This window comes from Uloborus diversus, unplaced genomic scaffold, assembly GCF_026930045.1.
Source record: "Uloborus diversus isolate 005 unplaced genomic scaffold, Udiv.v.3.1 scaffold_14, whole genome shotgun sequence".
Lineage (NCBI taxonomy): Eukaryota > Metazoa > Arthropoda > Arachnida > Araneae > Uloboridae > Uloborus > Uloborus diversus.
Window position 1 is genome coordinate 7,021,279 of NW_026558098.1, and position 72,089 is coordinate 7,093,367.

Sequence of the window (72,089 nt, forward strand, 5' to 3'; positions counted from 1 at the left end):
GATTCCTCAACTCATAAAACAATTCCAGTTCAATGTCTCAAAAATTTAGAAAGTTATCAGCAAACTAATGAGCCGACTTTGAATAACTCTTGGTTAGGCTACGAATCGCGAGAGATCGTTCGCAAATAAGCAGTTTTCATCATGAATCATATTGAACGATTGCAAGCAAACGTTACAAACTTGCGAACGACCCCTCACAGTTCATCGCCTACCCAAGAATTATTGAAATTCGGCTCATTAGATCGCTGATAACTTTCTGAAATTTTAAGATATTGAACTGGAATTTTTTTATGAGTTGAAGAAGTTAGTTGGGTTTTATATTATGAAAGTTTTAAATTGCTATCTTTCGCGCATGCACAGAAAAAAAAATTGCTTTAACTGCTCATATTTTATCGAATTTTAAACATTTTAATTTCAAATTTTAGTATTCTCTTGTATACTGTCAAGTTTTTTGAAAGTTTCGTAAGTTCTGATCAAAAACTTTGCATGTTATTAGTCAAAAATCTTCAAATAAAATTTAGTTTTGAAAGAAATGCTTATATTTTCGTGAATATCAGTGATACCTTCTCAAAAGTATGAAAAATGATTGTGCATAGTAAGCTAACTATTTTTTGAAATTTACAGCTCATTCTCAGCTATTTACGATAAAGGATGACCAAAAAGCAATTTTGCTTTCTTCTATTTGTTACTGACCCCCGAAACGGAAGGATGATATAATTTTTATTGGAAATTGACAGCTGGAGCATACCTGTTATGTGACAAAAGTTACAAAGTAATTTATCTTTTATTTCTTGAGAAAGCCTTAAAAATGTGAATTTTTGGAAGTGTCCTAATACTTTTGGTCATATAGTGTAAGTTCGATTCGAAAAACGGAGCTTTTAAGCAGCTTGTAATCGCTGATTTAAAACGAGTCAGATTGAGGAACATAGCGTGCTCCCTGGACGCAGCGCCAACTGGATTTTCCGCAGATCTGCTGACGTCACCGAAGAGTTCTATACTATCCCTATTAAATTTATAGAACTCTTTGGACCTCAGTTTTCGTCCGTTGATCGGCACACTACTCTTTCTAGGCACTATAGCTCGAGTACTCGGAAAGTGATGATCGAGAATTCGAGCAGTCCATCGCTCGAGTACTCGTTTTTAAGAGGCCGTCGTTTTTACATGAGTACATGTAGGAAACATGAACAACAATAGTGCACTTCTTCATGGAGACGGGAGGTGCACATATAACATGCATGAATTCATAAATATGGATATAATTTCAAAGCTTTACGAGGGTTATGACCCCCTTATATTGCCCCTCGTTTTCTCGTTACTACACGTTTTTAACTTTTAATTCCAAAAACGCAATTTTTGAACGATTTAAAGGGAGGGGGTGGGGGGTTTACCCCCGGAAAACTTTCGATATTTTAATTCTAAAAACTCATTTCTAACGACCCCTCATGACATTAGGAAGAAAGAAGGTTCGGAGGCCCTTACTCAGAGATGTTTTGAAACTGAAGTCGAAAATTCTATCTTAAGTAAAATTAAAGGGAAAATTTTGTGTGCACAACGACTCTCTCCAGGCGTTTTTTTAAAAATTGAAGTTTTAAATAGAACTGTATTATCTTTAATGTTGTTGTGGGAAGAGGGGTGTTCAAGGAGGCCCCATTGGAAAATTTTCCAGTTTATTTTTAAGCTAAAAACATAATTTTGAGCAGAGCATTTTCGAAATTGTAGACTCTAAAAGGATAATTTTATACGATCTTGGTGATTTTGGGATGGGGGTGGATCGAGTTCACGAAAGCCATCCCCTGGAGATTTTTCGAAATAGAAAAGTGTTGAAAACGTGATTGTAGATCACCGCTGGTTACTTTTAGTAAGGATTGGGGTTCAGGGCACGCTCCAAGGCAACCCGGAATTTTTTTGAAGTTGAAGTCTTAAAAGTACATTTTAGACCATCGTTAACAATACTGGAGGCGGAGAGGTACACCCGAATAGAAATTTTTTGAAAATATAGTCCAAAATACGCACTTGTAGGCCACTTTAGATGACGTGAAAGGAAGGAATCTTGCTTCGGATTTCCCCCATGGAGATTTTTCGAAACTGAAGTTCCAAAAAGCAGTTTTAGCGGGTTTTCGATTAACAATTTTCTCCCTGAATTTTACTGAATTTCAAGTTTGAATAAAAAAGTTTTCGGCTACCTTTGGTGATGCAAAAGAAAAAGGTTTTTGCTCATTGTTGCTTACAGTGTCACGGGCGGCAATTTTTGAGGGTGACAAATTGACATAAAGACCAAAAAGAGTTTAAGGATGATTAATAATTACCTTTTCAGGACTCCAATTTCGAAACCCTTAAGAAGAAAGCCACTTTCAAGTAATTTCTGGATGGTAACCCTTTCCCTTTCTCTTGTCTAATATCGCCAAAGAGAGCTTTAAACTGTGCTTTTAAGATTTGTGCTTTTAACGCTTCAGAAACCTCTTTCTCCTGATATTCCCAAAAATTGCGTTTTCAGGCCCTAAATTCGGAGGAGAACCGTCTCTGAATGATGCAAGAAGCCACCCCTCCCCCGTTCCTCCTTGCACCTATGATAAAATTCTTGAAGTGAAAACTTCTTTAGGCGCGTTAAGCATTCTTAATTTACCTGAACATTTAAAAAAGCTAGATCTAAATAGAAAAATTTAAACGGGTAAAAGTACGGGAAAGTAGTTTTTTTCTGGAATTTCTTTCTCATGGCACGGGGCCCCTAAAAGTGCGGGGCCCGTAGCATTTGCTACTTCTGCTGCTCTATGACTAATCCGGCCCTGACCTCGTGGTGATTAACAATATTAAAGAAATAGGTAAAACATTCCACTCCACGTGTTTTCTTTGATGGTAAAATATAGGCTTCAGACAGTTAATGGTGTAATGTAATTTCAGAAGAATAGAAAAGAAAGCTTCCCACAAACACGACGAAAAATTACTGCCATTCAGTAAGCGTTAAAGCAAGTTATAAGCTACTTCATTTTTTCGTTTTACCTTTTTCATCCGCCATTAGACAATCGCTGCAGTGCCCCCTATAGTTTATTGCAGTTGCGAATAAGTTAGATACTTTTAAAAGACCACTTTTACAAATAGAAAGATTTTTTTTTTCAACCGAAAAAAATGAATGTGTCAAGGACACGGCAAATCGGATTTTTGTGTGATACAATACCCTTATTGACTGTTAATACCCACAATGACGTCATGATTTTACCTTCGAGTACATCTGCTATTGAAGAGGAGAGACGTATTGCACAAAGCTTTATTTTCGGATCTGATATCCAGAGCTAATGTAAAGTAAAGCGTTGTTTGGTTGTGTTGTTGTAAGGTCTGTGTCTTCGTTCTCGTTAGCTGGAATAGTGAATGATTAGTTTGAAATTCTGCTTGAAAATAATTGTTCTACAAAAAAAAAGGCGTCGACTGAACTTTTTCAGTTGTTCTACACTACATCTTTCATCCTAACAAGTAAGTTTTAATTTTCATATTGCCTTTTCATTCGACTTTTATTATATTCGTTATGTGAAGTTAGTTTACAATGCTTGAAAAATGAAATATCAAAAACGGGTTAATCCATTTTCTTTGAAAGTTACTCTGTCTGGTGAAACAAAAAACATTTCACTCCCTTCCTCCGTTAATTTTTTCTAAAGGTTCTCTTTTAGTTGGAAAAGATTACGTTTTATGAAAACAAATTTGTCTTTCTTTAATTATCAGTACTGTCTCATTATTTGAAGGGAAAAATAGTTTCTTTTGGGTTGGTTTTGAATTAAATTGTCCTTTTTTTAATTCTATACTTGACAGCCAGAAGGACGTAATTCGCATTATGGTAATTTTACAAGGGGGAGGAATTTCTTTTTCTGGCACAAACAAAAGACGAGACGCATGCTCTTTAAACCCTAGTTGAATACAGTGGCGGATTGGTTAATGAAATCAGCCCTGGCATAAAGGGATGTCGTGGTCCCATAGCTTCTATACATACTAATTTTTACAAAAATGATTGGGAAACGATAATAAGAGGAAACTATTCAAAAAAAATAAATACTTTCTTTTAAACAAAATTTAACAGATGGGATTCTTTTCTGTGTTTTTAACCGACTTCAAAAAGGAGGTTATGATTTCGTATCGCGGCTTTTTATGTGTGTTTTCGAATTATTCCAGCACTACTAAACCGATTAGATTTTTTTTTTGTTTGGAAGGGTATACTTCCCAGATGATCCCATTGTAATTTGGTCTGGATCAGATAAGGGGTCCCGGAGAAATCCAAGAAACTTTAAATTTCATACGTCATGGTCACGTGATGTTGCTGTGATCGGTGTATTTTCAACACCAAAGCATTTGGCTTTCTCTTGAAGGATATTTAATTCTCGCGGCACATGGATGATTAATTTTCTCAACACTGCGCCGCATGGTAATTTTTTATTATAAGTGTTATTATAATGTATTTATTACTGCGAAGCAAAGCAGTAAATTAAATATATTTTGCTACTTACTTATTATACTTATGAAGTTTGATAAATAATACAGAGAGTTTATATATATATATATATATATATATATATATATATATATATATATATATACACAGTCGACTCCCGCTACAGCGTGATTCGACTTACGCGAAATAGCTATAATGCGAAGTTTTCATGAGAAACGAATTTTAGAGCTAACGCGAATTTTTCGTCCACAACACGATTTTTTTTGGGGGGAAGGAAGTTTTGACTTCGTTATTGGCTACTGAATATTGATTTCGTGAATAACAGCGAAAATTCCCACACCAAACTAGTCTACTCATCACGTTGCCACAAATTGAAACGTTATAAAAGAAAAGGCAAAGCAACCGTATTTAAAAATGTATTTAAGAAGAATATCGATCTAATCATGGAGCATAAATCATCATTATCTTCATTTTTTAACTCTTAAATATTGTTACCGTATCTACTGTACAGTACTATTATAGTGCAGCATTTTATTATTACTACATATTGTGCGCACCCTATTTTTTGGTTTATGTCTTTCCCTTCCCGTTGATCATTCATTTTGTGCATCTTAAATTATTTCATGTTGAATAAAACAGTTTTTTATTTTTTTTAAATACAGTAAAAGTTAATTTCTTCTTGCAAGAAACTCTAAAGTATAGTTGAGGAATGCTTTGCAGCAGTTTGAGTTTTTTTTTTTTTTTTTTTATAAGTGTCTAAAAGAATTTGGTATGCTTCTAAAAAATTTGTATGCATATACATTATCACAGCGCGAAATTTCAACTTACGCGAGGAGTCTTGGAACGCATCCCTCGCGTAAGTCGGGACTCGACTGTATATATCTTAATATATAAAAATCTTCTGTGCGGACGTTTGTCACCATAAGACTTTTAAAAGGCTGGACCAATTTTAATCAACTTTTTTGTATGTAATTAAGTTGTGGCAAGCATGGTTTCGAAGCGCGATGGAAAATATCGGAAACGTTTTTGTTAATGAATTAATAAATTTAAATATTGGATGGTTATATCTCCCAAATTTATTAATATTTATTTTAACCTATTGTTGATCGAGAACTGAAATAAATATTTAACCCATTGCCAAAGGACAATAAGAAAGCCAGCTCTGCTTTTTGTAATGAAATTTCCTATCGTGATATGTCAATTGAGAATAGATCTAACTTAGAGAAAGAGAGAGAGTGAAGCCTTTTTTTTTCCATTTCTTAAAAGCAGCAATTTTAGGTCCCGAGATATATTTTAAAGTAAAGTACTGGAAGGTTCACGCAAAACGTGTGTTCTGTCGTCGTAGTAAGCCATGTGACTAGATCGGTGCTTTCGGTTTTCCTAATCAAATGATCAGAAAGTACCGTACCTAGCAACATTTGTTTCTCGGCTCAAATCCATCTGAGTTTTGGCACCGATGTCAAGAATACTTTAAGGATTATCTAACTAATCAGTACCTTATTAAAGGAAAAGTTGATGGAATTTAAAGACGAAACAAATTTTATTTTCGTCCAGATAAATTACAACAGGGTAGTTTCTGTACACAAAAGATCAGTGCAGTGAAAGATCTTTATTGGTGGAAAAAACAAATTAGGCAATGTATGAAGTTTTAAAAGTTTTCGCTCAAAAGATCGGACCGCTAATCGGTCGGAGTTGGCTTCGCTCACTCATCGACTGGATTACAGTAACGTGGTAGCTTAGCGACTTTGGCTATAAACAATAGAGTTGCGTGATCATTTGTTTACATTTTAAAGCTACTGTTAATGAAATTTATTGTATTTTTTGCTTATTTGGCGAAATATTTCGAATTGCAAAGAATTGTTTTGCGCTTTAAAGAGTTTTTAGTTGAAGAATGTTTATTTTACATCGGGAGGGTGGATGAGGGATTTTCGCTTATTCAGAGAACTGAGAACCTTTAAGAACCTTTATCATTTTTTTAAACAATATCCTTTCGATTGTTTTATTCTTTTTCATAGGGGGGATGTTGCAGTATGATCTCCCGTTTGTTCTAGATGGGTAGTTAGTTTTTTTTTCACTTAGTATCTTTTTATCCTTTGAATATGGTTGAAAGAGCAAAATATGCAATCTAGGAAGATCTTTCAAGTTACGCGATAAAAAGTAGTTAATAAAACAACTGCGTAGTGGGCATTAGATAAATCAAGTTGTAATAAATATACGCATTCTGAAACCAAGCAGCTTAAAACATTCTATTTTTACTTTTTTTTTTCAACAAAACGGTTCAAACACTTGATGGTTTACTGAAATTTTTTAGCTTTTCAATTTACAAAGTTTGAACAGAACAACGTCTGTCGGGTCCTCTAGTATATATATATATATATATATATATATATATATATATATATATATATATATATATATATATATATATATATATATATATATATATATATAAAGAACCAAAACAATTGACGCTATCTAATGGAGTTTGGGGTTAATCCACTGGAGTTAGGGCTACAATTTCAACTATCAAACTATCACCAAAATGGTAATGTCTTCGTTGAAACGGAAAAGCAATTTTCTCCCGTCGTACCTTGACGGGCGATTTTCTAGTTGTTTAATAAAACCAATTTTTTTTTAAAACGTTAACCTAATTTTAGTTTTGTTTTTTAATTCATATCATAATCTAAGGTAGAGATTCCAAGACTGAGCCGAAATTTGCAACTATTAAAAATAATGTAATGATTTTCCTGTATCCATCTGCCCCACTTCTTGCTAAGCAGTTCTTTGAAAATCGACGAATCATTTAAGCTTGTCCTGTTCAAATGATTATCGTTTGATTGAAACAAGATTTTATTTTCTTGTGATCTCGTTAGAACCTAACAAAATAGAGAAGCAGTTATCAAGGTAGAAACTGATCTCCTTTACCGAGTGTTACCGCAACTTGCTCGGAGTCGCATTATGCATTCAGAATGCTTGCATATGACGACTGAGTTCTCAAACAGCTCTATTGGTCGGTACAATTAACAACACGGTGCGACAGGTTCACATATTAAGCTAAACTCCAAGCTGGGCTGACGCCAAGCAGGAGACCTTCCCTTGCGTAATGTATCACGTCCGTAGATAACTAATGATTCTTGTCCGCCAAGTTATGGGCCCACCTTGCGGACCCTTCGTGCGGTGCAATCTAAGGCGTATCGCAAACAGGTGGGGTGAGGTGGAGAAAAGCACAGTTAACAACCTAAGGCTTCGCGTTAAGAGAAGAGAATGGAGTGGAGGCGTATTATAACTATATCTCTCAAAGGTGTGTTTTTTGTCATCAGATTAAAAAAAACTTTAATTCTCTATTTACATACGCATTATTTATTTTCATATTTTAATTTTTATTTATTTGTTTTTGCATTCACTTAAGTTTTGTTTTCAGTGCCTTATGTTTCAAATATTTTGTATCCTTTGTAATTTGAGTTATTTTTTTTTTCTATACTCTAATGCTTTTCATTTCTTTTCAGCAATTATATGGAATGAATGTTGTTGGATTTGAGCAAGCATAATGTGTTGGAATTGGCTTAACAAACATTAACTGAGAAATTTCGTAAAACCAGTTGTTTGAAGAAGCGTATTTAGAAGTTCAGATTGTAATATGCCCAGACAGTTAGCGTAATGTCGCCAGTTAATATTTCAAGCAATGTAAACCTTCATATTCGGGTAGTTCTCGTGCTCGCTTAGACTTATGCAGTGAAATGTGCACAAACAAGAAATCGTACGACTATCAACAGTTTATTTTATATAGCTCTCGCCTTTCATTTCGTCCCGAGTTTTAATACCAAAGTGTACAAGACAGAGAGAATGGTATGTAACTACTTATTTGATTTTTAATGCCAGCCTACGTGCCAGCAAAATATGGTTTAAATAAACAAAGACATTGCGAAGCAGCAAAACCATTATGTAAAAAACTGTTAATTAAAAGAAAGGAATCGAAGGTAGCTGCCTGACACAGAAGTTCTCGTTTGATTTCCGTTAAATATTCACCATAATTTGTGCAATCATCAGTAATTATAGTTTTAATCTACATGACAGAAAAATATGATTTAAATATGCAAAGACGTTGTGAAGCAGCAAAACCATAATAAAAAACTGCTAATCGAAAGAAAGAAGATCAAGCTTGCTGTCTGACACGAAACTTCTCGTTTGATTTCCGCTAAATATTTCACCGCGTTTTGTGCAGTAATCAGTACGATGAGTTGAAAACGTTACGTACATTAAACGTACGTTATTGTTCTCATTTCTTCCCATTTGTTTGGAAGACCTTGTGCAACATTATATTAACGAAGCGTTTACTCACACAACTTCGAGGGATAAAGTCAGCTGTATTCAAATTCAAAAAGCATTTAATTGAAATGTTTTAAAATTCTCAGATCACACTCCTTAACTGAAAATAGTCACTCAGCAGTAGTTTTGCTTTTCTAAACAGATTGTAAAACGTTATAAAATTGAAAACTGTGATGCAAAAGTCTTTGTGTGTGTAAGAAAATATTACAGAAAACTGAAAATCTGCTTCTACTTATGAAACTATGTCCTTAAAACTTCAGTTTTGTGACAGATCTTCAACGTAATTTTGTTTTTCATAGCTCAGTTTGGTACCCGCTGTGCAAACCAACTGAATAGTTCAAAGACACGAATGTTTGAATCTTACTTATTAAAAACGCTTGGACTCTGAGATAAAATCCAAGAACAAAAGCTACAGTAAAAAGTATGTTTTCTTCTACAAGTTGCGTACACCCTCGAAAAGTTTAACTGACGATCTGCAGCTGGAAGAACTGTGCTTTTTAAATTTTAGCTATAATAGCTTTTATTCCGACATATGTGATAGTTCTTATTTAAAAAAATCTGTACTAATGGAAAGCGTTTTCAAATGTTTTTTTTTTTTTTTTCAAGCGAAACATTGAGGAATCCATAATATCGTGAGCTCATTGCAATCCTACTTGCACACTTTTCGGCAATGGAGCATCTTTCGGACATACATGATGCTGAGAACCAGCATTCGAGTGTACATGGTTTAGTTGTATACTCCAAAGTTTCAAGCTTAAAAATGCAGCAAAGTACTCATACTGGCGAGAAACCTTACTCCTGCGAAAACTGTTCGAAGACATTTTCCTACTCTTCAAATTTAAAGAAACACCTGAGAATCCATACTGGCGAGAAACCGTATTCCTGTGAACATTGCTTTAAGGCATTTTCTAGTTTTACAGGTTTTAAAACACACCTGAGAAGCCATACGGGCGAGAAACCGTATTCCTGTGAACATTGCTCGAAGGCATTTTACAACAGTAGTAGGCTCAAAAGACATTTGAGCACCCATACTGGTGAGAAGCTTTATTCCTGTGAACTTTGTTCAAAAGTATTTTCCCTATCTTCAAACTTAAAGAGGCATCTGAGGACCCATTCTGACGATAAACCGTACTCCTGTGTAATTTGCTCCAAGGCATTTTCTAGTGTTGCAGGTTTTAAAGCACACCTGAGAAGCCATACGGGCGAGAAACCGTATTCCTGTGAACATTGCTCGAAGGCATTTTCCACTTCTTCTATTTTAAAAGTACACCTGAGGATTCATACTGGCGAGAAACCGTATCCCTGTGAAATTTGTTTGGAGACATTTCCCACTTCTTGGCATAAAAAGTCGCATATGAGAATTCATACGAACGAGAAACCATATTCCTGTGAACATTGCTTAAAGGTACTTTCCAATGCTGCGTGCTTAAAGAGGCATCTGAGAATCCATACTTACGAAAAACCGTACTCCTGTGATCAGTGTTCTAAGACATTTTCCAACGTTACAGGCTTTAAGTCACACCTGCGAATCCATACGGGCGAGAAACCGTATTCCTGTAAATATTGTTCGAAGACATTTTCCTTTCCTTCAAATTTAAAGACACACCTGAGGATCCATACTGACGAGAAACCTCACTCTTGTAAATATTGTTCAAAGACATTTTCTGCCTGGTCTGCGTTCAAAAGACATTTAAGAATCCATACTGGTGAGAAACCATATTCCTGTGACCATTGTTCAAACTTATTTTCCCAATCTTCAGGCTTAAAGAGGCATCTGAGAATCCATACTGACGAGAAACCTTAACCCTGCAAAATTTGCTCCAAGGCATTTTATCGACCGTACACATTTAAAGACACACGTGAGAAGTCATGAAGGTTAGAAACCGTATTTCTGTGAACATTGCTCAAAGGCTTTTCCGCCTCTTGGCAGTTAAAGAAACATATGAGGATCCACAGTGGCGCGAAACCGTATTCCTATGAACAATGATTGAAGACATTTTCCGACTTGACAGGACTCAAAAGACTTTCCAGAATCCATACTGGTGAGAAACCATATTTATGTGAACATTGTTCAAACTTATTTTCCCAATCTTCAAGCTTAAAGAGGCATCTGAGAATCCATACTGACGAGAAACCTTAACCCTGCAAAATTTGCTCGAAGGCATTTATCGACCGTACACATTTAAAGACACACGTGAGAAGTCATGAAGGTTAGAAACCGTATTTCTGTGAACATTCAAAGGCTTTTCCGCCTCTTGGCAGTTAAAGAAACATATGAGGATCCACAGTGGCGCGAAACCGTATTCCTATGAACAATGATTGAAGATATTTTCCGACTTGACAGGACTCAAAAGACTTTCCAGAATCCATACTGGTGAGAAACCATATTCCTGTGAACATTGCTTAAGGGTATTATTCTGTGCTTAAAGATGCATCTAAGGATCCACACTGACCAGAAGCCTTACTGGTGTGAAATTTGTTTTAATGCATTTTTTAACGGTAACAAATTTAAAGAGACTCCTGAAAATTCACACTGACGAGTAAACTGTATTCGTGTGGATATTTTCTGACGCTTGAAGTTCAAGATAACGTTTAAGTACCTGTTGCGACGAGAAACCATCTGACTGAAAAGTTTGCTTTGTAGAACTTTCTGAGCACCCTTTATTAACAGCACACTTAAATATCTGTTCTGAAAAAAAAAAAAAAAAATCTTATGCCTCTGAAGTTTCTTTTCAAGTCCCTTCTTATCCGACCGTCTTAAAAGTACATTTGAGACTTAATACTGTGACAAACCATTGTAAAGATTGTTCAAAGAAATTTTCTTAACTATAACCTCTAACAAAGAGAATGTATCTTCATTGACCATCTTTGACCATCCATCTTTCAATTTCTATTTAAAGATTTAATAAAGAGAAAATATAAGTAGGATGAGGATTTTTTGATGTGTCTTACTTCTTGTTATCCCCGGCTTTTCCCCCTTGTCACAAATCCGCAAACGATGTCAAAAGTGGCATTATTTGTGGATGGACCTCTTTGATTAATAGAAAAGTTACTGGTAGTGTCTATCTTTGACTTTGTATCTGTTCCTTGTCTAGCTGCTTAGCGACATCATTGCTGAACTGATATGCTTGTATCTTATACCAGATGGTTTTTAAAAATTCGTTCAATGTGGATGTATCCAAATGTGGCATAAACTACTTGTGAATGTCATAAATTGATTTTCAAGCATGAGAATAAAGAATGTCAACTGCGTAGGTGCAAAAGATAGAAATAATATGTAAATATATATAATTATTTATCTTCACTTATTTTTTATTAGTGAAAAACTGAAGTTAAAAAACATTATCTTGCTCGGTAATGAAACATAAAAGCAATGTTTAGTTAGACTAATCTTTGCGTAAAACAAAAACAAATAAACGAGCTGATGTGTGCATCACTGTACTTCCTTTACTCCAATTTAAAGATAATAGTAAATCGGAGTGAGCAAAAAAAAAAAAAAAACACATTAAATACTTTCATTCCAAATCTGTTGCGAACCCAGAGCAAAGAAAATATTTTATACAGATAAATTTTCCCAATATTGTCTTTTAATGTGATTCAATAGTTAACTCTAAATATGGCTAAATTGAAATTAGATTTAAAAAAAAATTAAAAAAAAAAATCGCCAAATTCGTCGCCAAGTTGGCGACCAAAAGCTTGGCGATATATTGCCTAGTGTTCGCCAAATTATAGCACCGCTTGAGTTCACATTGAAATTAACAATGATTTTGCCCCAAAAAGGTGTAAAAGTACCCCTTTGGAACATCCGAATGCAACCAAAAGAGAAGGGCACAACTAGACTCCACTTGGAGTCTATGTGCCAAATTTCAACTTTCTAGGACATACCGTTCTTGAGTTATGCGAGATACATACGCACGTACATACGGACGTCACGAGAAAATTCATTGTAATTAACTCGGGGGTCGTCAAAATAGATATTTCGGGTGTCTGTACGTTCCGAGGCATATATCCACGTGTGGTCGGATCGAAAAAAAATTCAACATTCATTCGGGGGTGAGCAAAATGGAAATTAAGGCCGATTTTTTAAGAAAATTGTTTTCGCAAATACAATACAGTAAAACCTGTAAAGTTGACTACCTCTTTCTGTTGACCGCTTTTGTCAGGAACGGAATTAGTCCTATCTCATGTAATGAAGGAAAACCTCTGTAACTTGACCACTTCTCTATCTTGACCACTAATGTACGCTAAATTTGGTTTGGAGTATTGTAAAAAACCCTTTGTAAGTTGACCACTTGGTTTATTTTTTTAAACTTTCTTCAGCAAATTATTTTATTATTCATTTATTATTATTATCATTATTATTATTATTATTTATTTCTTTTTTTGATAGCTTTCTAAAAATGTTTTTAATGCTTTGATGACAGACTAGCATTTTACTAACTAAACAGCAGCATAAAGCTCATGCTGCTCTTTATTCTTCAAAGTAGTTTTTCATTTGTTGTTCTATTTGAGATAGCTTTTTGTATTCTGTTCAATGAAAATAGGTGTCAGTAGAAAATTTTATAGTCTTTTTTTTCAGTTGCAATATGCTGTGGCAACACAGGAATTGAGCTAAAAAGAGCAGGCCCGGATCTATACATTTTTAGCCCTCCTGCAACAAAATATGTAGGGCCCCTCCCTAGTGGCCAGCAGTGTCTATTTGTAAAGTGAATAAGTCTTAGTGCTAGTTTTTTTCTTTTTTTTTTTTTTCAATTTCTAGGGCCGTTAGCCCCTTTAAGGACGCGGGGCCCTCGCACTGCGAGTACGCAGATCTGGGCCTGCTAATGAGTAAAGTAACATGTTTCTGGTGCAAGGGATTAAGAGATATGATATTTTAATTTTGCCTTTATGAACTGGGAGAATCGCGCTTATTGCTCGTAGTGCTATAAGTTGTACAAAAAAGGCTTGAAAAAGAAAATTAGTTGAACTTGAGATTAATAAAAAGTATGAAATATTATATTAAAATTACTTTAAAATGGAGAAAGCCAGAGAAAATTAACCGGCACGAATGGAATTTCTAAAACAACAGTGTCTAATATAGTTAAAAACAAGGGAAAAATAATAAAATTATTTGAATAGTATTTTCAATTATTGTTTCACTTTCAATAATGTTAAACAATGAAAGTGTGTTGAACAGAAAGAATAAGGGTGAATTACTCAAAAAATGAATACATGGTGCAAGAAATGACAAAAATAAAAAAAATCATTACCGCCCTTTATAAGTTGACCACCTGTCTAAGTTGACCACCAAAGTACTGCACCGCGAGTGGTCAACTTACACAGGTTTCACTGTACTTCCCTTTTTGTAAAAGGAAGTAAAAAAGGTACTATGTTGTCCAATTTCTTTTCTTTTCTTTTCTTTTTTTTGGTTTATGTATTGATCCGAACAGGCTTCGAGACTTAAATATTTCGCAGTGAGAAGAGTTATATGTTAGGGAAAAAATATTTTCATAATGACACGTTTCTGTCCAATTTAAAATTTCACTGTATATTACAAACCCTTCAGTGCGATTGGCACATATGTATATATTTCATAATAAAAAGTTTTTCTTTGAAACATGACGCTTGTCTTGCATTTTTTAATCACAGGGGTGGAAAATCTGCGTCAAACTGCGCCAAATGTATTTACTATAAGAAAAAAATAATAGTTGTGTTTTATTTTTTCTCATTGAAAGCTAAAAAGGAGCAAATAAGTGAAATAGGGGGTAAAGAATTCTTCATATTCGCCGAAAATCGCTTGCCGTGCTTTAAGTTTCAATCCTTTTGCATCCTGTAAATTTTCCAATCATTTTAAAAAACGGAAGTTATTTTGATCCATTATACTTTAAATTAGCTTATTGTCTTTCCTATTTTGACAATTATTTCATGTTTTGAATTAAATTAATATGTAGTAGAATGTGGGGCAAAGTGAAATTATGATAATTTAATTTTTTCAAAATGAACAAATTGGAAGTTTTTTTCCAAAAACTACGGAACATTAAGAAAGAACAATAAATTATATAAGTATAACTTGCATTGAATTTTTTTATTTTAATTTTTACCCCCCCCCCCCAAAAAAAAAGGGGAAGTTTTTCTTTTTTCCATTTTACGAAGCATTTAAATGCAAAAAAGCTTAATATTGAACAAATAAACACTGCTCTGTTTTTTAGTAGGTCTTAATAAATATTTAGAATGTCAATATAACAAGAATTTTATCATTTCATAATTAACAGAAATATTGAGCTTCAACAAAATGTTACAATTTGTGCATCAATTTTTAAAAATTGCTTGTATTATCATATTCTTTGATATTTAAAAGTAATCTTTTGTTAACTAGAATAGACTACATCTGTTAGCTCATAGTTAAAATATTACTGAATAGGTGGCGCTAAAAGCAGAATTTTACTTTGCCCCACATTCCCCTACTTATAATTTAAAAATATCTGCGCAGAAAAAGTGTTGAAAGAGTACATAAAAATATATAATATAATTTTAAAAAACTGCATTGAATCTATAATCTCCTTACACACATATATGCATCCATGTCTTTTAAAATATTTTTTTAAAAAAAGTACTTTTTTTAGCACATACACACTGTCTACTAGCTACCCTGCATACCTGCATCTATTTCTTTTAAATTATAAAACAGAATATAGTTTATTTAACACATTATCTTCAAATAATTACTGATGTTTAGTAAGGAAAATTCTTCTGGTACCAGGTGAAGTTTGAACTAATCAAAAGGTAACTCATCGACAATGCAGTATGAAACACGTCAATGATGACACCGTCAGTATAATATCAAGATCTGTCAAGGTTGATGCAAGAAATTTCGCTAGTATGGAGACAGGTACAGGCGTAACTGGGTACAGGAGCTATCCATCTTTGAAGCTTTAAAAACGTTACGTTAGTGGGTCTATATTCATGTTAGGGGAAGGACTCGAGATCAGGGGCTCTCCCCCGGAATTTTTTCGAAATTAAAGTTTTTAAAATATAATTGAAGGCCTTCATTAACGACATTTTTGAAAAAAAAATCGATTCTGGCAATTTTTTCGGGATTAAAGCTCCAAAAATACAAATTTTTTGACGATCTTCGATGCCATTAAAAAGAGCCGGTTGAGGAACCCCTAGGAAACTTTTGGAATTAAAGTCGTAAAAGAACAGTAGTAGGCGATTTTTTTGTGATGTGTTGGGGGAGGGGGTGGAAAGAGAGAGCTTAGTGACCTTTTCCCGGAAATTTTTCAAATTTACAAACCTTTGGGGGGGGGGGGGGTGCGATCGACTCCCTGTGGATCCGCCACTGGGTCGCCAGCTTCTATGAGAAATTTTTCGAAATCGAAGTTTAGTTTTAGACTACCTTTGGATGCATAAGGTGAAAGGGGGTGTTTCTGGAATTATTTCGGTAAGATTTTGAAATTGAAATCTTAAAAACGCATGTTCAGGTTCAGGCTATCTTTGATAGTAACTTTTGGGAAATCGAGAATTTCGGAATTTTCTTAAATTGAAAGTGAACTGGGAAGCCCTGTGCTAAAAAAAGCGTTTTTGGGAAATTCCTCCTTTCGTGGGCGGGTTAAAATTTTCACCATCTGATAGGGGGTCCGGGGGCTCTCTCCCGGAAAAAATGTTGAAATTTTAATCTTAAGAACGCAGTTTTAGACGGTCTCTGGTGATGTACGAGAAAGAAAGGTTCGGGGGTCGTCTGCGGAGATTAAAGTTTTAAAAACGCGATTATAGACGATATTTGTTGACGGTAGGGTAAGAGATGGGATTTTTTGGGAGACTGCCTCCGATCGATATTTTGTAAAATAGATTTAAATCGATAATCCCTTCGCTAAATTTTTCGAAATCCCAGACAACCACAAATATCTGTTAGACATCCAAAAAGATCCACCACATATCGAGATATCTGCTGGATATTTTAGTTATCTGGCAGACATCCAGGAATATCCAAGTCATGGATTTGGAGTTTCTAATATCTACCAGATATCCAGATTGTTACATGTTTTAGATATGGATATTCGGATATCCATTGGACATCTGGGTATATCCAAATCGTGGATTTGGATTTTTTTCATATCTGTGAGATATCCAGACTTTTACATGTTTCAGATATAGATATTTGGATATCCTGTAGATAATGTTACAAATTCTGTAAATAGTAATTATTGTAGGAACGTAACCTGTAAATAGTTTCCCGTAATGAATATACAACCCCTTTTTTCATTCGGCTAAAGTATACGACCCCTATTTTCTTTCTTTTCATTGATAACGGTCTACTACTTTACAGAAGCGTGTGGAATATTTGAGAAATTTCTTTTCGGTGTATTTAAGCCGTTAGCGATGGATAAACAGTTAGTTTCGATTGATATTTCGAACTAAGAAGATTTTTGCTCTGTTGATAGCGAGGCATTTCGCTGTGTTGTTTTCGTATTTGGAAGTAAATACGTGTGTAAACGTTGAGTTTACGGTGTTGTGTGATAATTGCTTAATTGCTGATGAATAATTTAGCAGTTGTTGAAGATCTTTCCTGTACATAGTGTAAATAAATTTCCTGTGTTTTTATCAAGAACTGTGTCTTCATTTCAAGAAAGTGGAAGTCGCACCGAATCCGTTACAATTTGGCGCCCAACGTGGGGCTTCTTCTGGACTTTCTTGGAGTAAGTGACTTTGGACATTTTTTCATAAAGACTTTTTTTTTAATTAGGACTTTATTTTTATGGTGATTACTCGCGCAATGGATGAACAATTAAAACAACTTCTTGACGCAATCACCTCTGTGAAGAGTGATATGGCGGCTAATCAAGAACAATTAAAAAATGATATGGCGGCTAATCAAGAACAATTAAAAAATGATCTGACTGCAAGTATGTTGGCAAATCAAGACCAGTTAAAAAGCGATTTAACGGTGCTGAAAAAGGACTTAACGTCTAACCAAGAAGAAATTAAAAACGACCTTATTTCGGTAAAGACTGTGATGGAAAATAAATTTAATGACATAGAGCATCGAGTTGATGCTATTGAAGAAAAATTTAATACCGTTGAAGGCCGATGCAATGCTGTAGAAAATAAACTGGAAGAAGAAGATAGAAAATTTCATCAACTTAAAGAAGACATCTTTAAAGACCTGGAAAGGAGATTGGCGACCGCGGAAAGCAGCTCTGTACAGTTTGGCGCTCCCACATCGGTTGCTCGACCGTCCATTAAACTTGCCACATTTGATGGGAAAACTTCGTGGCAGGTTTACAAAACTCAATTCATGATAGTGGCGGAAGCGAACGGATGGGACTCTGCTACCAAGGCCTGTCATCTTGCAGCATCCCTGAGAGGTGACGCAGCGGACATTCTCCAGACCCTTCCGGACAGCCAGCGCCTGGATTTCGCCGCCCTCACAGCTGCGTTGGAGCTTCGCTTCGGTGAGAAGTGCCAGAAAGATTTCAGCCGACTCCAGTTGAAGTCCCGTTTCCAGAAAACTGGGGAAACCCTGCAAGAGCTTGCGGCGGACATTGAGAGACTGTCTCATCTTGCTTTTTACGACTGCCCTGCGGATGTTCGAGACAACCTGGCACTTAACTACTACATCGACGGGGTTCGAGATCCGGAAATCCAGAAAGCTCTACGGATGGCGGATGTCAAAGACCTGAATTCTGCCGTTGTGTATGCGATGAGATACGAGGCCGCCCAAGAAGCAACCCGTGTGGATCGCCATCTAATCCGGACTCAGGAAGCTGATGAGTCTGATTCCAGGTCGTCCCACCTCGCTGAACTTGAGAGACAACTCGGTGACTTGACAAGACATTTGAGCAGCATAACAGCCCAAAAGAAACAAGAGCAGAAGTGCTGGAAATGCGGTAGTGAAGGACACCTGCGAAGGAGTTGTCCGGCTCGCCAAGCTACGCGAGGGAAGGAAATCACCACCACTAAAGCTCTGCAGATTTCCTCTTCTAGTAGTGGCAGTGATGGACTTTTCATTTACGCACATGTAAATGGGAACCCCTGCAGACTGATTGCTGACACTGGAGCCAATGTGACAATCATTAGGACAGATGTGGCTCGTGAATTTGGATTGAAACTGCTGTGGACATCGCCACGCGTAAGTCTCCAGACTGTGACGGGTGACAAAATCGAGATTGACGGTAAAGTGGACTTGGAAATAGTGTTTGGGAATGCCACCTACCATCATACGGCATTCGTCGCTAATATCACGGACCCCTTCATTCTCGGATTGGACTTTTTGAAGAAATATGACTTCACTCTCCACTTCAATACTAATGAGCTGCACTCGATGAGAGAAGACATAGCCGTTTTCCCTGCAGAAAGTGATGTAAAATCCGCTCATCAAATAATAGCCCAAACAGATTTATCGATTCCCTCAAGGTCAGAATCATTAATACCTGGCTCCCTTGAAGAAAGCAATAGTTTTCGATTTGGACTCATTGAATACCCTAACCTAAGCAATAACCTAAAAGGAGTGCTGGTAGCATCTACGCTTGTGGACCTTTCTAAGGATGTAATTCCTGTGAGAGTCGCCAACGTGAGTGAAAGGCCAAGGAATATCCGGAAAGGTGAAGTGTTAGCAACTTGTACTCCAGTAAACTGCATCATTAGAAGAATCAATTCCCCCGAGACTGTGTCTTCTGAGTCCTTGACATCGAACGGGAGTGCACCCTTATCGAAAGATCAAAGAACTGCTGCGGAACAATTGGTGGATGACTTCAAGCATCTGTTTTCATCTACATCGGAGGATGTTGGCCGTACGAATTTAACGCAGCATAGGATCTACACTGGAGAACACCCCCCTATTAAACAGCATCCAAGACGACTACCGTTCGCCAAGAAGGAAGAGGTTGAGACCCTCCTGAAAGAGATGAAGGAGAATGATGTAATCGAACCCTCATCCAGTCTTTGGGCCTCTCCCATCGTCTTAGTCCGAAAGAAAGATGGCTCCACCAGATTTTGTGTCGATTACCGACGGCTGAATGAAATCACCAAGAAAGACAGCTACCCTCTTCCACGGATAGACGACACCTTGGACACTCTTTCCGGACACAAGTGGTTTTCGACCCTGGACTTGAAGAGCGGCTACTGGCAGGTTGAAATACACCCTGACGACCGAGAGAAGACAGCGTTTACAACTGGACAAGGCTTGTGGCAGTTTAAAGTTATGCCCTTCGGCCTCTGCAATGCACCAGCTACGTTCGAGCGTCTTATGGAGACAGTGTTAAGAGGACTTTCCTACGAATCCTGTCTGGTCTATTTAGACGATATCATCATCGTGGGACGCAGTTTCGAAGAACATCTGGCAAATCTTAGGAAGGTGCTGCAAAAGCTTAAGGAAGCCAATCTGAAGTTAAGCCCGTCCAAATGTAATTTGTTCCGCCGGGAAGTGAACTACCTTGGTCACATCATCTCTTCTGAGGGTGTACAAACCGATCCAGAAAAGGTGTCTGCTGTCAAGAGTTGGAGTCGTCCATCAGCTGCGAAGTCTCCTGGGGCTCTGCACCTACTACAGGAAGTTTGTAAAGGGTTTTTCCAACATTGCACTTCCTTTGCATAAGCTGACGGAGAGCAAGCAAAAGTTCGAATGGTCCAAAGAATGCGAAGATGCATTTCTACGACTGAAGGAGGCTTTAACATCAACGCCTATCCTCGCCTTTCCTCAGCCTGAAAAATCCTTCATCCTGGACACTGATGCGAGCAACGAGGGCATCGGAACTGTTTTATCCCAAGAAATTGACGGAAATGAACATGTCATCGCTTACTGGAGCAAATGCTTATCAAAGTCGGAGCGAAATTACTGCGTCACCAGAAAGGAGTTACTGGCCATAGTGAAAGCTGTAGAACACTTCCATCATTACCTCTACGGCCGAAAATTTCTGCTTCGGACAGATCATGCCTCATTAACTTGGCTTTTGAACTTCAAAAATCCGGAAGGTCAGATAGCCAGATGAATACAGCGGCTCCAGGAATATGACATGGAGATCAAGCATCGAAAAGGGTTATCTCACGGTAATGCTGACGCTTTATCAAGGAGACCCTGTCCTGAGAACTGCCACTATTGTTCCCGAATCGAGAAACAGTATGGAACGACTAGCCCTACCGCCTATCAGGTGACAGTGACTCCAACATCATCAGAACCAGATCCATGGAGTGATGACCAAGTTCGAAAAGATCAACTTGAAGACCCCGACATAAAACCAATTTTAGAGTTCATGGAAAGTGACAGTCGACGCCCTAGCTGGCAGGACGTTTCCATCTTCAGTCCTGCAACAAAAAGATACTGGGCTTTATGGAACTCACTCCATTTACGGAACGGCGTGCTACACCGGAAATGGAATCTGACGACGGCAAGACATCTAGGTGGCAGTTACTACTTCCCCGATCAAGGATTTCAGATGTTCTGAAAGAAATACATAGTAGTGCGACTGGAGGACATTTTGGTGTCTTGAAAACCCTCAATAAAGTTCGGGAGCGTTTCTTCTGGAGCAAGGCGAAGGATGACGTGGAGAAGTGGTGCCATTCTTGTGACGCCTGTGCTGCTCGTAAAGGACCGAAGAAGAGAAGCAGAGGGAAGCTACATCTGAACAACGTTGGAGCTCCTTTCGAACGAATTGGGATCGACATCCTGGGTCCTCTACCAAGAACTGCTGATGGGAACAAATACATTCTTGAATAAAATATGACAACGTATATAAAGTACAAATTCAAAATGAAAAAAGGTTAAAAAACCAGCAAACAGCTGTTTCGGCACTCTAAAATACAAGTGCCATCATCAATGTTTTAATGTTTAGTAATATTTCTTGTTATTATTGTGTTTTCTGTATCTGTTAGTTATTAATTAATGTGTATATTTGTAAACTTGTGATAGAAGTTTGGCACCCTTTCTGGGGATTGTACTGCCCGGGACGTGCAGTCCTTGGGAAGGGGGCAATGTTACAAATTCTGTAAATAGTAATTATTGTAGGAACGTAACCTGTAAATAGTTTCCCGTAATGAATATACAACCCCTTTTTTCATTCGGCTAAAGTATACGACCCCTATTTTCTTTCTTTTCATTGATAACGGTCTACTACTTTACAGAAGCGTGTGGAATATTTGAGAAATTTCTTTTCGGTGTATTTAAGCCGTTAGCGATGGATAAACAGTTAGTTTCGATTGATATTTCGAACTGAGAAGATTTTTGCTCTGTTGATAGCGAGGCATTTCGCTGTGTTGTTTTCGTATTTGGAAGTAAATACGTGTGTAAACGTTGAGTTTACGGTGTTGTGTGATAATTGCTTAATTGCTGATGAATAATTTCGCAGTTGTTGAAGATCTTTCCTGTACATAGTGTAAATAAATTTCCTGTGTTTTTATCAAGAACTGTGTCTTCATTTCAAGAAAGTGGAAGTCGCACCGAATCCGTTACAATAACTATACGATAACCTCCATGTTACATAGCAAATGTCTAGGACATATCTTTTTCAAGATATCTCTTAGATATTTGACTTATAGATATTGTTGGATTTATTTACATTCAGACATCTGCATGAAATTGTTTTATTTTTCATGTTTTATTAAAAAACAATATTTTTTTACTGCATTGAAATGTGTGACATAGTGTTAATTAACTGTAACTTAAACGCTTGAGGCCTCTTGCTCTCCACATTTTACAAAACGTTGTTAATCAGTCCAGCCACGCCATTTCTCTCGCTTCTTGTGTTCTGTTTTGAACGCAAGCGGTCGCTGAGCTCAATACTTTGAGTTTGTATTATGTATTAATTTGTAATAGTTTATTTCTTCGTGTTATAGTGCATATATTTTTATATACGTTGGTTTAATTTGCATTCTAATTATTTTGAATTTTAGCTGTGATTTTATGCTTTGTTTTGCTTAATAATTCGTATTAATAAAATTTGTAGGTGAACAATTATTTAGCATTATTTCTTTTCAATCGTTATAGTATGTTTTTGACATAACTATGTTCTTTTTTAGCAAAACTAACTTAATGGTTTAACAGTTGAAATTCTTTTTCTAGCATGCTTCCCAATCTATTATTTAATTTTTTTATGTACAGTACTTGATTTTGTGTATGTAAATAAAGATCTTTGAGCTATTTCTGTGGGTTTCTCTAAATTTTCAATAAAAAGATTAATTTCACTAAAATATTTGTCATAAGATATAATTTTTATATATTATAATTGTTATGAGATATAATTTTTCAGCTTCTCAAAATGTGGAATGAAGTCAAGATTACAGTTCCAAACAGAAAAAGCAGGGAGAGTACAGGAAATTTTGATATATTTTTTTTTTACAACTCTGGAAAATGCAGGGAATTTTGTTTTTAATTGAAGTGGCAAAAACCAATGCCCAAATATGTGAACTTTCAAAAAAGAAAATAATAATTGGAAAAAAGCGAGATCAATAACAAAATAAAATTAAGAGATGGTAATTTTTACTTTGAATTTTTTTTTCTTTTTTTTCTTTTTTTTTTTTTATATAATTTTGCTTTAGTACGTTTTTAACTGTCTAGCATAAAAGCAAACATTGTTTATTACTTTGTTCGACATAAATCTTGAATTTCATGCTAAAAGACCTTTTTTTAAAAAAAATAAAATAAACATTACCTAAATTCAGTCACAATGCTATTATTTCAGTTATGATTACTTTTTCTTTATATTATTGGAGGAGAAATGAAGGAAAACTCATCCTTTGTATGAAAGAAAAAAAAAAGGAAATCTGTAAGTAATTACTACAAAGTTTGTAAGACGAATATAAAAACTCAATTTTTTGTATTAATAAATAAGTTATTTATAAATAACTATCAGTAATATGGCTGTTAGACTGCATTGAGCCTGTAAAATTGTATACATTTATAAATAACTTATTCATAAGTTTAAAAAAACTTCGATTTCTAAAGCCCTAAATCTTTACAACTTCATACTATTTGAACAATAAGATATCGTTTATAATATTATGGAAATTAAAACTTTTCGTAAGAATTATACAGTGAAAGACATGTTACTAATTTGTTTAATATTTTAAAGCTGTAAGAAAATTTACAGGTTTAAAAATCATAACTTTTTGTATTAACAGATGAGTTAGTTATAAATATCAACACTTTTACTCATATTATCAGTAAATGGGCTGTTATAACTGCATTGGGCCTTGAAAATGAAGATATTTAGAAATAATTTATCTTTTAATACAAAAAATGCGATTTTTAGACCTGTAAATTTGCTTACAGCTTTAAAGTATATTTAAAACTACATCAAATCCAGAAAACATAGCTTTTGATATCTCATATACATCTAAGAGATTTAAAATGCATATCTATTTCATAACTATACGATATCCTAGAGCTATCTGGATACAATATCGCTTGAACATGAAAGAGATATCTATAGCATATCCAAGAGCTAACCAAAACCTCCCTTCCATATCTCCAGCATATCCAAGGGAGATCGAGATATCTCGACGTCGCTTGGAATCCAGACGTTGCAAACTTTTTACCTCTGGTGGATATTCTCTTGGACATTCGGATATGCTATTGATATCTGTTGGATAAGGTCAATGTCCAGCTTGTTATCCCTTAGATATCTATAGGAAGTAGTTTGGAAATATGTGGCTGTCTGGGATTGAATTTCCAAAAACGCAGTTACAGACTAACTTTGACAATGCTTCGAGCAGTACGGTTCTGGGGCTTTCCCCCAAAAATATTTCGAAATTGAAGTTCTAGGAAAAGAAGTTTTTAAGCGATATTCGGCGATAAAGGATTTCAACGCTTTCCCCATTAAATTTTTCAAAATTGTAATTTTTTAATGTTCAGATTTTCAACAGGAGCATTCGGACCCTTGTCCGGAAATTTTTCGTTATTGACATCTTAAAAACATGACTGTAGACCATATTTGGTAACGTCAAGGGTTTGGCAATTTTTCAAAATTGAAGCTCCAAAAAAGCGATTTTAAACGATTCTCGATGCAATTAGAATGCGAGGTGTTAGGTAGTTCTCCCCTTTAAAATTTTCAAAATTGAAGTCCTGAAAACAAGATTGGAGACGCGCTTTTAAGGTATTGGCGGAGGAAGCGGACTTCCGAAGCATAGCATTATGAAGACTTTCTTATTTTTAGACCGACTAAAAAAAGGGGACTGTTCCCAAGGTACGTTCTATTTTTCTCTTTAATTATAAGAAATGTTTTACAAAAACATTCTACTCGGCCTTCTGGGGGATCACGGGTCCTGTCGCCCTGTGCCTCCCCCCTCCCCCTCCACCTCTGATAGCGCCACTGAATTGTAGAAGTTTTAAATATAATGATCAAACCTTCACCAAATAAATGCAAAATACAGTTTAAACAGGTTTGTGTTCAAAGAGGCTTATTTTGAAAGATTACTGGAAAATAGATACAAAAAGCAAGTACAGAAATTTGAGAGACTTAAAATGGCACTAAAGTTGATTAATTGAACTACGACTATAAAGCTGTATTGTACCATACCGATGAGTCTTAAAAAATAAGTTCGATGAAAAATATTTACTCTCAGTCCCCGAACTCGAATTTTTATGTAATTAACTTTCTGTAGTCTTATAACTTAGCATAGCTTATAAATTGTGACGAAAGCATTTAATTTTTGTATTTTTCTATAATACAACTATCTTTACACTCCTGCAGTGCCGGATTTTCGATTTTTTAGAACTGGAGCAAATTGCATTATAATAGGGGACTAGTTGGTGCAGTTATAACTTATTAAAAGGTTTCCCTAGGATGAGTTCCCTCCAAGCTATGTTAACTAACACCAAAAATTAATCCTTTAAGTGTCAACTACAGGTGTTTTTTTTCTTACTCTGTTTTCTTCACAGTTTTAGGTTTACTTAAGATGTTTTTGTTTTGGAGAAGGACATTCCCCAGTTCCCCTCTTTGAGTCCGCTTTTGCAATTCTCTCCTTGCTTTTCCCTGCGCCTTTCTTCAAGTTCATTTTTTATAAAACAGAAGAATTTTCCTGCACTCTGTTCAAAAAATTTTTAGGTACACTTGTGACTTTTGGGGGGAGGGAAACATTTCCCCAGATCCCCACCGTGGATCCACTTCCGCTATTTTCACATCACTTTTCCTGGAGCCTTTTGTCAAGTTTTAAAAAACGGAATTTTTTTTTCCTGTACTCTGTTTTCTGAACAGTTTTAGGATCACTTGGGATTATGTTTTGGAGAAAGACGTTCTCCAGTTCCTTTCTTTGAACCTGCTTTTGCAATTCTCCCCTCACTTTTCCCTGCTCCTTTCTTCAAGTTCAATTTTTATAAAACAGAAGATTCCTGCACTTTGTTCTAAAAATTTTTAGGAGCACATGGGATTTTTGGAGAGAGTAGAACATTGCCCCAGTTCCCCTCCTTGGATCCACTTTTGAATCGCTTTTCCTGGAGCCTATTGTAAAGTTCTAAAAAACGGAACATTTTTGTTGTACTCTGTTTTCTGAATAGTTTTAGGATCACTTGTTTTTTTTTATGCTGGGAAGAGGGGAACATTCCCCAGTTCTCCTCTTTAGATCCGCTTTTGCAATTCTTTCCTCGCTTTTTCTTGCGCCTTTCTTCAAGATGAAGTTCTACATAACAGGAGAATTTCGCTGTACTATGTTGTGAAAAATTTTAAGTACACATGAGATTTTAGAGGAAGGGGAACGTTCCCCCAATTCCCTCCGTGGATCCTCCTCTGTTGTTGCCTAATTGCTTTTCCTGGTGCCTTAGTTCACGTTCTAAAAAATTTAAAATTTTCCTGTACTCTGTTTTTTGAACAGCTTTAGGCACACTTGTTTTTTCCCCCGAGGTGTGTGTGTGGGGGGAGGGGACATTCCAGCAGTTCCTCTTCTTAGATCCGCTTTTTAAATTCTCTCCTCACTTTTTCTGGCGCCTTTCTTAAAGTTCAAGTTTTGAAAAACAAAATTATTTTCCCGTACTCTCTTTTGAAAATTTTTGGGTACACTTGGGATTTTGGAGGGGGAACGTTCCCCCAGTTCCCAGGGGCGGCTCGTCACTATGGGCCGGGTGGGCCAGGCCCACCCAGAAAAATTGTACACAACTAAAATAGATCATGTAAAAATAACGTTTAGTATTTCGCTAAATTTTTTTAAAAAAACAACAAACAAACAACGAATTGGAGACATGAAAAACATTTTAAATCTCTAACACTCTGCATATCGCTTCTAAAATGTGAAAAGTTTTCCATCTGTTAGCGTTTGCGCTTCCAAGCTCTGAGAATGATTCTTGGGGCTTCGACTGGTTTGCCCCAGGACTACCCCTGCCACACCTCCGCTCCTAACCAATCACGACGATTCAACCAGACACCAGAACGGCAAGTCCGCACTACCCCGATTCCATCTGTATGGGCTCCAGCTCCCTAGCCCTCTGAAAAATAGCTTCCAATAGCAGCAGAAGGGCAATAGCAGGTGGGGAAGGATTTGACACACGTCGCTTGTACGAAACAACAGCTCAGAAAAGGGCAAAAATTGTCTAGCCCACTGAATGACAGAAAGTGCTCTTATATTTTTCCACCGTCCTTCTTTCGTATTTGCCTTTAATCTTAAACGGCTGTTACTATCTGGAACTGGCATTTACCATTTTATGGGTTCCTCCCGATTCTACCGCATCGCATCACATGCATAATTTTATTTATTTATTTTTCTGTTTCGAACTAATATGATCGGAATTTTTGAATAAAGAGTTTGTTTTCGAATAGTTGGTTTTGAGCTTGAAAAGTTCTGAATTGGTCCGAAACTTTTACAAAAAAACTTTAATTGGGCGAGATCTATTCAATATTCTTTTTTGTTCTGATATGTGGCTGAAGTAATAGTATTAATCGTGTAATAGGTCTTATCGATATGTGTTTTCTATTCTGTAGTACTCTAAGGCGGAAAAATCCTAAATTATTTCAATTTGATCCGGTACATCGCTTTAAGTCCTTAAAGGCATAGGGCCACATAACCTTAAAAATGACCAAACTATTCGATTTTTTTAATTGTTTATTATAAAACTTCAGATTGTTTCAAACTTTATGAAGAGAGTTTCAACGCTCTAGTTTAATTATTTAAAAATTTATTAACTTTAGGTCACTCACACTAGGTGCGCTTTTTCTTGATTTCGAACTGTTTTTGAGCAATCATAAATTGCTTATTGTTTTCACTTGACCGTTGAATGATGTGTGCCTTTGATTTTATTTTGCTATTCTTATACCGTCGGCCCCGCTTAAACGAATACCATCGGTTCCAAGAAATATTCGATTAAGCGGGAAAATTTTATTTATCTTTCCCGGATGACAACTTTTGCTTAAAACGTAGAAATAAATCAATATGTAACAAAATCTGCAATAAGGAAGCAACTGCAATAGGACTAACTTATATTGTTCAGCATTACTAACTGCAGTCCTCTCCATTGTATCTGTATAAATATTACTGAGAAAACTTTATACAGCGAGCACACCCACTAAAATAAGGCACGAGCCGCCACTGCCAGTTCCCCTCCCGTAGATCCGCGACTGATGATGATTATTAATACCTTCAAGGACGGTATGATTTCATCTGCTATTGAAGAGGAGAGCCGTATTAAGCAAAGCTTTAGTTTAGGATCTGATATCCAGAGCTAATGTAAAGTAAAGCTTTCTTTGTCGTTGTGTATTGTGTTGGCTGTCTGGATTAGAGATGAATTTTAAGTTTGTTGTTCCTAAACAAATGCTATTGTTAAAGACTTGGACTTGAAAAATCTGTGTCTTTGTTCTCGTTAGCTGAAATCGTGAATGATTAGTTTGAAATCCTGCCTGAAAATAATTGTTCTACAAATAAAAGGCGTCGTCTTATCTTTTCAGTTGTTCTACACTACATCTTTACTGATCATAACAAGTAAGTTTTAATTTTGCATATTACCTTTTCATTCGAGTTTTATTACATTCATTATGTGAAGTTAGTTTACAATACTTGAGAAATGAAGCTATTAGCATCAAAACCGGGTTAATCCATTTTTTAAAATGTTAGTCTGTTTGGTGAGACAAAAAACATTTCACTCCCCCTCCCTTAATTGTTTTCTTTTAGTTTCAAAAACATGCGTTTTATGAAAACAGTTTTGTCTTTCTTTAATTATCAGTATTGTCTCATTATTTGCAGATAAAAATAATTTGGTTTGAGCTGGTTTTGAAGTAAATTTTACTTTTGCTTAATTCTGTACCTAAGAGCCAGAAAGACGTAAGTCACATTGTGGTAATTTTACAGGGGAGAGGAAAAAACTTTCTCCTGGTGCAAATAAAAAATGGGGCACATGCTCTTTAACCTCTGGTTAAAAAATTTAAATGGATTTTTTTTTAAAGAATCACATTCACATGGATCGATATGGAATAGGCTTCTGCTTATAATGCACAAAAACTGAAAATTTCAATTTTGGAATTTATGTCAGTCTGGCTCTGAGATACAGAATTATCGAATACCAAGTTAAGTGCAGACACGTTAGGTGGGTAGCGCCCCTGAAGCTGGCTTTTTTTTTTACAAAATTGCACAATGGCTCTTTAATGGTGTCATTATTAATTGTATCATAGACTAATAATAAGAGTAGACCGAGCTTCCCCAGACTTGCTGATGAAAAAATTGGTTCATGGATACATCATGTGACTGGTGGAAGGCTTGGCGAAAACTTTGGCAGCATGGTTGCTAGATGGCAACATTATCTATAGTTTGGCACTCAACATGTATTTTAAGTAATGTGTTTTCATTATAAGGTTTTTCCAGGTGCAGAGATTGAACTGTTTTTCTTTTAGTTATGAATTATTTTGACATTAGTAATTAATTTTTGATCACAGTTTTCAGTCACTTTTATTTCATTGGCGTGAAGGTAATGGCATTAACGTTTTGCGTTAACGCAAAAATGTACTAATCGGTATCTTAAATTGAAATTGTAGGTAAAAATCTTACCGTTTGCCGATTCTATTCGGGCGCTTGCATCTTTAATTGCTTAGAGAGTTATTGAAATTGACTAAAGAAAATGCACAATACTATCTAAACGAAAAACTTACTATATTAACAAAATATTTACAACTTCGAATAACAAATTTACAAATCAGACTCCATAAATATTCCGCGTTCCATCAATTCTATTTATTTTATTTCTCGCGGTAGTTGATCGTCTGCTACGATCAACGCCCGCTGTTGCTAGGATATCCACCAGTCACATGGTTTGGTTCATGAGCAGCAAAGGGTAGCCATAGCTCAGTCTATTCTTATTATTAGTCTATGAATTGAATAGCTTTCTCGAAACATTCGAGGCTTAACCCCAAAAATCATGTGGTAATCCCAATAAGGCTCTTCCCTTCCAATTCGAATCACCATTTATGTTTCTATGGAATACTATTTGCAATACCGTGCCTAGCATGAGTGACACATTTGGGAGCAATTTGTGGTGTCACCCCCCTCCCCCCACATTTCATTCTTAATGACGTCAGGAGCATTATTCGATCATTCACTATTATATATACGGTAGAAGACCATTATAACGCCGACCTATATAACGCAATTCTCTATAAACTGCACTACTTTTCAGAAGTAAACAATAGGTTTTGAAGTTTAAAAAATCCCTCTGTTTTGCTTTACAAACATAAAAATTGTTAGGCAAATTAAATTTTGAAAGTTTTTCATCTTTCCATCTTATTTCAAAGCTTTTAAATTGAAAATTAGTACTCATAGTAAACAGAAAATACCAGATGGCTCTCGAAAATGCAGTTGTTATGCAAACCATGAAGCTAGCAGAAGTACAGGATTTTGATTGTGAAACATATTTATTTGTGAACAACTAATTGTAATATTGGTGCTTTAATACTCATTGCAGATAAAACTCATTCTGAAGCGCTTATATATAGATATATTCTGATATTGGTTCCAAAATTTGTGAAATGATCTGTATAACGCAAAAACCTGTGTAACGCAAAAGCTCTGGTCCCAAGGTGTGCATTATAACGGTCTTCTACTGTATGAGGATTACAATCACTATTCCCATGTGTGGAGAATATAGTTTCAGAGGAATTAGGATGTAGTGAACCATCGGTCATCGATTGGGTCCGCAGACTGTAGTAGGGTTCGACTGTATATTTTGTTCCTCTACTTTGTTGTGATTCTCTAATGACTTCTTTTCATATCCACAAAAGTTATATGATGTCACGCTTTAAGAGGGGAGATGAAATTGTGTCAGCTTGTGAGTGTGACAAAAAATGTGACATCACACATTATGTTTGATATGAAGACAATTTTTTCCAGCATTATGTTTATGTAAAAAGAGAGGGGATTGGGTAAAGTGTGAGATTTTGTGACGAAGGATGTCAAGTATATTGAATCCCATTGTATTTTTTATCTCGAATACTGTAAGCTATTACTTTACTGCTTTTTTTATAATAGTTATTTTATTATGCTATTTCTGTATAAACCAATAAAAAACATGGCAGCAAAACAATTTTTGTAAATTTTTTGATACTCCTTAAGAATTGGACTTCTAAATTCTGCTACAAGGCTTGGAAAAAATTGCTGAGTTATGACTCTGTATATGCACTCATTGACTAAGGGTCATATTACGCATTGCTTTTGAATCCTAAACAGCATGAGAGATGCAACCGATATTCTGCCAACATACTGCTTCAGTATTAGAGGGCATTCATTAATTATGTAAGTGTCCCGAGGGCGAGGGGGGGTCTCAAAAATCTCTATATTCCCTTACTTGGGGGGGGGAGGGATCAGACAAATTCTTACGTAATAGTCAATATTTTATATTAAAAATCGCGTGGCCAAGTGATTTGGCAGGGATCATATTTCATTTGCTTCTGGAAGGTAAAACACGGATCAGGATGAGCTGTTTCTTACTTGTTTTTTAAGGTAAAAGTGTAAACTGTAATAAAAAAATAGCACTGTGTGTGGCAAGTATTATTTTTAATTCGTTTCGCATTATTTTCAAAAAGTATTTGTCAGTCGGTCTAGATTCCTTTTAGTAAGTATTTCTTTACACCAAAACGGTTTTAAAAAAAAACGTTAATTTGATAACAATTGTAATGACATTTTATTTATTTCACAAATGCCGGGTACATTGGCCATTAGGCCATAAAACCACGGGCTCTCCAATATTTCTCAACAACACAATTAAAATTAGTTAGTGCAGAGCAGTCGTCCAGATGAGCAGCGTCCATGACTTGTCCAGAGTTGCATAACAAGGAGAGGGGCAGAAGCTGTAGCAGATTTAGCGTTATCCAGGGTGCACCACGAGGAGGCCTGCTACGTTACACCCCATTCTAATGATATAAGAATCATTATTTTATTATTTTGAAAAATGAAATGGAATCTTGCGTAAGATGGGGGGGGGGGGGGGTAAAATCTTACATACCCTTACATGGCCGGAGGGGGGTCAAAAATGGCCGAAATCATCCTTACGTAATTAATGAATGGCCCCTACGCACTGTGAGCAATCAGAAAAATAAATTTAAAAAAAAAAAGAAAAATCGTTTGAGTTTTGCGATCTTGAATTCAAATTATGTTTTTCGCATTCATGAATTGCGACTACACCCTACTCGTTGGGTTTCTTACTTTTACTGGAGAGTTTTATCACAACCATGGTTTGAATTTAAGATGTGAAAATTCAAATGAATGCCACGACTGGATGCTAGTTGTTATGTGATGGATACTGTTTTCGTTTAAAAAAGGTTATGTAAATTTGAGTAGTTTTTTTATAAATAGTTTGATTCTGAGACACATAAACACCTGCTTATGTGTCTCAGTATGTATGTTCTATGCTTATAAAAGCATAGAACAGTAAAATCAAAGGACACGAATGTCAGTCAATGGTCAACTGAAAACAATAAGCATTTCGTGACTGCTCAATGAAATGGAAATTTCGAGTTAAAGGAAAACTCGAGTAATCGAGAGTTGACTGGTATTTGACCCCATTTCCAAAAACAATCTCTCACTGTATTCAGAGCCTGTTGCTAGGCGTCACATTTGTATTTTATTTGTGTTGGAGGGATGTCACAAAGGATGTCATGCTTCTTTGAGGTGGAAGAGTCTGGAACAGTTTGTGACAAGGGGGACGGAGAGGGTGACAAGAAATGTTACATCACACTTTTTTTAAAAATAAAGTTTGTATTTGTGAAAAATAGAATGACGTGATAAAGCAGGGGGGTGGATGGGGGAGCTGAGAAAAAGTGTGACAAAGGTGAGAGGGGTTCAATATGGTGAAATACAAGTGATATTTATAAGGGCAGCTCGTTGGTGAAAAGTTTTGGCCGGTCGTCCAAAAATGAGCAATTTGCACATATGAGGAAAATGCGATACTTAATGTGGTTTTGATAAAGTATGATTCACTGTTTATTAAAATGGTTTTGCATCTAAAAAACTTTCTGTAAATTATTATTTAAGTTCAAATTGAGAAAATTGACGAAATATCGCGTGATGCAAAAACGCAACGTGATTGGATTGACGTCACTGTGCACCTTCACCTCAATGTTTTAATTTTCGCTACCGATATCTTGTATTGGCTAGGTTAATTTGGTAAAGAATTACTGTGTGCCTTGCATTTCGAAGGCTTGATGATAAGTCCGATTTACGACTAGGTCTTGTGTATCAAGCCCAAATGCTTCTGCAGCAGACACTAATAAATTTACTCCACTTTTGTTAGTGGATTTTTCACGTATCACAATATTTCAGAAAGACGAGAAGTGAAATATTGCAATGTACGCCGCATTTTTGGAAGTATTGCTGCTGCTGTCTTAGTTGCTTATATTTACTTTTCAATGAGAAAAGAAGAGCTTTCACTGTTGTCGTCGAAACCGTCATATCTTTCGCTGTGTGATGCCAGTAGATAACTTTTTAAATTATCACATTAGAGTTAAATTTCTTCAAAAGTGCATTTCTTGGAGTAAAATCTTCTACAATGTACCCTAGTACTATTTCTTTCTTGCGTTTTAGTATTTGATCTACAGCAAGCCTAGTTAGTGTCTGTTTGTCATTTTAGGAGCTGAATCAAAACGAAATTTTTACCCTCTTCGTGTTCTGTCTGGCCCTAGCTTCTGCGTAAGCTATATGAAAGAGATCGACCGTAAGTCTACAGCGAGGCTTCCTGACTCAAAAATTGATCAAAAGAAAAGTCGGAAAAACACATACAATGAGGAGCATCCACTCCAGGGTGCTGCTCGAGCACCTCCAAAGTTTTTTTTTTTTTTTTTTGGAGGGGGGGGGGGCTTCCGGTTACACCTGCCCGCTTCCAGTAAGCAGAAGAAACAAAGACTGCAGTAAAGGGAAAAATCTATATCCTTGGTGGAGAGATCTTAAAACCAGAGATCTACGGTAACAGGTAGCTCCTTCTTTTTTTTTTGTTGAAATGGCATTACGGCTAAATCCTTACTTTTCATAACATTCACCACTTATGCATACACTAAGTAGGTTTTTTTACATGTTTAAATGAATATATAATCGTATCTCGTGTATTTTTTCTAGACTTTTCTATTCATCAAATCATATTCCAAAGAATAACTCTTTAATATGAAACATATACGTGCATGCTGCACACCAAATACACTGAAGGGGGTAATTTTTCAATAATGAAATAGTTTTTTGTTGTTATATAACTCTGCTCCTTCTATAACTTTATATTTTTCTGCATTTTAAGAGAGAAATGTGCACATTAGCGATTTTCGAAGATTCTTTTTCGATAATGCCTTAGATCCGAATTGGGTCTCAAAAAATGTAATTGCAAATCCAAATGTACCACAAAAAGGTAAGCTTGTCTCTAAAATCAATTGCTATGCGTTTCAAAGTATCACCATTCTGCATTAATAAGTAATAATAATGCAGGTTTGTAGTATAAGCATAATTTTGCGTTATGTAAGTTTAGCGCGTTCAAACAAACAAACTCTACTGCTTTATATTATTAGTATAGATTAGATAGCGAATGATCGAGAAACGCTGACGTCATGAAGAATGAAACTCGTGCCGCGGCATGATAATTTGAAATTTTTTTAAATGTTTGACATGCAGGGAAATACTTTATTTTTTGACAAGGCTGAACTGAATCCGGTCACTTAACTAGTTTACTGGTAAGACTCATTTTAGGAGAGTGAAGAAACGAAAAAGAGGTCAACTTTTCACGCTGTCTACTGGAGTTTAGGGTTAATCCATTGGAGCTAGGGTTAAAATCTCAACTATCAAAATACCATAGAACAGGCAGTTGCTTCGTTAAAGTGTAGAAGAGTAGAAGAAGAGCAGTCATACCTTGACGGGGGACTTTCTAGTTATAAATATATTGCTTAAAGGTGTGTATTTGTCATTAGATTAAAAAATCTTTATTTCTCTCTTTATATATGCATTATTTATTTTCATATTTTATTTTTTCGTTATTATTTTGTTTTTGTTCTATGCTTTTATTTATTTTTATCTTTTTGTTAATATGTTTTTGCATTCACTTTAAGTTTTATTATCAGTGCACTATAGTTCACATGTTTTGTACCCTTCGTACTTTAAAATATTTTTCCTATACTTTAAAGCCTTTCATTTCTTTTCAGCACTTGGAATGAATGTTATTGGATTTGAGCCAGTATGATGTTAAATTTGTATTAACACACATTGACTGAGAAATATCGTAAAAGCAATTGTTTGAAAAAGCGTATTCAGAAGTTCAGACTGTAACATGTCCAGACAGTTAGCGTTATGTCGCCAGTTAATGTTTCAAGCAATGTAAACCTTCATATTCGGGTAGTTTTCATGCTTGTTTAGACTTATGCACTGAAATGTGCACAAACAAGAAATTGTTCGACTAGCAACAGTTTATTTTATAAAGCTCTCGCCTTTCATTTCGTCCCGAGTTTTAATACCAAAGTGTACAAGACAGAGAGAATGGTGTATAACTACTTATTTGATTTTTAATGCCAGCCTGCGTGCCAGCAAAATATGGTTTAAATAAGTAAAGACATTGCGAAGCAGCAAAACCATAATTTAAAAAAACTGCTAATTAAAAGAAAGGAAACGAAGGTAGCTGTATAACATGGAACTTCTCGTTTGATTTCCGTTAAATATTTCACCATAATTTGTGCAATCATCAGTAATTATAGTTTTAATCTACATGACAGCAAAATATAATTTAAATAAACAAAGACATTGTGAAGCAGTAAAACCATAATAAAAAACTGCTAATCAAATGAAAGACGATCAAGCTTGGTGTCTGTCACGAAACTTCTCGTTTCATTTCCGCTAAATATTTCACCGCGTTTTGTGCAATAATCAGTACGATGAGTTGAAAACGTTACGTACATTAAACGTACGTTATTGTTCTCATTTCTTCCCATTTGTTTGGAAGACCTTGTGCAACATTATATTAACGAAGCGTTTACTCACACAACTTCGGGGGATAAAGTCAGCTGTATTCAAATTTCAAAAAGCATTTAATTGAATTGTTTTAAAATTCTCAGATCACACTCCTTAATTGAAAATAGTCACTCAACAGTAGTTTTGCTTTTCTAAACAGAATGTAAAACATTATAAAATTGAAAACTGTGATGCAAAAGTCTTTGTGTGTGTGAGAAATGTTACAGAAAACTGAAAATCTGTTTCTACTTATGAAACTATGTCCTTAAAACTTTAGTTTTGTGCCAGTTTTGTGACAGATCTTCAACGTAATTTTGTTTTTTATAGCTAAGTTTGGTACCCGTTGTGCAAACCAACTGAATAGTTTAAAGAAACGAATTTTTGTGAATTTTACTTATAAAAAACGCCTGGCCTCTGAGATAAAATCTAAGAACAAAAGCTATTGTAAAAAGTATGTTTTCTGCTACAAGCTGCCTACGCCCTTGAAAAGTTTAATTGACGATCTGCAGCTGGAAGAACAGTGCTTTTTAAATTTTAGCTATAATAGTTTTTATGCCGACCTATGTGATAGTTCTTACTTTAAAAAAGCTGGACAAGTGAAAAGCGTTTTCAAATGTTTTAATGCAAACGGAACATTGGGGAATCCATAATCTCGTGAGCTCATTGCAATTCCACTTGCACCCTTTTTGGCAATGGAGCATCTTTCGGAGATACATGATGCTGAGAAACAGTATTCGTGTGAACATGATTTAGTGGTGTACTCCAAAGCTTCAAGCTTAAAGATGCATCAAAGACCTCATACCGGCGAGAAGTCATACTCCTGCGAAAACTGTTTGAAGACATTTTCCTGCACTTCAAATTTAAAGAAACACCTGAGAATCCATACTGGCGAGAAACCGTATTCCTGTGGACATTGCTCGAAGACATTTTCCGACAGTACTGGATTCAAAAGACATTTGAGAATCCATACTGGTGAGAAACTTTATTCCTGTGAACATTGCTCGAAAGTATTTTCCCGAGCTTCAACCTTAAAGAGGCATCTGAGAACCCATACTGACGATAAACCGTACTCCTGTGAAATTTGCTCTAAGACATTTTCGAGCGTTACAGGTTTTAAGGCACACCTGAGAAGCCATACCGGCGAGAAACCGTATTTCTGTGAACATTGCTCAAAGACATTTTCTACCTCTTCTATTTTAAAAACACACTTAAGAATCCATACCGGCGAGAAACCGTATCACTGTGAAATTTGTTTGGAGACATTTTCTAGTGCTTCACATATAAAGTCGCATATGAGAATACATACAAACGAGGAACCATATTCCTGTGAACATTGCTTAAAGGTACTTTCCAATGCTTCAGGCTTAAAGAGGCATCTGAGAATCCATACTGACGAAAAACCTTACACCTGTGATCAATGCTCTAAGGCATTTTCCAACGCTACAGGCTTTAAGGCACACCTGCGAATCCATACGGGCGAGAAACCGTATTCCTGTAAATATTGTTCAAAGACATTTTCCTTCGCTTCAAATTTAAAGACACACCTGAGGATCCATACTGACGAGAAACCGTATTCCTGTAAATATTGCTCGAAGACATTTTCCGACATGACTGGGTTCAAAAGACATTTGAGAATCCATACTGGTGAGAAACCATATTCCTGTGAACATTGCTCAAAAGTATTTTCCCAATGTTCAAGCTTAAAGAGGCATCTGCGAATCCATACTGACGAGAAACCTTACTCCTGCAAAGTTTGCTCTAAGGCATTTATCGACCGTTCACATTTAAAGACACACATGAGAAGTCATGAAGGTTAGAAACCGTATTTCTGTGAACATTGCTCAAAGGCATTTTCCACCTCTTGGCAGTTAAAGAAACACCTGAGGATCCACAGTGGCGCGAAACCGTATTCCTATGAACATTGATTGAACCCACATTTTCCGACGTGACAGGGATCAAAAGACATTCGAGAGTCCATACTGGTGAGAAGCCATATTCCTGTGAACATTGCATAAGGGTACATGAAATACACCGCCAGCTCAGTCAATTCCAGCCGAGGACTGCAAATTCGTGCTTATTAGCACTCATCAGCCCGGCATAGGAGTGACTGAGCTGGAAGTGGAAAACCTCTGAAGGAAGCCTAGAGTGCCAAACAGACTGGTAGCTAATTCAGAATTAGCACTGACCAGACGAGTGACCGAAGCAATGGTTCGGTCAATGGTCGGCTGGGCTGATGAGTGCTAATAAGCACGAAATTGCAGTCCTCGGCTGGAATTGACTGAACTGGCGGTGTATTTCATGTATTTCTGCCTTAGCGCCGGCTATAGGGCGGTAACTTACTGAATATATTGCTTAAGGGTATTTTGCTGTGTTTAAAGATGCATCTAAAGATCCATAGTGACCAGAAACCTTACTAGAGTGAAATTTGTTTTAATGCTAAAGAGACGCCTGACAATTCATACTGACGCGTAAACTGTATTCGTGTAAATATTTTGTGACGCTTCAACTTTAAGATAACGTTTAAGAACCTATTCCGACGAGAAACCATATGTCTGTAAAGTTTGCTTTGAGGAATTTTCTCGGCTGCCTTTATGGACAGCACGCCGAAATAATACCTATTCTGGAGAAGAAAAAAAATCCCATGCCTCTGAAGTTTCTTCTAACGTATTTTTTTATCCGACCGTACTAAAAGTACATTTGAGACTTCATACTGTATTGTGAAGATTGTTCAAAGAAATTATTTCAACTAAAACCAGTAACAAAGACCATGTATCTTCAAAGACCATCTTTCAATTTCTATTTCAGGTTTTAATAAAGAAAAAATATAAGTAGCATTACTTTATAGAACTTAGTTTAAGACTGAGATTTTTTTATGTGTCCCACTTCTTGTTATCCCCGGATTTTCTCCTTGTCACAAATCCACAAATGTAAAAACGTGGCATCACTTCTGGATGGATCCCTTTGATGAATAGAAAAGTTACTGGTAGTGTCTATCTTTGACTTTGTCTTTTAATCTGTTCCTTGTCTAGATGCTTTGCGACACCACTGTTGAACTGATATGCTTGTATCTTATACCAGATGGTTTTTGAAAATTTGTTCAATGTGAATGAATCTAAATGTGGCATAAACTACTTGCGAATGCCTTAAATTGGTTTTCAGTCATAAGAAGGGAATAAAGAATGTCAACTGCGTAGTTGCAAAACATAGAAATAGTATGTAAATATTTATAATTATTTATCTTCACTTACTTTCAATGAGTGAAAAACCGAAGTTGAAAAACAGTATCATGCTCGGTAATGAAACTTGAAAGCAATTTTTAATTAGACTAATCTTTGCATTTAAAAAAATGCACTGTGTTGTCTAGTTTCTTTTCTTTTTTTTTTTTTTTTTTTGTTTATCTATTGATTTGAATTGGCTACGAGACTTAAATATTTCAGTGAGCAGAGTTATATGTTTGGCAAAAAATGCTTTTATAATGACACGTTTACTGTCCAATTTAAACTTGCACTTTATATTACAAACCCTTCAGTGCAATTGGTACATATGTATATGTTTCATAATAAAAAGTTTTTCTTTGAAATGTGATGCTTGTCTTGCATTTTTTAATCGTGTTCATATATGCCCCAGGCCTATTCACATGTGTCTCGTACAGGGCACATATCTCAAAAAACTCCATTACACAAAGACTCGTCAATCATGGGAACATTTTTATGAAATTTATTATAAAGTTTGAAAAATAAAGAAATGAAAAAATAATTGTTTACACGTGCCCCCTTTCCTCAATATATATTATCTTAATTTAGACCCTCATATGAAAAAAAATGTTTAATGACGTTTTTAGCATTTTTTTTTCTAGTGTGTTATGTATTTATTTATTTTTTTAATTTACTGAACATGAATTTGGATTGTTGCCTTTCTTTTATGAAATTCTTCTATTCTTACTGCATCATGTGAATTTTTATCAAAAATATCTATCATTAGTTACTGAGAATGTTTTCCCCTCAAAAAACAGCAACAGTTTATTGTGAGAGTGAGGGACAGCTAATGCGAAATCGCAAAATTTTAAAGGGCCAAGAGATAAAAACTTTTTTTTTAATGAAGAAAGAAGGTTTTACTTGGTTACTCCAACTTATTCCTAGTTTTGTTGAAATCTTAGATTGTGGGTTGCAGTGTTAGCAACTGCTCCGCATCTTGTGGATTTGCTCCACAAAAATTGCGATACTCAGCATCTCCGTAAATATCCCTTCACCTCCCTCACGCAATCTTTTCGTCTGGATTTTTGTTGACGCACGTGTTCTTTCTAAAGGGCTGTTCACTTATCGGCCGTTCGTCACGTCAGCACTGATTTTTTTTCATCCGAAACAGGTTGTTTGCTGGTTGCCATAACAGCAAGCCATCTTGAACGGGATCCGTTTTGATCAGAAGAGCCTTGATATCTGACGGCCGTCAGAAGTAGGACAGCATTTCATTGGTTTCCGCCAAGCTGCGCGCTCTTCTCTCTTTCTCTCTGGTAGGTGAATTCAACCACGTGATTGATGTACGACGATCGTATGTGAATGCTACCCAATTTTCGTCGGCAGTCCGTCACGCTAAAAAACGGGATGAACGGGTCGGACGGCCGATAAGTGAAGAGAAAAACTTCGTTCCGATGGGAAGAGGGAAAATACTTAAAATAGTGACGGTGCAAGCTTTAGCGTTTAAGCATTTGAAATCCGATTGCATTCGTTTACGTAACACTCGTTCACTTTTGTCCAATATGCTACCACCCAGACCCTTAATACTTTTTGTTGACTATTATTTTCAATCCTTCTTATTTTTTACATTTTGCTGAAGACTTGTACACTGTATGTTTTGCCACGCCCATTTCTCGGTCGAGCGTTTTCAAGCTTTTGCGCAACTAACAGTATAAATAAAATGTAACAACATATGATATACAAAATTTCTATATGATAGCGAGGGATGTGGTCGACCTTTAATTCGATTCATTTTTAAAACATTATTATTACGGATGAAAAGATGTCTTTTCATACATAAGCTCATTTCTTTTGCATTGTAAAAGGCGTTCCTTGTAACGCCGAAACACGTGTCTGCAGTAACCTGCAATTTGTGCTTTTTGACGTAGTTATTTCTTACTTTATCAAATATATTCGAACTTTAATTGTTTTGTTTGTTAAAAAGAAATCCAACCTCTCTAGGCAATGACACTTCACATCTTCATCAACAACCTCTGCTACAAATTCTTTGCTTTATTCGAAATCTTTTAATTGAGTATACTACTCAAAAAATTTTACGAGACTTATTTTAAGGCGTTTATTAATGCACGTTTATTTATTTATTTATTTATTTTATGCGGCTATGGTCTGAACTTCTCGATGTCAGATTCCAACCATTGGGATGTCAGACTTTTATAATGTACTAGCAGTACCCGCACAGCGATGCCCGTGCTTGAAATTTAATGAAAGTTCGTTGAATAAAAAAAAATTGACGCCCCCCTCCCCTCTGATGTGAAATGATCATTTTTCTTTGTATAATATGCGTACACACCTTTTCAAAAAAAAAAAAAAAAAACTATTTAAGTTTCTTTAGAATTTAAAACTTTTCGTCAAATTATTAAATTAGAATAACAGTTGCTTTAAAACTCTATTTAGCGAGTGAAGTGGTTTTCACTGCAATTTAAAATATTTCGTCAAATAAACAAAAAAAGACATCAAATAATATCTTTCAACTGTAAAAATAATTCCGAAGCTCTATTGTTTATCGCCAAACTTGCCCTGCAACCACGCTATCATAATCCCTCCGTCTAACGAAAAAAAAAAAAAATCCCGTGGAATATTCAAAAATCATCCTAAAAAAAAAAAAAAAAAAAAAAAAAAAAAAAATGTGCATTTCACTCGGACAAAAACAAATCAAACGTTTCTTTTCTTTCAAAACAAATCGCCAAAACAATGAATTATACTAACGGTTGCCTTAAAACAATAATCCTAATAATGCTCAGCGCCTAACGTGCCAAGCGACCACGCTACCGGAACCCAGCCCTTTTGCGAGTGAAGCGGATATTTTTCCTTTGGCAATAATAAATATTTCACCAAACAAACAAAAAGGTCTAAAATCACATTAACAGTAGCTTCCAAATCTTTATATATTAAGAGCTGCTTTGCCCGGTCTACCTTGAGAGAAAAAATTGTGTCGAGTGACATATATTCAACAAATAATTAAAAGAATCACTTAATAACTTAAAGAATAACTTAAATATAAGAAGAAAAACACCATGCAAAATTACCCTTCCAAACAATGACGACAGATATTAAAATACTTTTAAGAAATTAAAAAGCGAAAGATGGATTTTAAAAGCGTAATCATGGAAACATGAAATAAAATAAGTTTAAGAAATCAGATGCAAAATAAAGAAATAAACAATGGATTCAAAAAGCGTAACCATGGAAACGCAAAAATAAAATGGTTGTCAACCTTAATCAAAATGACATGTTTCGAAATTGATTTAAAAACGCTTGTAACTTTTTTTTCGTTTGAAGATAGAATCTAATTTTTCGACCATAGGTCGAGAAAGATCTGGAGTAAAAAATGTCGCTTTTTCCAATGGTGTCAAAAAGAAAACCGTAGGATAATTCCTTCACTTTTTATTGATAGATTTAATGAAGAAAGTAGTACTTAAATTTCAGCTAAGCCTAAAAAAGTTCGAGCTCTAAAACGCAAATTACTTCCACCGTAATTAAGTTAGAGCATTGAAATAAATTGTTTAGAACGCGGAAAATTCTACCCTTTTCAACGCTCTTCAAAACTCGGACCATCGTGCCGGAACGACATATGAAACAATAAACAAAAGATTGAATATTGCTCTAAATGGCTGTGGGACAGCCTATTTCAACCCGCGGCCATCCGTCATAATAAAATTTCTGCAAATTAAAAACCTAAGAGAAGGAAAACCAGAAACTGAACTTTACAAAGAGAGGTTTTGTATGAAATCTTTTTTTGAAAAAGACAATGATATTTGAATTTGGTTGTATTAAAATGAAAATGAATGGTTGTATTATAATGAATGAAATCAAAAAAATTCAAAAACTCAGTGACTGTTTGAAATATTTTAAACGCTTGAGTCACAGCGTTTATGTCCTTCACCCTCTTTTCCTATCGAACAAAACGACCATTAGCAATAATTTCCCTAATTCCAATTTTCACAGCCCAACTCTTTTTTGACGATTATTCAACTAACATAAGTTGCACATTTACAATCCCCCCCCCCTTCCGAGGAAGTTGGAGTTGCCCACACAGTCAAATTTCCTTAAAATATGCCCTGCTCAGAGGTGAAAAATCGTTTTTATATAACATTCGTTCCGAGACATTTTCTCAATTTCATGACTTACAGAGACATGCAAGAATTCACACCGGCGAAAAGCGCTATTCATGTGAATATTGCGCAAAATCATTTTCTTACGCTTGCAATTTAAAAACTCATTTGAGAATCCACACAGGCGAAAAACCTTATTCGTGTGACTTGCTCAAAAGAGTTTTATGACTGTTCAAATTTCACTATATCCTCTCCACACCGCAGTGAAATCTTCTGCATATGAAACAAAATCAGAACCTCTCCTGGAAGATAATGATGAGCAACCACAATGTACTTAATTTCTGCCCATAACGTAGTTGGCAAAAGATGGGAAAGTTTTCCGCTGAAAAGTAGTAATCTTCCTGAAATTAACCAGGAATCTTTCTGAAAATTTCAGAAACGTCCCCAATAATGGCTAGTTACGTTTTTGGAACAAATCAAGAATATTCGAAGACAACTTAGATATTTCTATAGCAACAGCACGGCACATTTCTAATTTAAAATGTTTATAACTACATCATAACGCTTCACATTTTAGAGTTCACACTGGCGTGAAATTTTACTCATGAGAATATTGTTCGAAGGCACTTAATAACACAACAGGTTTGAAGAGACATATCAGCACCCAATCCACACTTGCGAAAACCCACACTTTGCTTGTTTTAAAAAAATCAGAAATTCAGAGTGCGCTGTAGTCAAGCGCTGTTTTTATACACCGGTTTTCAAAAATAGTTCAAAAATTGGACATCAGAGTGCGTTGTAATCAAATGTTTTTTAATCGGTGTCTGAACGTGTGCTTGTTGAACAGAGGTCAAATCTCATTGCTCGTATCGAACCCATTGGTTCGATGTGGTTACCTTTCACAGAACATTATGCAATAATGCAATCGAATGGCCGGATTACTGCTAAGAAAGGCAGCCTTATCGAACCCATCGCTATGAGATTTGACCTTTGTACAATAAGCACTTTTGATACACCAATTAAAAAACATTTGATTACAGCGCTTTCTGAATTTTTGAATTGTTTTTGAAAACTGACATATGAAAAATTCCTGAGCGCTGGTACAACATATAGCTTTTTTTTCTCCTTTCTATCTCACACAGTTTTGCTGTTATGTCATTTCAAAGTAGCAGAATTCTTTCTCAAAACCCTATATATATATATATATATATATATATATATATATATATATATATATATATATATATATATATATAAAAAGTCAACTCTCAATAACTGGAAGTCCCAGGGGACCGGGACGTTTTTAACGTTCGAGTTATGAGAAGTTTTCAAAACATTCTGAAGATTTTGGGATTTTACGAAAATTTCGAGATAAAGGAATATTCGAGTTACTACCTGTGTACCTGTATATAATAACCACCCGACCCCGGTAGCAGAAACTGCGAGACGCGAGACGTGCGTCGCAGATTTTTCAGCGGCCTGCAGACAATTTTACAAAAGAACAAAAAGAAAGAAAAAATAAATAAAGAAAATTAAAAAAAAAAAAGAAAAGAAAAGAAATTCAAATTGGCAAAGATCATTTAGAGATCATTTTTTGACCGGAAAGTAAATGGATGCTTTCAGCATATCAGCTAGAAACATAGTCGCCATATTTGGTCATTCACAAGATCAAAGTAGATAAGATGCTTAAGTGCCTAAGTTTTCAAAAACGAAGCAGAATTGGATGTTTTATTTAACAGTAAACTAATGAAATAACTTAAAATGTGCAGCAAATCGTTTTTTTTTTTTAAATTTTTATTTTAAAGTAATTTTCTTGAGAAATGAAAAGTTTTAGATTTAAAATTTCACCTTATCCTCATTTCTTTGGACGCAAAAGCGCTAAAAACTTTTCAACTAAAGTGTAATCTCATGAAGATTTTTATTTTTAAATAATTTTTTCGCAACAAATTCAAAAATTTATATCTTAAATGTTCGGCGTAGTCGCCATGTTTGGTCATTCCCAAGATGTTGGTACGCAAGACTTGGTAAGTCCCTACGTTTTCATAAACATAATTGGATGTTTATTGCAATGCAAACTGCTGAAAATTATGCAAAATGGGCCATTTTTTTTGGCTAATTCTTAATTATTGTCTTAAAAAATGCAAAATTTTATCTTCAGAATGTTATCTTATCTTCATTGCTTTAGAGGCTAATGTGCTAAAAACTGACTACTATTTCATCTGAGTTGTATTTTTTCAAGTATTTTGAATTTTTTTCTACTTTTATGTTACAAATTCAAAAATCTATTTAGAATCATGCATTTTTCGCGTTGACGCCATGTTTGGTCATTTGCAAGATGGAAATAGACTAGATTACTTCCCTAAGTTTCCAAAAACAGAATTCGATGTTAACCTCAATACAAACTATTAAAGATTACATATAATGTACAGTAAATATGTTTCTTTTTAAATGATTTTCATAAAAAATGAATTATTACCTGCACAATTGTATTTGCTTTGGAAGCTTTGCTACAAACTGAAACAGTCATCTAAAATGCAGTTTCCTGCCAACTTCTCATTAACTAATTTATTTATTGATTCATTTTCTCAAAAAAAAATTCAAAAACCTATTTTATTTTAAATTTTCCACATTTGAATAAATATGTATTGAATAATTGCTTTTCATACTGCGCAGAGTTCTATTTATTTTTATGAAAGTAGTGAAAACTGTTCCCCCTCCCCTTTTTATACTTTAAAACACTGCGACAGTAGTGGCCACTAAGTTTTTCAGGTCTCACGGCCACTGGCCAGTTGGAAAATTTCTGAGTCTTGACATTTACTTGTGTATTATATGAAAACTTAAAATGACTAAATCTGATAACAATGCTGCAGATTATTTTCAACTGCCCAAAATAGTGTCGCAGACTGGCTAGAAAGTTTCTGCTACTGGGCACCCGACAGGGCCGCAACCAGACTTTTGTTTCGGAGGGATTTTACCGAACACATTTTTTGAAACATATATATGGTCTATCGAATTTGGTTTCTTGTGTATTCTATTGGTTTTTGTTACAAAAGATTATCTAAATGAGGGAAAGGATGTTCTTACAGAAAGCCATATTGTTACATAATAAATAAATTTCTCAATAACAACCATAAACACAGAATGAGTTTGTACAATTTTTCAGTCATACTAATTTCATTTCGCGAATAAAATTGAAATAATATTAATAACAACAATATTATTTTTGTCATCAAATATAAATAAAATAAATAAACAATGGAAAGCATTTTTTTGGATGAAAAATTTCCGAGGGGGTGTGATCCTTATTCGCAACCAGAGCTCGAATACGCTACCTTGAGGTGGTTAACAATACCAAAAAAAAAGGTAAAGCATTCCATTCCACGTGTTTTCTTTGGGGTAAATTACAGGCTTCAGACAGTTTGTGGTGTAATGTTATTTCAAAAGAATAGGAAGAAAGTTTCCCACAAACACGATCAAAAATTACTGCCATTCACGAAGCATAGATGAAAGTTATAAGTTACGGTTTTCATCGGAAATTGCTCCAATATGTCTCATCGGCAATAGTAGAATCCGATCATCGGAATTCGATGAATTTTGCTCCCTATACCGATGAGATTTGGAGCAATATACGAGCAGTGCTGTTCCGAGGCGATGAATTTTAGATGAAAATACGATGAGATTTGGAGCAATATACGAGCAGTGCTGTTCCGAGGCGATGAATTTTGGATGAAAATACGATGAGATTTGGAGCAATATACGAGCAGTGCTGTTCCGAGGCGATGAATTAAGGATGAAAATACGATGAGAAGTAGTAACAACTGCGATACAGGGAGAAGCAGGAGGAAAAAAAAATTAATAATGGGAAGGGGGGTCCGCCATCTTGGATGATCACGTGATCCTTCCGCCATCTTGAAAACTTTCAGGAGGGGTATTTTCGGATGATGTCATTTGGGACAATCATTTTATGTATTTTATTTTTATTAATAACTTGTTTATTTTAATTTCTAATTTAACAACTTTTGATGAACGTGATTCATGAGCTCAAACGAAGTCGCTTTAGCCGGGAATCGAACCCTAGACTTCTGGAATACGAGATTCATATGCTAACCACTGGACAAGTAACGGTCTTTCCTAGGAGGAAAATAATGTATTAAATGGAAAATCATTTGTGGCGCCATCTATCGGTTGGCAAGGCCATGACAGATTTCTAAACGAAAAAGTGAGAACTTTATTCAGTGAATATACTTGTGGCGCCAGCTAGTGAAGAGTCGGAGTCGATCATTTGCCCGCAAACCGAGTCGGAGTCGGTAATTTTGGGAGTCAAATTGAACGGAGTGGAATTGTTCTGGAGATAGAGAGAAATCATTCAAGGGTCAAATCTCATTTTGTTCACAATTCCAGTGAGGTAATCGGCGTTGGAATCGTGGAGTTAAAGTTGAATTGATTTTGCAGCAAATCGGAGTAAACCCTTCCAAAATCCAGGAGTCGGATTCGGAGTCAGTCTCAGTCATTTTTCCTCCGATTTTCTACCCTGAATGTTGATCCGTACGTTTGATTAATGACACTATCAATTGTCGGATATTCGAATAATAAAATTTATCCTATTTTAACATTTTTGAGATTTTCAAAAATTTTAGATTGGGAAAATTTTTATCGGAATATTTAAACAACCTCCTTTTTCAAGATGAAATGTAACTCGGCAAACTTTCATCGGAAAATATGATCGTTACGATCTCTCTTTCCGATGAAATGTAGCTCGGCAAATTTTCATCGGAAAATTTGATCGTTAAGATCTCTTTTTCCGATGAAATGTAACTCGGCAAATTTTCATCGGAAAATTTGATCGTTACGATCTCTCTTTCCGATGAAATGTAGCTCGGCAAATTTTCATCGGAAAATTTGATCGTTAAGATCTCTTTTTCCGATGAAATGTAGCTCAGCAAATTTTCATCGGAAAATTTGATCGTTACGATCTCTTTTTCCGATGAAATGCAGATCGGCAAATTTTCATCGGAAAATTTGATCGTTACGATCTCTATTTCCGATGAAATGCAGCTCGGCAAATTTTAATCGGAAAATTTGATCGTTACGATTTCGTTTTTCGATGAAATTTCGCTCGGAAAATTTTCATCGGAAAATTTGATCGTTACGATCTCTTTTTCCGATGAAATGCAGCTCGGCATATTTTCATCGGAAAATTTGATCGTTACGATCTCTTTTTCCGATGAAATGCAGCTCGGCAAATTTTCATCGGAAAATTTGATCGTAAGGATATAGTTTTCCGATAAAAAACAGCTCATCGAAAACCGTTCTCGGATTCTGATCGCGACGATATCAGCGTGCATTACGCGATGAGTTTAGGAGGAGTCGATGATCGACCGAGCAAAATCCGATGAGTTGATGCTACCTGGGTAGTTTATTGGAGCTGCGAATAAACCACCCCCTTGCTACGGGCACGTCACCTCCAATGCTTTAGCATTAGGTGACGTCATTGCCGTCACGTGATCAACAGATCGGTCGCTACTCGCTACCGGTTGAGGTCGTCGAACGTAAGCTCTGCGCCTTCATATATTTCTTCTGGTTACCTGCAACCGTCAAAAAGGAAACGTTGTTTACATTCTTTTGTTCTGACACTGTCTAAAATTTTTAGAAATAAAAAAGTGCGATTTTAATATTTAATTAAATGTTAACGTCATGAATTTACGCATGAAAATACCCTGTCTTACTTCTGCTCATCTGGAACGAAGTATTTCCTGATTCAGCCAAGTGAAAATACTTTTCGTATTTGTTTAGGAATCGACGAAGTGCTTTTTCAGTTTGTTTCAACACTGAAGGTATTCATCAAAACAGGTGACAGATAGTCACCAGGTCAGGGTGGCGATAAAATTTTTGTCACATTATTTTTCTTTTATGACTTATTGTATTTATTAATCATTAAAATTTAAGCATTTCACAATGCGCGTATTTTGAGCATTATTCGAAAATTTTACTATTCAATTTATGCTAAACAACTAATTTGTTTTTAAACTGTATGAATTGATTTTTTTGTGGGAAAGTTTTTATGGACAGTAATTTTTGTCAAAAGAAAGAAAGAAAGATTGAAAAAAAAAAATAATATCAACATTTTAATGCAAATTGTAAAGTTATTGCCACATGTATGGTGAAAAGATGCACATGCAACAATAAGGAATTAAATAATTTTCTGCAATGGGGAAATTAAAACATCATTTGTTTCACAAAATAACCTATAATGTACAGTCTAACCTCGTTAATGCTATGATATTTGTACCGTGTTGATGGGATTTTATCCTATCCAATAAGTTATTAACTGATTTTTATCTCAAGGGACTAAACTAGTATTTCATGATGAGCAGTATTTCACGTTGTTAACGAAGTTAGACTTTAAATGTTTTAAATATGTTCAATCTTTGTTTCACCACATGAACTATTCGGAAAATTGACGAATTCTAACTTCTATAGTTTAATGCAGTGTTTCTTAATTTGTTTGACAGGTGGAACCCTTTTGAATAAAGATTTTTTTTTCGTTCACCCTCGGTTTTTTTTTTAGAATACACCAGCATAAAAAAAATATCGGCTTGGAAAAAGCAATTTTAAAATTGGCTCGAAATGTCTTGAAATTTCTTTAAGCAACTCGTTTGAAACACAATTTTGAAGTTTTAATTTTAATGATATGAGTGGTACCTATTTTCGTTATGGCGGATACATCCTTAATATATGGCTTTACAGAGGCAAAAAAAATTGCATTCTCAAATCAGGTTCAGCACTAAGTTTGTTGCTGTATTTGTTTTTTGTCAACTCATATGTTGACAATAGTGATATTCCTGATATCCGTATCCGCGGATATCCGAGGGAAAATAAAGATCCATATCCTCTACTTTTTTGGCGGAACTGAAACGGATCTTTTCTCTTCTAAAACTTCTTAAACATTTGAATAAAAGACTCTTAAATTCCGTTTAAATTAGGTTTTATTCCCTGTTTAAATTAAAAGGTATCATTTCAGAAGTCAATTTGTACCCCCTGTTGCAAAAAGAAACGGGCAATAAGTTTTAAAAGTGTATCTGTGTGTCTATTTGTGGCATCGTAGCTCCTAAACAGATGAACCGATTTTGGTAGTTCTTTTTACGTTCAAAAGGTGTCTTGATTGAAAGTGTTCTTAGCTTGGCCTCATTTTTGCAGAACGTTAATTACCGGAAGTATTAATAAAAACCGACTTAACGTTTTTCACAATTAATGGTAATAAAAACTTACCCGTACGTTAAAAATATTACCCCCAAATTGAAAGAACTAAGTTTTCGGCGTTTGATATTCGTTTGGAACTTCCAAGTTACATACAGTAAAAGCTATAATCTTGTTAGGGAAATTTTAAATGCAATTCAAAGCCTTTTTACCTGTGATTAGTAGCTATTTCATAGTTGGATAAGGAGAAAAAGCTCAATGATTTAAAATTTCTATCCGCTGTCAGTTCATATCTGTTAACAATGTGTGTTCTGACCCACGAAATCCATCTCAATATCACGTCGGCCCTCTGGGACATGTTTTTTTTTTTTTTTAATTTTTAGTTTAATATTAGTTTCTGCTATTGATTTGGGGTTTCTGTTATTCTTCATTTTGGTTTTTGTCGGCATTATACAAAAGAAGTGAGACTAAATTCTCTCTTTACTGTTTGAAAGGTGTTCCCAGCACTGTTATTCTGTCGGTCGGAGAAAGTTGGTCGGAATGGGTCTGCGCTGCATTTATGCTGAAATAAAATGCGAAAAATTATTTCTAGCCTGTACAGTAGCAGCTTTACACTCTTGCTCCTGTATCCTACATCTACCGAGCAAGCAAGGAATAATTTTTCATTCTATTTAAGCATTAATACAGCGTTGACCCGTTGGTTCCAACTCTCCCTCAATTTTAACGGAGATTTCTTTAAAGAATAGATCAGTCTTGATTATATTTTCGCTGTAGATGACATATTTTGAAGAAGCAGTGTTATTATTCTGACGGGAATACCTTCTGTAACAAATTAAACACTTGGATAGTTGAATTGGGTAAAAAAAAAAGAGATCCGTATCCGCGGATCTTGACACTAATGATCCGGATCCGCGGAAATACTTTTTTGACGCTCCGTCACATCACTAGTTGACAACATACATTAAGTTAAAAATCCCCCCCCCCCCTCCGGAGTTTTGTGACAGTTAAGAACAGCCACCCTTTAAATTACACTGGAATTTCACTGAATGGCGTCAATTTAAATTTCTGGTGCAAAGAAGGATCAAATGTCATTTCAATGAAAGAGTTGCATTCTGGAACTGATATAATTGAAGGCTAATTGACAAGAAATTGTTTTTTAATCCACTTTGGATATTAAGCCCTTCTCATCCGTGCATTCAAAAAATGCTTACTGAATGCTTCACTCAAGCATTATTTTTTTATAAGTGAATCTAAAAAATACAGGAAGAATGTTCCGTGGAACCCTTGGGTAATCTTCGTGGAACCCTGGGGTTCTCCGGAACACACGTTAAGAAACACTGGTTTAATGCAATTAATTTTTTAAAAAATTTTGAGAAATAATGTTTAAATATTAGTTTTTTTCTCAGTAGGATGCATGTTATATGTCGGTTACTAAGAAAAATAAAATGATAGTTAATTATTGTTACTGTGAAAATCTTAAAAAATGCAATTGCCTTATAGAAGTTGAGTTCATGTTATTCATAAAGTTCATGCAAAAAAGCAATTATCTTCGTTGGAGGTTTTTTTTCAAGGTTGAGGCATCTGTTTTTGTGGAATTACCCAGAATTAAATTTTAAGAAAAGCAATATGTTTCATTTCTACAGGGGGGGGGCATCACCCCCCCCCCCCCCCCCCGAGGATGATGTAGCATCCCATCTGTGCTGCAAAGGAGCAACCCTAAGAGCAAGAGCCAGCCAAAATGATATCAAAAGCCCACTCAAATAACCCATCTCGAAAATTTCAATATCCAAGTTCGAGCCATGACCCCTTCCCCAGATTTAGATAAAATGGAAAGCTTTCTGCGAACATGGATCCCAACTGGAAAATTTTCTGCAAATAATTATTTTGCCTAACTCACCCTTGAATAAAGAATTAAATTTATATTCAAATATGAAAGAGACAAAAAAAATGCTTTAAGTCATTAATTTTTTTTTTTGCAATAACATATAGTTTAAGTGCTTCTTTTTCACCAACTAAAGAAAACTGCCAAAACCATTATTTTTTCACTCATGTGCTTTAAAAGGCTTTTGGAGAAAGGCTTTAACAGAAATATAAACAATGATTTTTTTAAAAAATGTCCTTAAAAATATATATAAATATATTTTTTTTTATTAATGTTAGTAGTTTGAAAAAAAAATTCTGCAGAGCCAAAAAATTTTTGCGAATGCCATTCGCGTGTTTGTCTATGTTATGCCTCCCCTTCCTTCACTTTTATTTCAAATTGAACTTGGAGGGAGGAGGGAACGGAGTGGAAAACGGAAGTAAGACAAAACATGCCTTAACAGTGTTTTCCACGAGGAATCCGGATTGCACGATTCCTCCAATACTTTCCAAATTCCTCTCCTCCCTCTCAAATATATATATATATATATATATATATATATATATATATATATATATATATGTATGTTCAGAGAATTTCCGAATATATTGGTAAAAGTGGAAGCCTTGTATTTTTTCCTAGTAGTGTGAATTAACTCTGCTTTATATTCCAGCTTAACATTAACAACTTTAGAAAGCTTAAACTTTTGCATTTCAACTTTTCTACTTTTACTTCTCAACTCAAAGGTTTTTCTTTTTTATTTATTTTTTATGTCTTTATTTTTCTCTTTCTTTTATTTTCAAGCTCGAAAAGTGGTAAGATCTATCACTTTCTTCTTTTTAAAAATAAATAAAGATTAGTTTATGTAGCTATAAATGTACTTCCAATATATTTTTTGAAAGCACTCCCCTACCATCCTCTCCGATTTAGTGTGAATGAAAAATCGATAACTGTGTCCACAATATTTGATGCGTCATTTTTTGGTTTGGTGTTGTTGGAAAAAACCACTATGTCTGCTAATGTGTATTAAATCAAGCTCATTCACATTTCTGCAAAACTGACAAACATTTGTAGCATACAGATGTGGACACAGGATATGTCTGTGTTAGGGTTTGATCCGCAGGCCTCTAATATCCCAGTGCTTCAATCACTAAGCCCAGAGGACTAGGGTTTCCAATCCTGATCCCGAATCCCAGGGGATCCCGCATGATATTTAGCGGGATTAATCCCATGGGATTGAGAGCCAAATCCGGCAATTGTTTTCCCATGTAAAAGTTTTCTAACTTTTGCCGCTCATAAAATGACTAGTTTCACAAGCATCATCTGAAGTTTGAAGAACTTTCCTCTTATATCTACAAGAAGAGCAAGAAAAACTTATCTGAAACGAGAAAAACTAATGTCTCATATGAAAAACTGTGGATTTACCATTTAAGCACACAATAACGAACTGATGTGTGCATCACATCACTTCCTTTTACTCCAATTTAATGTCATTTCCTCATTATTGGTAATTTTAATGTGATTCAATTGTTTACTCTCTAAATATCATCAACAGTGACCAAATTGAAACCAAATTAAAAAAAAAAAAAAAAAGTAGCCAAATTTGTCTCCAAGTTGGCGACAAAACTTGGCGACCAAAAAACTGCCGATATATTGCCAAGTGTTCGACAAATTTAACACCACTTGAGTTTACATCAAAATTAACAATGATTTCCCCCCAAAAAAGGGGCAAAAGACCCCCTTAGGAACATCTGAATGCATCCAAAAGGGAAGGTGAGGCCAAACTAGGCCCCCTAGGAGTCTACGTACCAAATTTTAGCTTTCTAGCACATATCGTTTTTGAGTTATGCGAGATACATACTCACATACATACATACATACAGACGTCACGAGAAAATTCGTTGTAATTAACTCGGGGGTCGTCAAAATGGATATTTCGGGTGTCTGTAGGTTCCTAGGCAATATATCCACGTGTGGTTGGGTCGAGAAATAACTCAACATTCATTAGGTGGTGAAAAAAATTAAAATTAAGGCCGATTTTTGAGTGAAAATTTTTTCGTGAATACAATACTTCCTTTTTTGTAAAAGGAAGTAAAAATTGAATTTATTTTCCTGAGATTGAATTGGTATTCTCATTCGTTTCATACGTTCAGCAATTGAGAAAATGGGTATAATTTAGAAACATTTTTAAAAACCATCACTAAAATTTAAATTACAGATAATTAAGCTTTAGAGAAGTAGAGAGATTGCAAAACCCACTGAGGTAGCCTCAATGCAATATTGGAGAACTTCTGTAAGCTTAAGGAATGCACTCAAAACCTTTAACTTAAAAAGTGCACAATATTTTTCTACAAAGAAGAAAGCAATATAAAACATGCCATTATTCATATATTCGGCACGACTCTAAAAGAGGCGACAGAAACTTGGATGAAACACAGGATGACTCCCATGACAGTGCAGTAAGTTAAGTTGCTCAAGTTTTTGAATGTCTCTTTAAAGTGAGAGGTAAAATTAGTGAAATCATCCAAAAACTTTTACTGAGCCTACGACTGGGTGAAACCAAGTAGCACCCAACCCTTGCAGCAATGAACCAAATTCACTGATTCAATGACCAACGTGTACGAAACAACAAAAGTATTCTTAATGCAAGTTAAACTGGATACAGCAAAACATACATAGCCATCGTTTTTATCCGAAATTTGCTATTCATGTGGGAAAAGAACCAAGCGTAAGAGTAGAAAATCTATTTGAGAAGATGATAAAGATAATGGGGATCTTTTGTAAAAGTGGAGCCACAGCACATGTTTTCATCAAGCGCATTATTTTCTTTACTAATAATAAAGCTGAAAGTTTCTCTGTCTGTCAGGATCTCTGTGACACGCTTAGACCGTTCTGCCGATTTGAATGAATTTCGGCACAAAGTTAGTTTGTAGCATGGGAGTGTGCCCCTCGAAGCGATTTTTCGAAAATTCGATGTGGTTCTTTTTCTATTCCAATTTTAAGAACAAAATTATCATAAGATGGACGAGTAAATTACGAAATTATCATAACGTGGAACCGTAGCCAATTGGGGAGATACGAAATTATCATAACATGGAACCGTAACATGGGTACAAGCCAATTGGCGAGAAAATTCACCATACATTATTTGTAAATATACAGGCGAACCAAAAGACTTTTTAATTTTTCCATTACGGGCAAAGCCGTGCGGGTAACACTTGTAATGAATAAAACAATCTGAATTATATTGGTAGTAAATATTAAAAACTTAGTTTGAGCAAAAATCCTTTCTCATAATGTACTAGCAATCAGGGCTGCGGAGTCGGAAGGAAAATGGCCGACTCCGACCCCGACTCCGACTCCCGGATTTTGAAACGCCCGACTCCGACTCCAACTCCGACTCCGACTCCGGATTTTTTTAAAATTGTATTTTTTCAACTCCCTGTCTCCCTTCAGGGGAAGGGGGAAAACCTCTAAACAGAGATTGAAGTATTAATTCCTTTTTATGAAAATTTCGCATTTTGTTTTTTATTGTAAACCCAAGACGCATACAACGTCAGAAATTCAATTTAAAAATCAAATTTTCCAATAGTTACGAGTTAAAAAGTGAGATGACTTAAAAATCCCTTTTAAAAAATTTGAAAAGGATTATCTGTAATTTGCTCCCCTTTAATGTTTAACAAATAGACATTGATCAATTCGTGTGCTTTTAATTTTTGAAGGGAAAACAAAAAGCTTTTTTCTAAATCCAAGTTCTTGAGAGGGGGTTTTTTGCCTAGGGTGACACCCATCTGATAGATGGTAACCAAAGTTAATTTCAGAGTTTATAAAAAAAATATAAATACTTTAATTCTGAAAATTTTCGCGAATATATTTTAAATTATATTTCATCAATAAAATTGCAACGAAAATAGGGCGCATATACATCAGGAGCTAATTTTACACAAAATGAGGCGGTATACAAATTTGTACGAATAGCTTTTACTATACCTATGTTTCTCATTCGCAAAATTTTTAATTTAAATTTTATTTGCTGCTTTAGAGTTAACCTTAATATGAAGATTTTAAGATTAACTGCAATTATTGAGTGTTGTAATCAAGAAATCATTTACACTTATTTTGTTCCATACTTTTTAGTGAGAACCAAGCTTAGAAATAGTCTTAATAAAGAAAAAACCATTAGATTATTTCGTCGGATCTTTTGGATTCGTGCTTTCGCGCCAGAACTTTTTTGAATTTGCCGTTCACCCTTAAACGTTTCAACATTAGCTACGGGCCTCAACTTACTAATTTGTTACGTTTCTTTTACTATTTTACAACTGAGATCGAACAAAACACTATATTTCTATTTTTATTTGTAAGTGATTACTTGAAAATGTTAGGCAACAAAACCGTTTGCTGACAGTTGCTATTAGTTAAGTTAAAAAGTAAGCAAACTAGGGGACGGCTACAGAAAGTTCTGTAAGCACTCAAGCTAGCTGATTGCCATAATGGCAGTTATTTTCTCATTAGTATCTTTTCATACATGTAATCGAACCAATTGGAAGTCAGTTTTTAAAAAATGCAAGGAGAGTCAGCGAAAGGGAAAGAAAAAAAGAAGCCCGGAGTCGGAGTCGGAGTCGGCATGTTTTCCAACAACTCCGACTCCGACTCCTTTACCTAAAAATCAGTCCGACTCCGACTCTTCGACTCCGACTCCGACTCCACAGCCCTGCTAGCAATGCTTTGTTAAAATGCATTGGATCTTTTTAGGTCGCACTTTTGCTTCCCAAACAATAATTACTAACTGGAATTTGACTTTGTTGTGCTTTTCAATTGGTGTAACATGGAATTCAAAAAAACTACTATATAAAGAAACAAAAACAGTCCTTCCTAAAAAGCTCAACTTTTTCTACTTTTAGAAAAATTAAGTCAATCCCATGGGACTAGCTCCTTACAATCCCGAAATCCCGTGGGACTGAAATCGGCGCAGGATTGTAAACCCTAAAGAGGACCTGAAGACTCGGGGGCAAAGTTAAGTTTTTTGCTCCCTAAGCATATGCCACACATTCAATGCAAAAAATTCTTGTCAAAATAGAAAGGCAACGATTTCTGCCAGCTTGTAAGCAACGGATAAAAACCCTTCCACACAAAGAAAAATTCATTGAAGTCACTATTTTCCCACACATATTTCTGTATATGCATGCAATTAAATGCTATTTATTATAAAATGCTGTTGACATAAAAATTACTTATTTCTGATTTTTCTTGCTGAGTGCAGAGAACACGGTTGGAACCAGGGTTGGCAAAAAACCGGGTTTTTTAAAAAAGCCCATGGACCCAGGGTTTTTTGGGTTTTTTTAAAATAAAACCCAAAAGCACCCAATTAAAGCTGGGTTTTTTAAAAGAAATGTGGGTTTTTTGTCTTTTTCTAGGGAAAATGTGAGGTACTTGTAGCATAGTGTAGCGTAAGTATATGGACAAAGCTCAAAAATTGTCTTGGGGCAAAAAAAGAGGGAAAATTCAGCGTTTTCTGAGGAAAATGTAAAAAAAGACGACGAAACCCAAGAATGGTGAAGTTTCCGATTTTTTAGTTTCCATGGTTATCAACAGTTAAGGCAAAGTTACTTCTCGAGTGATAAAACCAATTGTTCATTTGTAATTATTACTTTTTTTTTTTTTGCATTTTACTTTATTCTATTTCATTTTGTTATGCAAAACTACTGTAGAACCTCAAGTAGTTTAAATCCCTTTTTTCTGAATTCCAGCTTAATCGGGACATTTCTTTGAATTTTATATTGCCTGTTTTTCTATTTTTGTGTACGGCATAAGAAATATTAAACTTTTTGTAAGATAATGAAAGTACTGTACATCCTATTCTGTTTTCTGTCCAACGGTTTGTGAAACGTGTTAATTTCTAAAAAATATACCTTGTTTATTCGAGATTAGTGACTTGTTGATGGGTTTGCAGAAAATAATTCACATGAAAGCCTTTTAGCTAGAGTAGTTTCCTCTGTACAATCTACAAATATTGAGAAAATCAGACCTGACAGGACTTAGTCAAGATAATTTGAGTTATTTATTGACCAGTTAAGGAAAAAAGTCAAATATATTTATTTAAAATCTTTGAAGTAATTTTTTTAATGCTGTTAAGAGTTAAGAAATACTATTAAAGTTCAAAATTCATTCTTTATGTTCATTGTCTGTGGTGAAGAACAAATAAAAAAGAAGTTTAAATTGTGAAAGTATTTAAATTAATTTTTTTAAAAAACTTCTTGGAAAATTTTTAAAAACCCAAAAGTGGGCAAAATAATGGGTTTTTTTAATGTTTTTTTTTCAAAAAAAAAAAAAAAAAACTCATTGGGTTAAATCTGGCCAACCCTGGTTGGAACAAAAAGGGGAATGGCAGCATAGGAATTGAGGGAGTTTTGGGATGTTTTTTTTTATTTTATGAGATTAAATGACCATGAAAGTTTTCTCATTTATTTTCTCGTTTCACCAGCTATCTTGGATGAATTGCCGTGTTCAGTGGGCCCGTCAATGCAGTGAAAGAGCATCAACTTCAAAAATTCCATTTCTTTGAAAGATTCTCTGGCAATAGCACACTGGTGAGTATTTTTAATACAGTGAAACCTGTGTATAACAATACTGTCTATAACAATAAACCTTTCTATAACGATATTTTCTTTGGTCCCAGCAAAATGTCAGCATAAATATTCAAACTGTATGTAACGATAACCTGTTTATAACCAGGGACCGATTTACACACTTGGCTGCCCCGGGGCACTGACAAATATGGTGCCCCCCCTCCAAAAAATGTATATGAAGGTAATTTTTGGATTATTTTGATAGAAAGAAAACTCTAAAATAAATTCCTGATTTTCATGTAAGAAAATTTTTTACAATCGCAGAGGGAGAAACTATGATGGTTAAGGTAAATCATAATGTGCTTTCTTAGTTCCTTTGTTTTCTTGTTGTAAATTCTTCTATAATGTCCTTATAACCAAGTTTTGCGGTCAAACCTCCTTCTGTTGATAATAGAGCTAATGAAGATAATTTACTATCAGAAATGAGAGTACGCAAAGGACACTTAGTTCTCTTTAATAGTGAAAATGATCGTTCTCCACTATAATTGGAGATTGGCAAAGTCAAAAACAATTTTAGGGCTGTATTTATATTGGCAAAAGTATCCATTCATCAAGTTTATGGATTTTTTTTAACTTTTCGGTCATTAAACTTTCTTTTCCGATGATTGAACTGACATAAATAAATTCATCAGGAAAACATTCCTCCAAATCACAGGAGTAAGATTTTTAAAGATCTTTTGCACTTTCTTGAATATTTCGCTTGTCGCACTCAAACAATCAAGAAAATTTCTTTAATATGCCATCATAGGCTGACATTCTGAATTTTAGTTTTGTAATCAAATTATCACAGATTACATAAAAACAGGAAACCTTCAAACTTTGCTTAGAGTCTAATATGATTTCTTCACATTGTCCATCATAAAACTGGTTTGGAGTTTTTTTCTGTCTTTTTGCTCAAAAAAAAAAAAGATGACAGAAATTTGGTGCCCCCTTTCCTTTGGTGCCCCGGGCCCTTAGTACCCTGCCGTAAATCAGTCTCTGTCTATAACAATACTTTTTTAGGTCCGCACAGTATCATTGTAGGCAGGTTTCACTGCTCCAATTTTTGAAGTTAGTCAAAGATATAGTAGGCAGTACTTAATGGGATCACTTAATCTAATCCTGATTTTCCCAATCTCTGGTCCGCGGACCACCCCGGGGGTCCGCAAATTTATTTTTATAACTTAAAATAGTTATACTTTATAGAAATTTTATGCTTCAAAAACTCATTTTTAATCCTAAACTTAATGTTGAAGTTTGGTGATAATATTTTTATTCGTGATTGAATTTTAAATAGAATTTTACTTTCATAACACAATAATGTAAGAAATGAAAGTGAGACAAGAGCTCTGAAAAATATATAGTACAATGAATAAATAAACTTAAAGGGAAAAAGCTTAAAAATATATTAGTAAAAAAAAGATTAAACTGTGACAAATCTTTTTTTTTTTGCGCTCGTCAAAAGGGGGGGGGGGGCAAGTTTGTAATTTTTCTGGAGTGGATACGCAGAGGTCTGAACTTTGGGAACCTCTGATCTAATGTTATGGTGTTAGTGTTTGGACTCCTCCGAAATGGCTCGAGCGATTTTTATGAAATTTTTTATGTTCATTTGGTAGAATCAGAGTGTTCCTATGCAGAATTTTATTTTGAAAACCATTGTTAAAATTCATTGTAAAAACCATCATTGAAATTCATTGTAAAAACCATTGTTGATAGTCATTGTAAAAACCATTGTTGAAAACCATTGTATAAACCATTGTTTAAAATCATTGTAAAAGCCTTGCTGATATTAACTAATAACATTTGATTTGTATAAAAACAGAAAATGGCAACAAAATTTTTTTAAATCAAGTCATTAGTGTTCTTTTTCAAACATCACTGTTCACTTGTTTATAATGCGGCATATTCAATTTTACACCGAAAAAATGCAGGGAATTTTCCCCCCAGAATAGAGTGGCAACCCTGTAATAGTTATAAACAAAATGATTGTATATTAATAGACAAGGTTTTTTACTGTAGAAGTAATTAAATTCATCAAAATGAAGCCCTTGAACATGGTTGCATTACAAAATTACTAGGAAAGGAAGGATTAACTTCTCATTGTATTATACAGGGTGAGAATAAATAACTTGGACACACATGATACATCATAACTTTAATACTAATGAAAATATTGCAACCAAACTTTAAAATTAATATTGTTACAAATTTTGTAAATAGTAATTATTTTTATCATTAATTAGTGGTAATCTGGCTAAATTTGGCATATGTTCTATTAGTTTTTATCCAAAATTATTGTAGTAACTTAACCTGTAAATAGTTTCTTGTAATGAATATACAACCCCTTACATTCGAATGAAGTATATGGTTCCCCCACTTCTGAATGATAAAATTTGTGAATGGAATAAAAAGTTAACATCCAGAAAGAAATGTTGAACATTCTAAAGGGTTATAAATAGCCTAAATAGCTTGTGGCATTTTAATGGGAGAGAGTGCTTTTTAATTGTCTTGTCTCAGCCATTGTGCCGGAAAGCGTGAATCTAATGCAAAAATAGTAAATGTCTGAAAAGTGTATTTTTAATTAAAATATTCATTACAACCAGTGGTGGCAATTTGGGAGCAAGGCGGGGGGGGGGGGGGGGGGGGGGGGGGGGGGGAACACCCCCCCCCTCCTTTATGGTACATTTATTTATTTTATTTTCCAGTTTAGGAACCAAAACTAAAAATTATAAAAAAGGAGAAATGTCAAAATTTTCTGATCATAATTATTTTTGTTTTACTTTGTACAGTGAAATCTCGTTACAACGAATTTCAAGGTACCAAAACTTTTTTTCTTTGCAATGGAATCCAAACAATGTAACAGCAATTACATTGGGATCATTAATTCATTTCTTTGAAATGGAAATTTCGTTGTATTGGTATTTGTTGTAACGGAATCTCACTGTATATCACTTTAGGAAACATTATTTAGCACAAGCAGTAACTTTTAGCATAGGTATTCATTGTTTAGATATTAGTTAATCAATTGTGTTACTTAAACAAGCCACACTCGTTCAGTGAAATTATTACCAAGTGTTTGCAATATCTCAAAATACTTTGGGGTAAATGTAAGCCTAATTCATGTGTAAGTGTTTCTTCGGGAAAAGTTATTGTGTACGTAAATCATCAAAATCTTAAGAAAAGCGTGAGTTAAGCTGTTAGATTTACATCAATTTTTACTCATATGCTTAAAACGAGCCTTGGAAAAATTTTGTCCTTTTTTTCTAACATTTTTTTGATGCCACTAAAACTCCAAATTTTAGCAGTTTTTTTACCCCCCTCCCCCCACTTTCCAATCCCAATACCCGCCTCTGATTACAACTTTAAAAATATAGATACATTTTTCTCTTTAAATTTATTAGAATAGAGATGCATGGAATACCATATTTTGCTGAGCACCGAATATTTGGTCAGAATTCTAACCTAATATTTGATTAATTTTTTTAACTAATGTTTTTTTTATTTTATGCCAATTTTATTATAGAAAATATTTATCTATTTTCTGTCTTTGGTCAAATGTAAATGCATTTCCGTTTGGCTCCTAAATTTATACACAATGGGTATTTTCGCTAAAAGCAACCAGTCGCACAAGTCGGTTGAACTGATGAGGTCAGTGGTTTGTTCGGTAAGTGTCCATAGGATATTTTCATAAGTTTTCACCAACCGGTAGCTCTATCAGAATGCCCTTAGTCACCGGTTACTCCATTTGAACTACCCATTGAGTATAACTATTGATTTTAAATAAATAAAAAATGAAACAAATTATTCCAAAAGCAAAATCAAATTAATAGAGTAATTGTTTAATTTGGTTTATGTTTATTAGCAATTGTACATAAATTGATAATCGATTGTTTGCCAGTCATTTGGTTTGATAAATAAAAATCCTTGTATCCCACTATATTATAAATAAAGACTCTTGCATTTATCTTACATATAAATACAAAACCAAGTTGCTTAAAATGTCATAACAATTTACTCAGAAGTATTTTTTTAACGATATTTAATATCGCGTACGGTGTAAAACTTTGGAAAAGTTAAAGATTACGAGATTTAATATCCATGTTTTTGTTATGTATTATCAATCTCCTTTAATATTTGTGAAATGATAACTGCATGTTTTATTAAAAATGAACATCAGTTAGTTGACTTTACATATTTATGAACGCTTAATATTGCAGTGTTTTTTTGTTTCTGGTTTCTCATTTCATATTTAAATGAGTTATTAATAGTAGTAAGGTTAATATAATGTGTTTTAAGATTAAAGAAAAATTCAAAAGCAAAAAAAAAAAAATTAAAATTAACATCTGAGTGTTAACATTAAAATTACTTTGTTCTTATATTAAAATGTCTTTGACAACCTTAAACTACTCTTGTACCATGGTACTATACTATAGCCTTAATTTGTTGCATAAATATATATATTTGTTACCGATTGTCAATATTTCAATTTGTTTACTATTTGGTTGCTAAATAGTAAAGTATTCAGGCAACCAAATATATTCCGTTTGCCTGACAAATATGCTGCCAAATGTGCGGAATAGTGTCTGGTGGGGGAAAGTGGTCAATGGGGTAAGGTGGTCATACGTCAAATAAAATGCTATAAATTAGAAATAAATGTTGGAATGAATGTGAAAATTTTATTTTAGAGTAGGGCAGTTAGAAACTACATTTCCAATACAAAATTTTACGACTGGCAAAAATTTATTTGGTAAAAAAAAAATATTTTGGGTGAATATTAAAAACTTTAAAATCTAAACACCTCTTTTAAGTTCCTTGGGAAATTTGTTTGTTAGAATAATAAACAGAGTGACTGTGCAGGAAGATTCCTACTTGTCTCAAGAACTCTTACTCATTAGCAGTTAGCTGAATCTTTTTTGGACAATTTTTTAGAACAATTTCAGTAAGATGGGGTAAATTGGTCATAATATTAGGCTTAACGAATATTGTTCTTCTAAAATCACTAAATCTTTAAGTATAAGGCAGGTATAAATTAAATATTAACTTCACTTAATATGTATTGTTTTTACAGTAAACAGGGTTCAATATGCGAGTATATGTGTACGCATATACTCGTATAGGCACGTATATATACGTATTTACATAAATGCAACAACTCGTATATGGGTATCTGCAAATATTTTTTATTTATACAGATGTATATTCGACTATACGCGTATATATACCCGCTTATACTCGTATATATACAAACACTTATATACTAAGGTAGACACGTATGTACTCGTACATGCTCGAGTACACACTTACACGCAAGTATATGATATAAGTGTATACAGGGTGAGTTTAAACTCTTTGGCAAATTTTTAAAAGGTGTTAGTGGGGAGGATAAGAAGTAAGAATCATTTGAAAAATATGGTCACAAACAGCGCTGACACGCGTTTCATGCACGCAAGGCAAAAAACTTATGGATGCAAAACAGGTCACAAATTTATTACACAAAGACAATTTTTGCACAAGAGCTTGTATTCACTCTGTCAGCATACATGGTTATAAGCAGATATACTCGTGTTTTCATACACGTGTACTGGTGTATACACGTAAATATACGTATTAATGTCTATACAGGTATATAATCGTGTTTACAGGTAAACATACGTATATACTCGTGATTCCACGCATATATATACGTGAGTAGACACATACAAACACACACTGGATGTATTCACCAATTAACTTGCGTATACATCCAGTGCTATCCTATATGTCTACTATACACGTATATACTCAGTTATGCACGTATATACTCGAGATACAAGTACATACACATATATGATGTTCATTTAAACGCATATATATTCGTATATACATGTGACACATATATAATTGTGTAGACAGGTATACATTCCTGTAGGTAATCACATATACATACATGCTTATATACTCGTTTATACACGTATATGCTTTATTATTCACGTGCATGTATCTGATGTATACATGTATCTACTCATACATGAACGTATTTACTGATGTTTACACGACATGTATATACTCGTGTATACCTGCATATACTAGTAACTATAAAAATCCCCAAAATATACAAATATTATGGTCATTTGTAACGGTTTTGTATTTATATTTAACTATTACCACTTTACCCCACCCCATGGGGTAAAGTGGTCATAAATACATAGGGAAATGAAAGTGTTAAAAAAACTACTTAAATGACTATTTGTTTCCCCTGAAACTCAATGTACGATGTTCTTTAAATAATGCAATGTAAAATAACAGCAAAAGAAGTTGAATGTATGGATAATCAGTTGATTTTTTATTTTGTCCATTTCGTCCAATTTTGTCCATTTCGTCCAGTTTCTTCCAGAATACTGGACATTTTACAAAAAAAGTGGACAAAATATCAACCCTGAGTCTTGGCAGAAGCTTACAAAATAACCTGGGCTTTACTGTGAGGTTTTTAATTTTAGCACCAACCCCAATTCCGGGATAAACACTACAGGCACTGAAAAATAAAATACTTCCCAGACAGACCTTGTATGTAGGCGCAATTTTTTTCTCAATGTTACAAGTGCCTAAGGTAACGCTGGGTGATTTTGCTTGTATATAATAATGTGAAAAGGAAATACGAAAAAAATATTTTTAATCGATTAAAATTCTTTATGTAGTTCATGACTTTTTAAAAGTGCTTATCATAAGGTCCAGCTGTATATGCATACATTTTTGCGTCTGTTGGTTAAATGAACTTATTTTATATTTATCTCATGCTCAAAGTCTTCTTACAACTTACACCCTTAGGATTTTTTTTTTTTTTTGTAGGTTTGCATAGCTTCAATATTATTTTTCTGCTGTGTTCGAAGTTCTTATTTTTGATTTTCTATCTATCTTTTTCAAGGGCGCCCATATGCAGAATTTTAAGGGGGGGGGGGGCTCAAAACTTTTCCCCATGGTTTAGCTGAATATTTTCCCCATAGAAACCGATTTCAGTACAGATTAAGAGATATTAAAATTTGACACTTTTAATAACTTATTCATTAATGGCTGAAAAAGAAATTTTTATACATTTTTGCAAAGAAAAAAGCACTAAAAGCAAAAAAGTTCTCATTTCTGGGGGGGAGGCCTCAAGCCCCCCCCCCACCTGCTCACCTATATGGGCGCCCTTGATCTGTTTTTTTTTTTTTTTTTTTTTTTAATGTCAGCTAATTCTTTTCTCTATTTTCAGTAGTAATCTGAGCAGCTAGACGTCAGATTCCAACTTGTATGACATCAATTTTGAACTCCAACCTTCCTCATATACCTAAACAAGTTTATTTTAGTAAAGATTTCAAGAAATGCAACTCAAGTAATATCTTCCTGAACATTAAGACTTAAGATAAAGAGTTATCTCCTCCGAGATAGTCAAGGAAAGCAGAGTGTTCCAGCTGGTATGCAGAAGTGTTTATTGCTAGTTGACCAGAGTCTTTTTTGTAATGTCACCAATAATTGGATCTAACATTGCGTATATTTTAATCTAAGATAGCTGCAAAACTCAGAAAAAATCTCATCGTCCATTTTAGGGAATTTTGGCCGGAGACACTTTTCTAACGTTGGACAATGGCCTATCATTCAGAGATGTGTGCTGGTCAGAAACAGCACTCATGCGAACATTGTTCAAAAGTATTTTCTCGGGGCTCAAGTTTAAAGATACATTTAAGAATACATACTGGAGAGAGGCCGTATCCGTGTGAATATTGTCCGAAAGCATTTGCTCGTTTGTCAGGTTTACAACTACATATTAGGACCCATACAGGAGAAAAGCCATATCCTTGTAAACTTTGCTCAAAGGCATTTCCCCGTTCTTCTGAACTAAAAAAACATTTGAGAGAACATACTGGAGAAATACCCTATAGGTGTGAACTCTGTGGGAAGACATATTCTGACGCTTCGTCTTTTAAGAGACATTTGGAAATCCACAGTGACGTAAGACCATTTTCTTGCGAACATTGTTCGCTGAAGTTTTCCCGTTCTTACGATTTAAAGATGCATTCGAAAGTCCATTCTGGAGAAAAATCATATTCTTGTGAACATTGCTCAAAGGCATTTTCTCGTTTTGGCACTTTAAACAGACATTTGAGATCCCATACTGGCGAAAAGCCCCATTCGTGCGGATATTGTTCGAAGGTATTCGCTCAGTATTCAAGTTTAAAGGTACATTTGAGGGTCCATACTGGCGAGAGACCTTATTCTTGTGAATATTGTTCAAAGACATTCTTCCATCCTTCCATTTTCAAGAGACATTTGAGAGTTCATACCGGTGAAAAGCCTTATTCTTGCAAGCAGTGTTCAAAGACATTTTCTAGTCTTTTCAGTTTCAAGAGACATTTGGGGGTTCATACTGGCGAAAAGCCTTATTCTTGTGAACATTGTTCAAAGGCGTTTGCTGACCCTTCAACTTTCAGGAAGCATTTGAGACTTCATACTGGCAAAAAATCATATTCATGAGAGAGACATTTGGGGGTTCATACTGGCGACAAGCCTTATTCTTGTGAACATTGTTCAAAGGCGTTTGCTGACCCTTCAACTTGCAGGAAGCATTTGAGAGTTCATACCGGCAAAAAATCATATTCGTGAGAGAGACATTTGGGGGTTCATACTGGCGAAAAGCCTTATTCTTGTGAACATTGTTCAAAGGCGTTTGCTGACCCTTCAACTTGCAGGAAGCATTTGAGACTTCATACTGGCAAAAAATCATATTCGTGAGAATGATGTTTAAAGCTGTTGTTGACAAATTAAGTCTTATCCAAGTGACATTTGTTCAAGGATATTTCAGGATTGCCAACTGCGAAGTTGCTCTGCAAAAATAGTGAAACTCCGTAAAGACGTTTTTTTGCTCCACATTTCCCGTCTAAGCATTTTCAATTGATCGTGATTCCGTAGATACGTGATCGCAGCAGATTTTGTTATTTTATTATGACAGACCAGTAAGTATGGGAAATTAAATATGCTTATGCTCAAAGCACGGCATTAAGTTTGTAGCTGTTTTATTACTTTAAAAGTAAATATTTTTTATAAAAGCTCAAAAAATATTTTTTGGTGAATTGTTTCAATTTTTTTTATTTATTTATTTTTTTTAATCGATTTTTATGCAAAACAATGAGTTGCTCCGCAAAATTTCAACAGGCTCCTCAAAATCACAACAGATGCTCCTCAAGTTGTTCCTCCAAGATTTGCAACCCTTATATTTTATTTAGTTTCAGATCTTAAGAAACTTAAAAAGAGTCAATACTGGTGAAAAACCGTATTTTTGCGAGCATTATGCTAAAACATTCACTCAATATTCAAGTTAAAACTTACATTTGAGTGTCTTTTTAAGAACTTTATTGTATGAATATTTTCTTGTTCATTCACTCAATCTAATTTTCAACTATAGCTGGGGCAAAGCTAACCTGGCAGTGTTGTAATGCTATAATTAAGATCTGCGTAGTCTTCACAATGCTGCCAGGTTAGATTTGCCGCAACTATAGGCATATGAGAGAGCCCAAACCGGAAAAAAACCCACGCCCATATCAATTTTGTTCGAAGGCTTCACAGGCTTCAGCTTTAAAAACATATGCGGGTCCATTCTGGCCTACTGCCCCGTTCATGTAAATATCATACCTGCCAACCTCCGAGAAAAAAAATCCGGAAGATTTTTTTATTTTTATCCACAAGATTTTAAGGCAAAATAAAATCAAACAGAACCCCTATCCTCTTTTTATTTAACAATATATTAGTTATGAATTTCATATCAATTGAACTTACTTTCGTTTAGTAAATATTACTTTTATTGCTTTCTTTAAAAGTTTGGAAATAACATTTGGTACTCATTTTAAAAAAAGAACAAAGCACAAACAGCTCGAACTGAGAGAACGAGAAGATAATCGGCGCCGAAATTGAGCCCCTAGTTGCCAGGCGCGACGCTTGCTTTGATTGGATCCCGATGAAGTCATGCGCTGTATCACTCCGTGACGTCATAATCTTGCCTCACTTCTTCTGCCATTCTCCTACGGCAACCTTTCCTTGGCTACTTGGCCTAAAACGTTCCACAAAAGAATCGTTAGCGCCAAAATTGGCGAGATACAATTTTTTTCCTACAAAACGTGAAAAACGTCGCTCATAACCGGAAAAACGGAAAAGGAAATAAAAATCCGTAAAACTTCCGGGAAATCCGTAAGGCTTGGCAGGTATGGAATATGTTCAACGTCATTTTTTTGATGCTTCAGATTGCAGGAGACATAAGAGTTCATTCTGGCCAGCAGTTCTGTTCCTGTGGCTATTGTTCGGAGGCATTCACTCATTCTTCAAATTTAATAGCATGAATTAGAGTTGTCCTTTTTTGATGCTTCAGATTGAAAGAGACATTTAAGAGTTCATTCTGGCCAGCAACCCTATTCCAGTGACTTTTGTTTGGAGGCTTTCACTCATTTTTCAAATTTAATAGCATGAATAAGAGTCGTCCTTTTTTGATGCTTCAGATTTAAGGAGACATTTAAGAGTTCATTCTGGCCAGCAGCCCTATTCCTGTGACTATTATTTGGAGTCATTCACTCATTCTTCAAATTTAATAGCATGATGGTGAGGAAAAACCTTTGTAATGTCACTATTCAAGACAGATTATTTTGCTCCAAACTTAAAAAATCATTTCAGGGGCTATAGTGGAAAAACCCCATATTCGTGTGAGTAATCTTTACAAGCATTTTTTGAGAAATTAAACTTCATAATACAGATACAATTAGTCATACTTAGAAAAAAAAACATGCATTGTATCTGAACTCCTGGATAGCTGTTTTCCCGTGCCGAGTACCAGTCAATACATCAGTAGGTAAAATTGGGCAAAACATTTTATTCTTCAGAATTTTGTTTTAAAATTTCTTAGCAGTTTGCAATGGGAAATAAATGAATCCTTTTTGTACCTAAAAATAGCATTGTCGTAGATTTTGTGCCATGGTGCTTTCTTTGATAACTCTTGCAGAATAAGCAAAAATCCTAACAGATTTTCGTGTTTCTAAGAAAACAGTTTTTCAAGTCCGATAATTCAGAACCCGGATCTGAGTTTGTATTTTCCCCTATTTCTTTCTCTCAATCCTGTGTTGATTTCACTCCGTCTCTGGAAAGGCAAAATGCACTGCAATATCCCTAGCTGTAGTTTTGGTCTGCTTGGCAGACCTCCGATGGACGAAGGATTAAAGGATTCCATTTGCTTGTTAATTTACTTGACAGTGGTCTTGCACATTTGTCAATTAATGTACAGTAAAATCTTACTACAGGAAGTACTAATGCCATCAAATATCAGTTTCAACAAAATAAATGATAATGCCCGCTATAATTGCCTTTACATTGCTTGAATTTACGTAGCTTGCAATGAAGAAAATTTGCAGTCTGTTAAAGCTTGTTGTAAAACAATTTTGCTGTAATTTTTTGAGGTATGTCACTAGAGGTAAGCGAGATGGGCTATTTCTCACGCACCCCCTAGCTTCTCCCACTGAAACTTCACATTACAAAATTCACACATCGCTGCTCTAGTTCATTACTGACACTCGTTAAAAATCAATTTTATGAAAAATGCATTTAAACATCCATGCTGTAGTATAGTAAACGTGTCAAGGAAAATAAAATTTGCAAGTGAACGAACAAGCTGGAATTCAACATATTTCAGTATAGAACTAGATGAACCGTTACTTACTAATTTATCTGTATAATGCTAAGAAAACGATGTTTCAGTGTTTAACTAGAACAGCAATATTTCAAAAATTATCTTATCATGCAGAAAATAAAATCTGCAATTACTTGAATCCATATTTTTTGTGAGTAGTGTGAAAGACGTTTACACTTTCCAGTGAAAATGCGGAATGAAGTTCTTTAGCTTTACTGTGTTTTTTGTTAGTTTGCTTTCTTCCCTCCCCCCCCCCTTTGTCCAGGTACAAACACCTGTAATAATACATCATTCTATTTTATTGTTTGATAGTCTAGTTTTACATTAACTAAGTTAAAGTGCTTTATATTTGCTTTTTCATTTGTGTTGAGATGTTATGTGCTATTCCTCTCAAACTTGTAAAATTACTGTTTGCGACGCAAGCCTTGAATTTATCCTTGAAAAAAAAAAAGTTTTTGATATGAGGCAGTGAGAAGCAAAGATATGTAAGTGGACATTTTCAAGTTTTGAGTAAAATGCATAAAAAGATTACATCCTAGGTAGGCTTTCATTAATTTTTTTTCTAAATCCTGCTGTACAGCAGCACCTACCATGACTGCTAGTACTATCTCTTGCCCCAAGACAGAGGAGGTTCACCTACCATTTGTACTGGTTATCTCCAAATTTTTAATTTTGCCACTTGCATCCCTTTGCTTCTCACTATCTCAATGAGTATTAACCAGTTTGGCCTCTCACAAAATTAAAAAAATGAGTGGAAATTTGAATTTCATTCTTAAATGCAAATTTCTCTTCCAAAATTGCCTTTTTAAATTTGTATGGGCCCGATGTGCGAGGCTCAACATGGCAGATGAGAAGACCTTTCTGTTCCCACAATAAATAAATTCCACATTATTTAGCGGAATCATTTAACCTCTAGTTTAATCACTCCATTCTTTTGTTTAAAATACAAATGAATATTCTCAGGACAAACATGTTTTCAAAAGTAAAATTTTATAGAAACATTATGTAAGAAGTCCAAAGGGTCTGACTGAGCTGTTTGCTTTCTCAATTTTATTTTAACAGCAGCTATACCAAAGGTTCTCAGACTGGGTGCCACGGAGCCCTGAAGTGCCCCAAGAATTGGCAAGGGGTGCCACAAAGTGTCCTGGTTTTGTGGCAATTCTCTCCATAGCTAGAAAGGCTTATTAAAGAAACATATTACCAATACAGCAACAACGCTGGCTTTACTGGAGAGAGAAACTACAGTAGGCGCCGCTTGATGTGATATCACTTTGGGACAAACACAGTTTGATAACAATAACCGAAAAGAATCCAGGACACACAAAATGATGATTTTTTCA

General features: G+C 35.0%; 1 protein-coding gene across 1 annotated transcript; it reads left to right on the forward strand.

The window, feature by feature from the left end:
* Positions 1-15,541: 15,541 nt before the first annotated feature.
* Positions 15,542-37,920, forward strand: LOC129232886 (gastrula zinc finger protein XlCGF49.1-like). Its single transcript, XM_054866988.1, has 2 exons — positions 15,542-15,626; positions 37,214-37,920. The coding sequence occupies exons 1-2, from the start codon at positions 15,542-15,544 to the stop codon at positions 37,918-37,920; spliced, it is 792 nt and encodes a 263-aa protein (XP_054722963.1).
* The last annotated feature ends 34,169 nt before the right edge of the window (positions 37,921-72,089 follow it).

Excerpts from the sequence above, each read along its gene's own strand:
- LOC129232886 (XM_054866988.1), top strand. The coding sequence starts at position 15,542 with ATGAAACACGTCAATGATGACACCGTCAGTATAATATCAAGATCTGTC. Across the intron at positions 15,627-37,213 it reads TTTCGCTAGTATGGAGACAG|GTTTTAAGGCACACCTGAGA; the intron begins GTACAGGCGTAA and ends CGAGCGTTACAG.